This window comes from Lampris incognitus, chromosome 2 (genome assembly GCF_029633865.1).
Source record: "Lampris incognitus isolate fLamInc1 chromosome 2, fLamInc1.hap2, whole genome shotgun sequence".
NCBI classification, from domain to species: Eukaryota; Metazoa; Chordata; class Actinopteri; order Lampriformes; family Lampridae; genus Lampris; species Lampris incognitus.
The window spans coordinates 59,235,378-59,307,466 of NC_079212.1; the positions used below are offsets into that span (position 1 = coordinate 59,235,378).

General features: G+C 36.1%; 1 protein-coding gene across 1 annotated transcript; it reads left to right on the forward strand.

Moving 5' to 3' along the window:
* The first annotated feature begins 48,286 nt into the window (after positions 1–48,286).
* LOC130107013 (zinc finger protein PLAGL2-like) lies at positions 48,287–49,843 on the forward strand. The gene has a single exon (XM_056273400.1). The coding sequence runs from the start codon at positions 48,310–48,312 to the stop codon at positions 49,636–49,638; it is 1,329 nt and encodes a 442-aa protein (XP_056129375.1). The 5' UTR covers positions 48,287–48,309; the 3' UTR covers positions 49,639–49,843.
* The last annotated feature ends 22,246 nt before the right edge of the window (positions 49,844–72,089 follow it).

Here is a 72,089-nt window from a genome sequence, read left to right on the forward strand (position 1 = left end):
TGTTTGATTATGATATACTAAACTAGCTCGTGTTTGATACTAAACTAGCTGGTGATTGATTGTAATATAATACACTGGGTGGTGTTTGATTATAATATAATAAACTGGCTGGTGTTTGATTATAATATAATAAACTGGCTGGTGTTTGATTATAATAATATACTAAACTGAACTAGCTGGTGTTGGATTATAATATTCTAAACTGGCTGGTGTTTGATTATAATATACTAAACTGGCTGGTGTTTGATTATAATATTCTAAACTGGCTGGTGTGTGATTATAATATACTAAACTAACTCGTGTTTGATACTAAACTAGCTGGTGTTTGATCATAATATACTAAACCAGCTGGTGTTTGATCATAATATACTAAACTAACTGGTGTTTGATTATAATATACTAAACTAACTGGTGTTTGATTATAATATACTAAACTGGCTGGTGTTTGATTATAATATAATAAACTGGCTGGTGTTTGATTATAATATACTAAACTGGCTGGTGTTTGATTATAATAATATACTAAACTGAACTAGCTGGTGTTTGATTATAATATACTAAACTGGCTGGTGTTTGATTATAATATACTAAACCGGCTGGTGTTTGATTATAATATACCAAACCGGCTGGTGTTTTATTATAATATACTAAAATGGCTGGTGTTTGATTATAAGATACTACACTGGCTGGTATTTCATTATAATATACCAAACCGGCTGGTGTTTGATTATAATATACTAAACCGGCTGGTGTTTGATTATAATATACTAAGCTAACTGGTGTTTGATTACAATATACTAAACTAACTGTTGTTCGATTATAATATACTAAACTTGCTGGTGTTTGATTATAATATACTAAACTAGCTGGTCTTTGAATATAATATACTAAACTGGCTGGTGTTTGATAATATACTAAACTGGCCGGTGTTTGATTATAATATACTAAACCTGCTGGTGTTTGATTATAATATATTAAACTGGCTGTTGTTTGATTAAAATATACTACACTGGCTGGTGTTTGATTTTAATATACTAAACTGGCTGGTGTTTGATAATATACTAAACTGGCTGGTGTTTGATAATATACTGAACTGGCTGGTGTTTGATTATAATATACTAAACCGGCTGGTGTTTGATTATAAAATAATACAATAAACTGGTTGGTGTTTGATTGTAATATAATAAACTGGGTGGTGTTTGATTATAATATAATAAACTGGCTGGTGTTTGATTATAATGTAATAAACTGGCTGGTGTTTGATTATAATATACTACACTGGCTGGTGTTTGATAATATACTGAACTGGCTGGTGTTTGATTATAATATACTAAACCGGCTGGTGTTTGATTATAAAATAACATATTAAACTAGCTGGTGTTTGATTGTAATATAATAAACTGGGTGGTGTTTGATTATAATATAATAAACTGGCTGGTGTTTGATTATAATGTAATAAACTGGCTGGTGTTTGATTATAATATACTACACTGGCTGGTGTTTGATTATAATATACTAAACTAGCTATTGTTCTATTATAATATATTAAACTAGCTAGTGTTTGATTATAATATACCAAACCAGCTGGTGTTTGATTATAATATACTACACTAGCTGGTGTTTGATCATAATATACTAAACTAACTGGTGTTTGATTATAATATACTAAACTAACTGGTGTTTGATTATAATATACTAAACTGGCTGGTGTTTGATTATAATATAATAAACTGGCTGGTGTTTGATTATAATATACTAAACTGGCTGGTGTTTCATTATAATAATATACTAAACTGAACTAGCTGGTGTTTGATTATAATATACTAAACTGGCTGGTGTTTGATTATAATATACTAAACCGGCTGGTGTTTGATTATAATATACCAAACCGGCTGGTGTTTGATTATAATATACTAAACTGGCTGGTGTTTGATTATAAGATACTACACTGGCTGGTATTTGATTATAATATACCAAACCGGCTGGTGTTTGATTATAATATACTAAACCGGCTGGTGTTTGATACTAAACTGGCTGGTGTTTGATTATAATATACTAAACTAGCTGGTATTTGATTATAATATACTACACTGGCTGGTATTTGATTATAATATACTAAACTGGCTGGTGTTTGATTATAATATACTAAACTAGCTATTGTTCTATTTTAATATATTAAACTAGCTAGTGTTTGATTATAATATACCAAACCAGCTGGTGTTTGATTATAATATTCTACACTAGCTGGTGTTTTATCATAATATACTAAACTAACTGGTGTTTGATTATAATATACTAAACTAACTGGTGTTTGATTATAATATACTAAACTGGCTGGTGTTTGATTATAATATAATAAACTGGCTGGTGTTTGATTACAATATACTAAACTGACTGGTGTTTGATTATAATATTGTACTAAACTGAACTAGCTGGTGTTTGATTATAATATACTAAACTGGCTGGTGTTTGATTATAATATACTAAACCGGCTGGTGTTTGATTATAATATACCAAACCGGCTGGTGTTTGATTATAATATACTAAACTGGCTGGTGTTTGATTATAAGATACTACACTGGCTGGTATTTGATTATAATATACCAAACCGGCTGGTGTTTGATTATAATATTATACTAAACTGAACTAGCTGGTGTTTGATTATAATATACTAAACTAACTTGTGTTTGATTATAATATACTAAACTAACTTGTGTTTGATTATAATATAATAAACTGGCTGGTGTTTGATTATAATATACTAAAACGGCTGGTGTTTGATTATAATATATCAAACCAGCTGGTGTTTGATTATGATATACTAAACTGGCTAGTGTTTGATACTAAAACGGCTGGTGTTTGATTATAATATACTAAACTAGCTGGTGTTTGATTATAATATACTACACTGGCTGGTGTTTGATTATAATATACTAAACTCGCTGTTGTTTGATTATAATATACTAAACTAGCTGGTGTTTGATTATAATATACTAAACTAACTGGGGGTTGATTAAAATATACTAAACTAACTGGTGTTTGATTATAATATACTAAACTGGCTGGTGTTTGATTATAATATAATAAACTGGGTGGTGTTTGATTATAATATACTAAACTGGCTGGTCTTTGATTATAATATACTAAACTGGCTATTGTTCTATTATAATATATTAAACTAGCTGGTGTTTGAATATAACAAACTAAACTAGCTGGTGTTTGATCATAATATACTAAACTAGCTGGTGTTTGAAAAAAAAATACTAAACTAGCTGGTGTTTGATTATAATATACTAAACTAACTGGTGTTTGATTATAATATACTAAACTGGCTGGTGTTTGATTATAATATAATAAACTGGCTGGTGTTTGATTATAATATACTAAAACGGCTGGTGTTTGATTATAATATACTAAACTGGCTGGTGTTTGATTATAATATACCAAACCAGCTGGTGTTTAATTATAATATACTAAACTGGCTGATGTTTGATTATAATATACTAAACTGGCTGGTGTTTGATTATAATATACTAAACTGGCTGGTCTTTAATTATAATATACTAAACTAGCTATTGTTCTATTATAATATATTAAACTAGCTGGTGTTTGAATATAACAAACTAAACTAGCTGTTGTTTGATTATAATATACTAAACTGGCTGGTGTGTGATTATAATATACTAAACTAACTCGTGTTTGATACTAAACTAGCTGGTGTTTGATCATAATATACTAAACTAGCTGGTGTTTGAAAAAAAAATACTAAACTAGCTGGTGTTTGATTATAATATACTAAACTAACTGGTGTTTGATTATAATATACTAAACTGGCTGGTGTTTGATTATAATATAATAAACTGGCTGGTGTTTGATTATAATATACTAAAATGGCTGGTGTTTGATTATAATCTACTAAACTGGCTGGTGTTTGATTATAATATACCAAACCAGCTGGTGTTTAATTATAATATACTAAAATGGCTGATGTTTGATTATAATATACTAAACTGGCTGGTGTTTGATTATAATATACTAAACTGGCTGATGTTTGATTATAATATACTAAACTGGCTGGTGTTTGATTATAATATACTAAACTGGCTGGTCTTTGATTATAATATACTAAACTAGCTATTGTTCTATTATAATATATTAAACTAGCTGGTGTTTGATTTTATACTGAACTGGCTGGTGTTTGATTATAATATACTAAACCGGCTGGTGTTTGATTATAATATAATATATTAAACTGGTTGGTTTTTGATTATAATATACTACACTGGCTGGTGTTTGATTATAATATACTAAACTGGCTGGTGTTTGATTATAATATACTAAACTGGCTGGTGTTTGATTATAATATAATATACTAAACTAAACTGGGTGGTGTTTGATTATAATATACTAAACCGGCTGGTTTTTGATTATAATATACTAAACTGGCTGGTGTTTGATTATAATATACTAAACTAGCTCGTGTTTGATACTAAACTAGCTGGTGTTTGATTGTAATATAATAAACTGGCTGGTGTTTGATTATAATATACTAAACTAGCTATTGTTCTATTATAATATATTAAACTAGCTGGTGTTTGAATATAACAAACTAAACTAGCTGGTGTTTTATTATAATATACTAAACCGGCTGGTGTTTGATTATAATATACTAAGCTAACTGGTGTTTGATTACAATATACTAAACTAACTGGTGTTCGATTATAATATACTAAACTTGCTGGTGTTTGATTATAATATACTAAACTAGCTGGTCTTTGAATATAATATACTAAACTGGCTGGTGTTTGATAATATACTAAACTGGCCGGTGTTTGATTATAATATACTAAACCTGCTGGTGTTTGATTATAATATATTAAACTGGCTGTTGTTTGATTAAAATATACTACACTGGCTGGTGTTTGATTTTAATATACTAAACTGGCTGGTGTTTGATAATATACTAAACTGGCTGGTGTTTGATAATATACTGAACTGGCTGGTGTTTGATTATAATATACTAAACCGGCTGGTGTTTGATTATAAAATAATACAATAAACTGGTTGGTGTTTGATTATAATATACTACACTGGCTGGTGTTTGATAATATACTGAACTGGCTGGTGTTTGATTATAATATACTAAACCGGCTGGTGTTTGATTATAAAATAATATATTAAACTAGCCGGTGTTTGATTGTAATATAATAAACTGGGTGGTGTTTGATTATAATATAATAAACTGGCTGGTGTTTGATTATAATGTAATAAACTGGCTGGTGTTTGATTATAATATACTACACTGGCTGGTGTTTGATTATAATATACTAAACTAACTGGTGTTTGATTATAATATACTAAACTAACTGGTGTTTGATTATAATATACTAAACTGGCTGGTGTTTGATTATAATATAATAAACTGGCTGGTGTTTGATTATAATATACTAAACTGGCTGGTGTTTGATTATAATAATATACTAAACTGAACTAGCTGGTGTTTGATTATAATATACTAAACTGGCTGGTGTTTGATTATAATATACTAAACCGGCTGGTGTTTGATTATAATATACCAAACCGGCTGGTGTTTGATTATAATATACTAAACTGGCTGGTGTTTGATTATAATATACTACACTGGCTGGTGTTTGATTATAATATACTAAACTAACTGGTGTTTGATTATAATATACTAAACTAACTGGTGTTTGATTGTAATATACTAAACTGGCTGGTGTTTGATTATAATATAATAAACTGGCTGGTGTTTGATTATAATATACTAAACTGGCTGGTGTTTGATTATAATAATATACTAAACTGAACTAGCTGGTGTTTGATTATAATATACTAAACTGGCTGGTGTTTGATTATAATATACTAAACCGGCTGGTGTTTGATTATAATATACCAAACCGGCTGGTGTTTGATTATAATATACTAAACTGGCTGGTGTTTGATTATAAGACACTACACTGGCTGGTATTTGATTATAATATACTAAACTGGCTGGTGTTTGATTATAATATACTAAACCGGCTGGTGTGTGATTATAATATACTAAACTAACTCGTGTTTGATACTAAACTAGCTGGTGTTTGATCATAATATACTAAACTAGCTGGTGTTTGAAAAAAAAATACTAAACTAGCTGGTGTTTGATTATAATATACTAAACTAACTGGTGTTTGATTATAATATACTAAACTGGCTGGTGTTTGATTATAATATAATAAACTGGCTGGTGTTTGATTATAATATACTAAAATGGCTGGTGTTTGATTATAATCTACTAAACTGGCTGGTGTTTGATTATAATATACCAAACCAGCTGGTGTTTAATTATAATATACTAAAATGGCTGATGTTTGATTATAATATACTAAACTGGCTGGTGTTTGATTATAATATACTAAACTGGCTGATGTTTGATTATAATATACTAAACTGGCTGGTGTTTGATTATAATATACTAAACTGGCTGGTCTTTGATTATAATATACTAAACTAGCTATTGTTCTATTATAATATATTAAACTAGCTGGTGTTTGATTTTATACTGAACTGGCTGGTGTTTGATTATAATATACTAAACCGGCTGGTGTTTGATTATAATATAATATATTAAACTGGTTGGTGTTTGATTATAATATACTACACTGGCTGGTGTTTGATTATAATATACTAAACTGGCTGGTGTTTGATTATAATATACTAAACTGGCTGGTGTTTGATTATAATATAATATACTAAACTAAACTGGGTGGTGTTTGATTATAATATACTAAACCGGCTGGTTTTTGATTATAATATACTAAACTGGCTGGTGTTTGATTATAATATACTAAACTAGCTCGTGTTTGATACTAAACTAGCTGGTGTTTGATTGTAATATAATAAACTGGCTGGTGTTTGATTATAATATACTAAACTAGCTATTGTTCTATTATAATATATTAAACTAGCTGGTGTTTGAATATAACAAACTAAACTAGCTGGTGTTTTATTATAATATACTAAACCGGCTGGTGTTTGATTATAATATACTAAGCTAACTGGTGTTTGATTACAATATACTAAACTAACTGGTGTTCGATTATAATATACTAAACTTGCTGGTGTTTGATTATAATATACTAAACTAGCTGGTCTTTGAATATAATATACTAAACTGGCTGGTGTTTGATAATATACTAAACTGGCCGGTGTTTGATTATAATATACTAAACCTGCTGGTGTTTGATTATAATATATTAAACTGGCTGTTGTTTGATTAAAATATACTACACTGGCTGGTGTTTGATTTTAATATACTAAACTGGCTGGTGTTTGATAATATACTAAACTGGCTGGTGTTTGATAATATACTGAACTGGCTGGTGTTTGATTATAATATACTAAACCGGCTGGTGTTTGATTATAAAATAATACAATAAACTGGTTGGTGTTTGATTATAATATACTACACTGGCTGGTGGTTGATAATATACTGAACTGGCTGGTGTTTGATTATAATATACTAAACCGGCTGGTGTTTGATTATAAAAATAATATATTAAACTAGCTGGTGTTTTATTGTAATATAATAAACTGGGTGGTGTTTGATTATAATATAATAAACTGGCTGGTGTTTGATTATAATGTAATAAACTGGCTGGTGTTTGATTATAATATACTACACTGGCTGGTGTTTGATTATAATATACTAAACTAACTGGTGTTTGATTATAATATACTAAACTAACTGGTGTTTGATTATAATATACTAAACTGGCTGGTGTTTGATTATAATATAATAAACTGGCTGGTGTTTGATTATAATATACTAAACTGGCTGGTGTTTGATTATAATAATATACTAAACTGAACTAGCTGGTGTTTGATTATAATATACTAAACTGGCTGGTGTTTGATTATAATATACTAAACCGGCTGGTGTTTGATTATAATATACCAAACCGGCTGGTGTTTGATTATAATATACTAAACTGGCTGGTGTTTGATTATAATATACTACACTGGCTGGTGTTTGATTATAATATACTAAACTAACTGGTGTTTGATTATAATATACTAAACTGGCTGGTGTTTGATTATAATATAATAAACTGGCTGGTGTTTGATTATAATATACTAAACTGGCTGGTGTTTGATTATAATAATATACTAAACTGAACTAGCTGGTGTTTGATTATAATATACTAAACTGGCTGGTGTTTGATTATAAGATACTACACTGGCTGGTATTTGATTATAATATACCAAACCGGCTGGTGTTTGATTATAATATACTAAACCGGCTGGTGTTTGATACTAAACTGGCTGGTGTTTGATTATAATATACTAAACTAGCTGGTATTTGATTATAATATACTACACTGGCTGGTATTTGATTATAATATACTAAACTGGCTGGTGTTTGATTATAATATACTAAACTAGCTATTGTTCTATTTTAATATATTAAACTAGCTAGTGTTTGATTATAATATACCAAACCAGCTGGTGTTTGATTATAATATACTACACTAGCTGGTGTTTTATCATAATATACTAAACTAACTGGTGTTTGATTATAATATACTAAACTAACTGGTGTTTGATTATAATATACTAAACTGGCTGGTGTTTGATTATAATATAATAAACTGGCTGGTGTTTGATTACAATATACTAAACTGACTGGTGTTTGATTATAATATTATACTAAACTGAACTAGCTGGTGTTTGATTATAATATACTAAACTGGCTGGTGTTTGATTATAATATACTAAACCGGCTGGTGTTTGATTATAATATACCAAACCGGCTGGTGTTTGATTATAATATACTAAACTGGCTGGTGTTTGATTATAAGATACTACACTGGCTGGTATTTGATTATAATATACCAAACCGGCTGGTGTTTGATTATAATATTATACTAAACTGAACTAGCTGGTGTTTGATTATAATATACTAAACTAACTTGTGTTTGATTATAATATACTAAACTAACTTGTGTTTGATTATAATATAATAAACTGGCTGGTGTTTGATTATAATATACTAAAACGGCTGGTGTTTGATTATAATATATCAAACCAGCTGGTGTTTGATTATGATATACTAAACTGGCTAGTGTTTGATACTAAAACGGCTGGTGTTTGATTATAATATACTAAACTAGCTGGTGTTTGATTATAATATACTACACTGGCTGGTGTTTGATTATAATATACTAAACTCGCTGTTGTTTGATTATAATATACTAAACTAGCTGGTGTTTGATTATAATATACTAAACTAACTGGGGTTTGATTAAAATATACTAAACTAACTGGTGTTTGATTATAATATACTAAACTGGCTGGTGTTTCATTATAATATAATAAACTGGGTGGTGTTTGATTATAATATACTAAACTGGCTGGTCTTTGATTATAATATACTAAACTGGCTATTGTTCTATTATAATATATTAAACTAGCTGGTGTTTGAATATAACAAACTAAACTAGCTGGTGTTTGATCATAATATACTAAACTAGCTGGTGTTTGAAAAAAAAATACTAAACTAGCTGGTGTTTGATTATAATATACTAAACTAACTGGTGTTTGATTATAATATACTAAACTGGCTGGTGTTTGATTATAATATAATAAACTGGCTGGTGTTTGATTATAATATACTAAAACGGCTGGTGTTTGATTATAATATACTAAACTGGCTGGTGTTTGATTATAATATACCAAACCAGCTGGTGTTTAATTATAATATACTAAACTGGCTGATGTTTGATTATAATATACTAAACTGGCTGGTGTTTGATTATAAAATACTAAACTGGCTGGTCTTTAATTATAATATACTAAACTAGCTATTGTTCTATTATAATATATTAAACTAGCTGGTGTTTGAATATAACAAACTAAACTAGCTGTTGTTTGATTATAATATACTAAACTGGCTGGTGTGTGATTATAATATACTAAACTAACTCATGTTTGATACTAAACTAGCTGGTGTTTGATCATAATATACTAAACTAGCTGGTGTTTGAAAAAAAAATACTAAACTAGCTGGTGTTTGATTATAATATACTAAACTAACTGGTGTTTGATTATAATATACTAAACTGGCTGGTGTTTGATTATAATATAATAAACTGGCTGGTGTTTGATTATAATATACTAAAATGGCTGGTGTTTGATTATAATCTACTAAACTGGCTGGTGTTTGATTATAATATACCAAACCAGCTGGTGTTTAATTATAATATACTAAAATGGCTGATGTTTGATTATAATATACTAAACTGGCTGGTGTTTGATTATAATATACTAAACTGGCTGATGTTTGATTATAATATACTAAACTGGCTGGTGTTTGATTATAATATACTAAACTGGCTGGTCTTTGATTATAATATACTAAACTAGCTATTGTTCTATTATGATATATTAAACTAGCTGGTGTTTGATTTTATACTGAACTGGCTGGTGTTTGATTATAATATACTAAACCGGCTGGTGTTTGATTATAATATAATATATTAAACTGGTTGGTGTTTGATTATAATATACTACACTGGCTGGTGTTTGATTATAATATACTAAACTGGCTGGTGTTTGATTATAATATACTAAACTGGCTGGTGTTTGATTATAATATAATATACTAAACTAAACTGGCTGGTGTTTGATTATAATATACTAAACCGGCTGGTGTTTGATTATAATATACCAAACCGGCTGGTGTTTGATTATAATATACTAAACTGGCTGGTGTTTGATTATAAGATACTACACTGGCTGGTATTTGATTATAATATACCAAACCGGCTGGTGTTTGATTATAATATTATACTAAACTGAACTAGCTGGTGTTTGATTATAATATACTAAACTAACTTGTGTTTGATTATAATATACTAAACTAACTTGTGTTTGATTATAATATAATAAACTGGCTGGTGTTTGATTATAATATACTAAAACGGCTGGTGTTTGATTATAATATATCAAACCAGCTGGTGTTTGATTATGATATACTAAACTGGCTAGTGTTTGATACTAAAACGGCTGGTGTTTGATTATAATATACTAAACTAGCTGGTGTTTGATTATAATATACTACACTGGCTGGTGTTTGATTATAATATACTAAACTCGCTGTTGTTTGATTATAATATACTAAACTAGCTGGTGTTTGATTATAATATACTAAACTAACTGGGGTTTGATTAAAATATACTAAACTAACTGGTGTTTGATTATAATATACTAAACTGGCTGGTGTTTGATTATAATATAATAAACTGGGTGGTGTTTGATTATAATATAGTAAACTGGCTGGTCTTTGATTATAATATACTAAACTGGCTATTGTTCTATTATAATATATTAAACTAGCTGGTGTTTGAATATAACAAACTAAACTAGCTGGTGTTTGATCATAATATACTAAACTAGCTGGTGTTTGAAAAAAAAATACTAAACTAGCTGGTGTTTGATTATAATATACTAAACTAACTGGTGTTTGATTATAATATACTAAACTGGCTGGTGTTTGATTATAATATAATAAACTGGCTGGTGTTTGATTATAATATACTAAAACGGCTGGTGTTTGATTATAATATACTAAACTGGCTGGTGTTTGATTATAATATACCAAACCAGCTGGTGTTTAATTATAATATACTAAACTGGCTGATGTTTGATTATAATATACTAAACTGGCTGGTGTTTGATTATAATATACTAAACTGGCTGGTCTTTAATTATAATATACTAAACTAGCTATTGTTCTATTATAATATATTAAACTAGCTGGTGTTTGAATATAACAAACTAAACTAGCTGTTGTTTGATTATAATATACTAAACTGGCTGGTGTGTGATTATAATATACTAAACTAACTCGTGTTTGATACTAAACTAGCTGGTGTTTGATCATAATATACTAAACTAGCTGGTGTTTGAAAAAAAAATACTAAACTAGCTGGTGTTTGATTATAATATACTAAACTAACTGGTGTTTGATTATAATATACTAAACTGGCTGGTGTTTGATTATAATATAATAAACTGGCTGGTGTTTGATTATAATATACTAAAATGGCTGGTGTTTGATTATAATCTACTAAACTGGCTGGTGTTTGATTATAATATACCAAACCAGCTGGTGTTTAATTATAATATACTAAAATGGCTGATGTTTGATTATAATATACTAAACTGGCTGGTGTTTGATTATAATATACTAAACTGGCTGATGTTTGATTATAATATACTAAACTGGCTGGTGTTTGATTATAATATACTAAACTGGCTGGTCTTTGATTATAATATACTAAACTAGCTATTGTTCTATTATGATATATTAAACTAGCTGGTGTTTGATTATATACTGAACTGGCTGGTGTTTGATTATAATATACTAAACCGGCTGGTGTTTGATTATAATATAATATATTAAACTGGTTGGTGTTTGATTATAATATACTACACTGGCTGGTGTTTGATTATAATATACTAAACTGGCTGGTGTTTGATTATAATATACTAAACTGGCTGGTGTTTGATTATAATATAATATACTAAACTAAACTGGGTGGTGTTTGATTATAATATACTAAACCGGCTGGTTTTTGATTATAATATACTAAACTGGCTGGTGTTTGATTATAATATACTAAACTAGCTCGTGTTTGATACTAAACTAGCTGGTGTTTGATTGTAATATAATAAACTGGCTGGTGTTTGATTATAATATACTAAACTAGCTATTGTTCTATTATAATATATTAAACTAGCTGGTGTTTGAATATAACAAACTAAACTAGCTGGTGTTTTATTATAATATACTAAACTGGCTGGTGTGTGATTATAATATACTAAACTAACTCGTGTTTGATACTAAACTAGCTGGTGTTTGATCATAATATACTAAACTAGCTGGTGTTTGATCAAAATATACGAAACTGGCTGGTGTTTGATTATAATATGCCAAACCAGCTGGTGTTTACTAAACGGCTGGTGTTTGATTATAATATACTTAACTGGCTGGTGTTTGATTATAATATACTAAACCGGCTGGTGCTTGATTATAATAGAATATATTAAACTGGTTGGTGTTTGATTATAATATACTAAACGGGCTGGTGTTTGATTATAATATACTAAACTAGCTATTGTTCTATTATAATATATTAAACTAGCTGGTGTTTGAATATAACAAACTAAACTAGCTGGTGTTTGATTATAATATACTGAACTAGCTGGTGTTTGATTATAATATACTAAACTGGCTGGTGTGTGATTATAATATACTAAACTAACTCGTGTTTGATACTAAACTAGCTGGTGTTTGATCATAATATACTAAACTAGCTGGTGTTTGATCAAAATATACTAAACTGGCTGGTGTTTGATTATAATATACCAAACCAGCTGGTGTTTGATTATAATTTACTAAACGGCTGGTGTTTGATTATAATATACTACACTGGCTGGTGTTTGATTATAATATACTAACCTGGCTGGTGTTTGATTATAATATACTAAACCAGCTGGTGTTTGATTATAATATAATATATTAAATTGGTTGGTGTTTGATTATAATATACTACACTGGCTGGTGTTTGATTATAATATACTAACCTGGCTGGTGTTTGATTGTAATATGCTAAACTGGCTGGTGTTTGATTGTAATATAATAAACTAGTTGGTGTTTGATTATAATATACTAAACTAGCTGGTGTTTGATTATAATATACTAAACTGGCTGGTGTTTGATTATAATATACTAAACTGGCTGGTGTTTGATAATAATATACCAAACCAGCTGGTGTTTGATTATAATATAATAAACTGGCTGGTGTTTGATTATAAGATACTACACTGGCTGGTATTTGATTATAATATACCAAACCGGCTGGTGTTTGATTATAATATACTAAACCGGCTGGTGTTTGAATATAATATACTAAGCTAACTGGTGTTTGATTACAATATACTAAACTAACTGGTGTTTGAATATAATATACTAAACTGGCTGGTGTTTGATAATATACTAAACTGGCCGGTGTTTGATTATAATAATATACTAAACTGAACTAGCTGGTGTTTGATTATAATATACTAAACTGGCTGGTGTTTGATTATAATATACCAAACCGGCTGGTGTTTGACTATAATATACCAAACAGGCTGGTGTTTGATTATAATATACTAAACTGGCTGGTGTTTGATAATATACTGAACTGGCTGGTGTTTGATTATAATATACTAAACCGGCTGGTGTTTGATTATAAAATAATATACTAAACCGGCTGGTGTTTGATTATAAAATAATATACTAAACTGGCTGGTGTTTGATTATAAAATAATATATTAAACTGGTAAGTGTTTGATTATAATATACTAAACCGGCTGGTGTTTGATTAATATATATTAAACTGGCTGTTGTTTGATTATAATATACTAAACTAGCTGTTGTTTGATTATGATATACTAAACTAGCTCGTGTTTGATACTAAACTAGCTGGTGTTTGATTGTAATATAATAAACTGGGTGGTGTTTGCTTATAATATAATAAACTGGCTGGTGTTTGATTATAATATAATAAACTGGCTGCTGTTTGATTATAATAATATACTAAACTGAACTAGCTGGTGTTTGATTATAATATTCTAAACTGGCTGGTGTTTGATTATAATATACTAAACTGGCTGGTGTTTGATTATAATATACCAAACCAGCTGGTGTTTGATAATGATATACTAAAACGGCTGGTGTTTGATTATAATATACTAAACTGGCTGGTTTTTGATTATAATATACCAAACCAGCTGGTGTTTGATGATAATATACTAAACTGGCTGGTGTTTGATACTAAACTGGCTGGTGTTTGATTATAATATACTAAACTAGCTGGTGTTTGATTATAATATACTACACTGGCTGGTATTTGATTATAATATACTAAACTGGCTGGTGTTTGATTATAATATACTAAACTAGCTATTGTTCTATTATAATATATTAAACTAGCTGGTATTTGATTATAATTTACCAAACCAGCTGGTGTTTGATAATAATATACTAAACCGGCTGGTGTTTGATTATAAGATACTAATATGGCTGGTGTGTGATTATAATATACTAAACTAGCTGTTGTTTGATTATAATATACTAAACTAGCTCGTGTTTGATACTAAACTAGCTGGTGTTTGATTATAATATACTAAACTGGCTGTTTTTTTATTATAATATACCAAACCAGCTGGTGTTTGATTATAATATACTAAAACGGCTGGTGTTTGATTATAATATACTAAACTAACTGGTGTTTGATGCTAAACTGGCTGGTGTTTGATTATAATATACTGAACTAGCTGGTGTTTGATTATAATATACTAAACTGGCTGGTGTGTGATTATAATATAGTAAACTAACTCGTGTTTGATACTAAACTAGCTGGTGTTTGATCATAATATACTAAACTAGCTGGTGTTTGATCAAAATATACTAAACTAGCTGGTGTTTGATTATAATATACTAAACTAACTGGTGTTTGATTATAATATACTAAACTGGCTGGTGTTTGATTATAATGTAATAAACTGGCTGGTGTTTGATTATAATATACTAAAACGGCTTTTGTTTGGTTATAATATACTAAACTGGCTGGTGTTTGATTATAATATACTAAACTGGCTTGTGTTTACTAAACGGCTGGTGTTTGATTATAATATACTTAACTTGCTGGTGTTTGATTATAATATACCAAACCAGCTGGTGTTTAATTATAATATACTAAACTGGCTGATGTTTGATTATAATATACTAAACTGGCTGGAGTTTGATTATAATATACTAAACTGGCTGGTGTTTGATTTTAATATACTAAACTGGCTGGTGTTTGATAATATACTAAACTGGCTGGTGTTTGATTATAATATAACATTTAAACTGGTTGGTGTTTGATTATAATATGCTAAACTGGCTGGTGTTTGATTATAATATACTAAACTGGCTGGTGTGTGATTAAAATATACTAAACTAGCTGTTGTTTGATTATAATATATTAAACTAGCTCGTGTTTGATACTAAACTAGCTGGTGTTTGGTTGTAATATAATAAACTAGTTGGTGTTTGATTATAATATACTAAACTCGCTGGTGTTTGATACTAAACTGGCTGGTGTTTGATTATAATATACTAAACTGGCTGGTGTGTGACTATAATATACTAAACTGGCTGATTTTTGATTATACTACAATAAACTGGGTGGTGTTTGATTATAATATACTAAACTGGCTTGTGTGTGATTATAATATACTAAACTGGCTGGTGTTTGATTATAATATACTAAACTTGCTGGTGTTTAATTATAATATACTAAACCAGCTGGTGTTTGTTTATAATATACTAAATTAAACTAGCTGGTGTTTGATTATATTATAATATACTAAACTGCCTGGTGTTTGATTATAATATACTACAATAAACTAGCTGGTGTTTGATTTTATTATAATATAATAAACTGGCTGGTGTTTGATTATAATATTCTACACTGGCTGGTTTTTTATTATATTATGCTAAACTGGCTGGTGTTTCATTATAATATATTAAACCAGCTGGTGTTTGATTATAATATACTAAACCGGCTGGTGTTTCATTATAATTTACTAAACTAACTGGTGTTTGATTATAACAAACTAAACTAGCTGGTGTTTGATTATAATATAGTAAACTAGCTGTTGTTTGATTATAATATTCTAAACTGGCTGGTGTGTGATTATAATATACTAAACTAACTCGTGTTTGATACTAAACTAGCTGGTGTTTGATCATAATATACTACACTAGCTGGTGTTTGATCATAATATACTGAACTAACTGGTGTTTGATTATAATATACTAAACTAACTGGTGTTTGATTATAATATACTAAACTGGCTGGTGTTTGATTATAATATAATAAACTGGCTGGTGTTTGATTATAATATACTAAACTGGCTGGTGTTTGATTATAATAATATACTAAACTGAACTAGCTGGTGTTTGATTATAATATACTAAACTGGCTGGTGTTTGATTATAATATACTAAACCGGCTGGTGTTTGATTATAATATACCAAACTGGCTGGTGTTTTATTATAATATACTAAAATGGCTGGTGTTTGATTATAAGATACTACACTGGCTGGTATTTCATTATAATATACCAAACCGGCTGGTGTTTGATTATAATATACTAAACCGGCTGGTGTTTGATTATAATATACTAAGCTAACTGGTGTTTGATTACAATATACTAAACTAACTGGTGTTCGATTATAATATACTAAACTTGCTGGTGTTTGATTATAATATACTAAACTAGCTGGTCTTTGAATATAATATACTAAACTGGCTGGTGTTTGATTATAATATACTAAACTGGCTGGTGTTTGATTATAATATACCAAACCAGCTGGTGTTTGATTATGATATACTAAAACGGCTGGTGTTTGATTATAATATACTAAACTGGCTGGTTTTTGATTATAATATACCAAACCAGCTGGTGTTTGATGAAAATATACTAAACTGGCTGGTGTTTGATACTAAACTAGCTGGTGTTTGATTATAATATACTACACTGGCTGGTATTTGATTATAATATACTAAACTGGCTGGTGTTTGATTATAATATACTAAACTAGCTATTGTTCTATTATAATATATTAAACTAGCTAGTGTTTGATTATAATATACCAAACCAGCTGGTGTTTGATTATAATATACTACACTAGCTGGTGTTTGATCATAATATACTAAACTAACTGGTGTTTGATTATAATATACTAAACTAACTGGTGTTTGATTATAATATACTAAACTGGCTGGTGTTTGATTATAATATAATAAACTGGCTGGTGTTTGATTATAATATACTAAACTGGCTGGTGTTTGATTATAATAATATACTAAACTGAACTAGCTGGTGTTTGATTATAATATACTAAACTGGCTGGTGTTTGATTATAATATACTAAACCGGCTGGTGTTTGATTATAATATACCAAACCGGCTGGTGTATGATTATAATATACTAAACTGGCTGGTGTTTGATTATAAGATACTACACTGGCGGGTATTTGATTATAATATACCAAACCGGCTGGTGTTTGATTATGATATACTAAACTGGCTGGTGTTTGATAATATACTAAACTGGCTGGTGTTTGATAATATACTGAACTGGCTGGTGTTTGATAATAATATACTAAACCGGCTGGTGTTTGATTATAAAATAATATAATAAACTGGTTGGTGTTTGATTATAATATACTACACTGGCTGGTGTTTGATAATATACTGAACTGGCTGGTGTTTGATTATAATATACTAAACCGGCTGGTGTTTGATTATAAAATAATATATTAAACTAGCTGGTGTTTGATTGTAATATAATAAACTGGGTGGTGTTTGATTATAATATAATAAACTGGCTGGTGTTTGATTATAATATAATAAACTGGCTGGTGTTTGATTATAATAATATACTAAACTGAACCAGCTGGTGTTGGATTATAATATTCTAAACTGGCTGGTGTTTGATTATAATATACTAAACTGGCTGGTGTTTGATTATAATATACCAAACCAGCTGGTGTTTGATTATGATATACTAAAACGGCTGGTGTTTGATTATAATATACTAAACTGGCTGGTTTTTGATTATAATATACCAAACCAGCTGGTGTTTGATGAAAATATACTAAACTGGCTGGTGTTTGATACTAAACTAGCTGGTGTTTGATTATAATATACTACACTGGCTGGTATTTGATTATAATATACTAAACTGGCTGGTGTTTGATTATAATATACTAAACTAGCTATTGTTCTATTATAATATATTAAACTAGCTAGTGTTTGATTATAATATACCAAACCAGCTGGTGTTTGATTATAATATACTACACTAGCTGGTGTTTGATCATAATATGCTAAACTAACTGGTGTTTGATTATAATATACTAAACTAACTGGTGTTTGATTATAATATACTAAACTGGCTGGTGTTTGATTATAATATAATAAACTGGCTGGTGTTTGATTATAATATACTAAACTGGCTGGTGTTTGATTATAATAATATACTAAACTGAACTAGCTGGTGTTTGATTATAATATACTAAACTGGCTGGTGTTTGATTATAATATACTAAACCGGCTGGTGTTTGATTATAATATACCAAACCGGCTGGTGTATGATTATAATATACTAAACTGGCTGGTGTTTGATTATAAGATACTACACTGGCTGGTATTTGATTATAATATACCAAACCGGCTGGTGTTTGATTATAATATACTAAACCGGCTGGTGTTTGATACTAAACTGGCTGGTGTTTGATTATAATATACTAAACTAGCTGGTATTTGATTATAATATACTACACTGGCTGGTATTTGATTATAATATACTAAACTGGCTGGTGTTTGATTATAATATACTAAACTAGCTATTGTTCTATTATAATATATTAAACTAGCTAGTGTTTGATTATAATATACCAAACCAGCTGGTGTTTGATTATAATATACTACACTAGCTGGTGTTTTATCATAATATACTAAACTAACTGGTGTTTGATTATAATATACTAAACTAACTGGTGTTTGATTATAATATACTAAACTGGCTGGTGTTTGATTATAATATAATAAACTGGCTGGTGTTTGATTACAATATACTAAACTGACTGGTGTTTGATTATAATAATATACTAAACTGAACTAGCTGGTGTTTGATTATAATATACTAAACTGGCTGGTGTTTGATTATAATATACTAAACCGGCTGGTGTTTGATTATAATATACCAAACCGGCTGGTGTTTGATTATAATATACTAAACTGGCTGGTGTTTGATTATAAGATACTACACTGGCTGGTATTTGATTATAATATACCAAACCGGCTGGTGTTTGATTATAATATACTAAACCGGCTGGTGTTTGATTATAATATACTAAGCTAACTGGTGTTTGATTACAATATACTAAACTAACTGGTTTTTGATTATAATATACTAAACTTGCTGGTATTTGATTATAATATACTAAACTAGCTGGTCTTTGAATATAATATACTAAACTGGCTGGTGTTTTTATAATATACTAAACTGGCCGGTGTTTGATTATAATATACTAAACCGGCTGGTGTTTGATTATAATATATTAAACTGGCTGTTGTTTGATTATAATATACTACACTGGCTGGTGTTTGATTTTAATATACTAAACTGGCTGGTGTTTGATAATATACTAAACTGGCTGGTGTTTGATAATATACTGAACTGGCTGGTGTGTGATTATAATATACTAAACCGGCTGGTGTTTGATTATGAAATAATATACTAAACCGGCTGGTGTTTGATTATAAAATAATATACTAAACTGGCTGGTGTTTGATTATAATATACTAAACTAGCTGTTGTTTGATTATGATATACTAAACTAGCTCGTGTTTGATACTAAACTAGCTGGTGTTTGATTGTAATATAATACACTGGGTGGTGTTTGATTATAATGTAATAAACTGGCTGGTGTTTGATTATAATATAATAAACTGGCTGGTGTTTGATTATAATAATATACTAAACTGAACTAGCTGGTGTTGGATTATAATATTCTAAACTGGCTGGTGTTTGATTATAATATACTAAACTGGCTGGTGTTTGATTATAATATTCTAAACTGGCTGGTGTGTGATTATAATATACTAAACTAACTCGTGTTTGATACTAAACTAGCTGGTGTTTGATCATAATATACTAAACCAGCTGGTGTTTGATCATAATATACTAAACTAACTGGTGTTTGATTATAATATACTAAACTAACTGGTGTTTGATTATAATATACTAAACTGGCTGGTGTTTGATTATAATATAATAAACTGGCTGGTGTTTGATTATAATATACTAAACTGGCTGGTGTTTGATTATAATAATATACTAAACTGAGCTAGCTGGTGTTTGATTATAATATACTAAACTGGCTGGTGTTTGATTATAATATACTAAACCGGCTGGTGTTTGATTATAATATACCAAACCGGCTGGTGTTTTATTATAATATACTAAAATGGCTGGTGTTTGATTATAAGATACTACACTGGCTAGTATTTCATTATAATATACCAAACCGGCTGGTGTTTGATTATAATATACTAAACCGGCTGGTGTTTGATTATAATATACTAAGCTAACTGGTGTTTGATTACAATATACTAAACTAACTGGTGTTCGATTATAATATACTAAACTTGCTGGTGTTTGATTATAATATACTAAACTAGCTGGTCTTTGAATATAATATACTAAACTGGCTGGTGTTTGATAATATACTAAACTGGCCGGTGTTTGATTATAATATACTAAACCTGCTGGTGTTTGATTATAATATATTAAACTGGCTGTTGTTTGATTAAAATATACTACACTGGCTGGTGTTTGATTTTAATATACTAAACTGGCTGGTGTTTGATAATATACTAAACTGGCTGGTGTTTGATAATATACTGAACTGGCTGGTGTTTGATTATAATATACTAAACCGGCTGGTGTTTGATTATAAAATAATATAATAAACTGGTTGGTGTTTGATTATAATATACTACACTGGCTGGTGTTTGATAATATACTGAACTGGCTGGTGTTTGATTATAATATACTAAACCGGCTGGTGTTTGATTATAAAATAATATATTAAACTAGCTGGTGTTTGATTGTAATATAATAAACTGGGTGGTGTTTGATTATAATATAATAAACTGGCTGGTGTTTGATTATAATGTAATAAACTGGCTGGTGTTTGATTATAATATACTACACTGGCTGGTATTTGATTATAATATACTACACTGGCTGGTGTTTGATTATAATATACTAAACTAGCTATTGTTCTATTATAATATATTAAACTAGCTAGTGTTTGATTATAATATACCAAACCAGCTGGTGTTTGATTATAATATACTACACTAGCTGGTGTTTGATCATAATATACTAAACTAACTGGTGTTTGATTATAATATACTAAACTAACTGGTGTTTGATTATAATATACTAAACTGGCTGGTGTTTGATTATAATATAATAAACTGGCTGGTGTTTGATTATAATATACTAAACTGGCTGGTGTTTGATTATAATAATATACTAAACTGAACTAGCTGGTGTTTGATTATAATATACTAAACTGGCTGGTGTTTGATTATAATATGCTAAACCGGCTGGTGTTTGATTATAATATACCAAACCGGCTGGTGTTTGATTATAATATACTAAACTGGCTGGTGTTTGATTATAAGATACTACACTGGCTGGTATTTGATTATAATATACCAAACCGGCTGGTGTTTGATTATAATATACTAAACCGGCTGGTGTTTGATACTAAACTGGCTGGTGTTTGATTATAATATACTAAACTAGCTATTGTTCTATTATAATATATTAAACTAGCTAGTGTTTGATTATAATATACCAAACCAGCTGGTGTTTGATTATAATATACTACACTAGCTGGTGTTTGATCATAATATACTAAACTAACTGGTGTTTGATTATAATATACTAAACTAACTGGTGTTTGATTATAATATACTAAACTGGCTGGTGTTTGATTATAATATAATAAACTGGCTGGTGTTTGATTATAATATACTAAACTGGCTGGTGTTTGATTATAATAATATACTAAACTGAACTAGCTGGTGTTTGATTATAATATACTAAACTGGCTGGTGTTTGATTATAATATGCTAAACCGGCTGGTGTTTGATTATAATATACCAAACCGGCTGGTGTTTGATTATAATATACTAAACTGGCTGGTGTTTGATTATAAGATACTACACTGGCTGGTATTTGATTATAATATACCAAACCGGCTGGTGTTTGATTATAATATACTAAACCGGCTGGTGTTTGATACTAAACTGGCTGGTGTTTGATTATAATATACTAAACTAGCTATTGTTCTATTTTAATATACTAAACTGGCTGGTGTTTGATTATAATATACTAAACTAGCTGTTGTTTGATTATGATATACTAAACTAGCTCGTGTTTGATACTAAACTAGCTGGTGTTTGATTGTAATATAATACACTGGGTGGTGTTTGATTATAATGTAATAAACTGGCTGGTGTTTGATTATAATATAATAAACTGGCTGGTGTTTGATTATAATAATATACTAAACTGAACTAGCTGGTGTTGGATTATAATATTCTAAACTGGCTGGTGTTTGATTATAATATACTAAACTGGCTGGTGTTTGATTATAATATTCTAAACTGGCTGGTGTGTGATTATAATATACTAAACTAACTCGTGTTTGATACTAAACTAGCTGGTGTTTGATCATAATATACTAAACCAGCTGGTGTTTGATCATAATATACTAAACTAACTGGTGTTTGATTATAATATACTAAACTAACTGGTGTTTGATTATAATATACTAAACTGGCTGGTGTTTGATTATAATATAATAAACTGGCTGGTGTTTGATTATAATATACTAAACTGGCTGGTGTTTGATTATAATAATATACTAAACTGAACTAGCTGGTGTTTGATTATAATATACTAAACTGGCTGGTGTTTGATTATAATATACTAAACCGGCTGGTGTTTGATTATAATATACCAAACCGGCTGGTGTTTTAGTATAATATACTAAAATGGCTGGTGTTTGATTATAAGATACTACACTGGCTAGTATTTCATTATAATATACCAAACCGGCTGGTGTTTGATTATAATATACTAAACCGGCTGGTGTTTGATTATAATATACTAAGCTAACTGGTGTTTGATTACAATATACTAAACTAACTGGTGTTCGATTATAATATACTAAACTTGCTGGTGTTTGATTATAATATACTAAACTAGCTGGTCTTTGAATATAATATACTAAACTGGCTGGTGTTTGATAATATACTAAACTGGCCGGTGTTTGATTATAATATACTAAACCTGCTGGTGTTTGATTATAATATATTAAACTGGCTGTTGTTTGATTAAAATATACTACACTGGCTGGTGTTTGATTTTAATATACTAAACTGGCTGGTGTTTGATAATATACTAAACTGGCTGGTGTTTGATAATATACTGAACTGGCTGGTGTTTGATTATAATATACTAAACCGGCTGGTGTTTGATTATAAAATAATATAATAAACTGGTTGGTGTTTGATTATAATATACTACACTGGCTGGTGTTTGATAATATACTGAACTGGCTGGTGTTTGATTATAATATACTAAACCGGCTGGTGTTTGATTATAAAATAATATATTAAACTAGCTGGTGTTTGATTGTAATATAATAAACTGGGTGGTGTTTGATTATAATATAATAAACTGGCTGGTGTTTGATTATAATGTAATAAACTGGCTGGTGTTTGATTATAATATACTACACTGGCTGGTATTTGATTATAATATACTACACTGGCTGGTGTTTGATTATAATATACTAAACTAGCTATTGTTCTATTATAATATATTAAACTAGCTAGTGTTTGATTATAATATACCAAACCAGCTGGTGTTTGATTATAATATACTACACTAGCTGGTGTTTGATCATAATATACTAAACTAACTGGTGTTTGATTATAATATACTAAACTAACTGGTGTTTGAATATAATATACTAAACTGGCTGGTGTTTGATTATAATATAATAAACTGGCTGGTGTTTGATTATAATATACTAAACTGGCTGGTGTTTGATTATAATAATATACTAAACTGAACTAGCTGGTGTTTGATTATAATATACTAAACTGGCTGGTGTTTGATTATAATATGCTAAACCGGCTGGTGTTTGATTATAATATACCAAACCGGCTGGTGTTTGATTATAATATACTAAACTGGCTGGTGTTTGATTATAATATACTAAACTAGCTATTGTTCTATTTTAATATATTAAACTAGCTAGTGTTTGATTATAATATACCAAACCGGCTGGTGTTTGATTATAATATATTAAACCGGCTGGTGTTTGATTATAATATACTAAGCTAACTGGTGTTTGTTTACAATATACTAAACTAACTGGTTTTTGATTATAATATACTAAACTTGCTGGTATTTGATTATAATATACTAAACTAGCTGGTCTTTGAATATAATATACTAAACTGGCTGGTGTTTTTATAATATACTAAACTGGCCGGTGTTTGATTATAATATACTAAACCGGCTGGTGTTTGATTATAATATATTAAACTGGCTGTTGTTTGATTATAATATACTACACTGGCTGGTGTTTGATTTTAATATACTAAACTGGCTGGTGTTTGATAACATACTAAACTGGCTGGTGTTTGATAATATACTGAACTGGCTGGTGTTTGATTATAATATACTAAACCGGCTGGTGTTTGATTATAAAATAATATACTAAACCGGCTGGTGTTTGATTATAAAATAATATATTAAACTGGTTGGTGTTTGATTATAATATACTACACTGGCTGGTGTTTGATAATATACTGAACTGGCTGGTGTTTGATTATAATATACTAAACCGGCTGGTGTTTGATTATGAAATAATATACTAAACCGGCTGGTGTTTGATTATAAAATAATATACTAAACTGGCTGGTGTTTGATTATAATAATATACTAAACTGAACTAGCTGGTGTTTGATTATAATATACTAAACTGGCTGGTGTTTGATTATAATATACTAAACCGGCTGGTGTTTGATTATAATATACCAAACCGGCTGGTGTATGATTATAATATACTAAACTGGCTGGTGTTTGATTATAAGATACTACACTGGCTGGTATTTGATTATAATATACCAAACCGGCTGGTGTTTGATTATAATATACTAAACTGGCTGGTGTTTGATAATATACTAAACTGGCTGGTGTTTGATAATATACTGAACTGGCTGGTGTTTGATAATAATATACTAAACCGGCTGGTGTTTGATTATAAAATAATATAATAAACTGGTTGGTGTTTGATTATAATATACTACACTGGCTGGTGTTTGATAATATACTGAACTGGCTGGTGTTTGATTATAATATACTAAACCGGCTGGTGTTTGATTATAAAATAATATATTAAACTAGCTGGTGTTTGATTGTAATATAATAAACTGGGTGGTGTTTGATTATAATATAATAAACTGGCTGGTGTTTGATTATAATATAATAAACTGGCTGGTGTTTGATTATAATAATATACTAAACTGAACCAGCTGGTGTTGGATTATAATATTCTAAACTGGCTGGTGTTTGATTATAATATACTAAACTGGCTGGTGTTTGATTATAATATACCAAACCAGCTGGTGTTTGATTATGATATACTAAAACGGCTGGTGTTTGATTATAATATACTAAACTGGCTGGTTTTTGATTATAATATACCAAACCAGCTGGTGTTTGATGAAAATATACTAAACTGGCTGGTGTTTGATACTAAACTAGCTGGTGTTTGATTATAATATACTACACTGGCTGGTATTTGATTATAATATACTAAACTGGCTGGTGTTTGATTATAATATACTAAACTAGCTATTGTTCTATTATAATATATTAAACTGGCTAGTGTTTGATTATAATATACCAAACCAGCTGGTGTTTGATTATAATATACTACACTAGCTGGTGTTTGATCATAATATACTAAACTAACTGGTGTTTGATTATAATATACTAAACTAACTGGTGTTTGATTATAATATACTAAACTGGCTGGTGTTTGATTATAATATAATAAACTGGCTGGTGTTTGATTATAATATACTAAACTGGCTGGTGTTTGATTATAATAATATACTAAACTGAACTAGCTGGTGTTTGATTATAATATACTAAACTGGCTGGTGTTTGATTATAATATACTAAACCGGCTGGTGTTTGATTATAATATACCAAACCGGCTGGTGTATGATTATAATATACTAAACTGGCTGGTGTTTGATTATAAGATACTACACTGGCTGGTATTTGATTATAATATACCAAACCGGCTGGTGTTTGATTATAATATACTAAACCGGCTGGTGTTTGATACTAAACTGGCTGGTGTTTGATTATAATATACTAAACTAGCTGGTATTTGATTATAATATACTACACTGGCTGGTATTTGATTATAATATACTAAACTTGCTGGTATTTGATTATAATATACTAAACTAGCTGGTCTTTGAATATAATATACTAAACTGGCTGGTGTTTTTATAATATACTAAACTGGCCGGTGTTTGATTATAATATACTAAACCGGCTGGTGTTTGATTATAATATATTAAACTGGCTGTTGTTTGATTATAATATACTACACTGGCTGGTGTTTGATTATGAAATAATATACTAAACCGGCTGGTGTTTGATTATAAAATAATATACTAAACTGGCTGGTGTTTGATTATAATATACTAAACTAGCTGTTGTTTGATTATGATACACTAAACTAGCTCGTGTTTGATACTAAACTAGCTGGTGTTTGATTGTAATATAATACACTGGGTGGTGTTTGATTATAATGTAATAAACTGGCTGGTGTTTGATTATAATATAATAAACTGGCTGGTGTTTGATTGTAATAATATACTAAACTGAACTAGCTGGTGTTGGATTATAATATTCTAAACTGGCTGGTGTTTGATTATAATATACTAAACTGGCTGGTGTTTGATTATAATATTCTAAACTGGCTGGTGTGTGATTATAATATACTAAACTAACTCGTGTTTGATACTAAACTAGCTGGTGTTTGATCATAATATACTAAACCAGCTGGTGTTTGATCATAATATACTAAACTAACTGGTGTTTGATTATAATATACTAAACTAACTGGTGTTTGATTATAATATACTAAACTGGCTGGTGTTTGATTATAATATAATAAACTGGCTGGTGTTTGATTATAATATACTAAACTGGCTGGTGTTTGATTATAATAATATACTAAACTGAACTAGCTGGTGTTTGATTATAATATACTAAACTGGCTGGTGTTTGATTATAATATACTAAACCGGCTGGTGTTTGATTATAATATACCAAACCGGCTGGTGTTTTATTATAATATACTAAAATGGCTGGTGTTTGATTATAAGATACTACACTGGCTAGTATTTCATTATAATATACCAAACCGGCTGGTGTTTGATTATAATATACTAAACCGGCTGGTGTTTGATTATAATATACTAAGCTAACTGGTGTTTGATTACAATATACTAAACTAACTGGTGTTCGATTATAATATACTAAACTTGCTGGTGTTTGATTATAATATACTAAACTAGCTGGTCTTTGAATATAATATACTAAACTGGCTGGTGTTTGATAATATACTAAACTGGCCGGTGTTTGATTATAATATACTAAACCTGCTGGTGTTTGATTATAATATATTAAACTGGCTGTTGTTTGATTAAAATATACTACACTGGCTGGTGTTTGATTTTAATATACTAAACTGTCTGGTGTTTGATAATATACTAAACTGGCTGGTGTTTGATAATATACTGAACTGGCTGGTGTTTGATTATAATATACTAAACCGGCTGGTGTTTGATTATAAAATAATATAATAAACTGGTTGGTGTTTGATTATAATATAATAAACTGGCTGGTGTTTGATTATAATATAATAAACTGGCTGGTGTTTGATTATAATAATATACTAAACTGAACCAGCTGGTGTTGGATTATAATATTCTAAACTGGCTGGTGTTTGATTATAATATACTAAACTGGCTGGTGTTTGATTATAATATACCAAACCAGCTGGTGTTTGATTATGATATACTAAAACGGCTGGTGTTTGATTATAATATACTAAACTGGCTGGTTTTTGATTATAATATACCAAACCAGCTGGTGTTTGATGAAAATATACTAAACTGGCTGGTGTTTGATACTAAACTAGCTGGTGTTTGATTATAATATACTACACTGGCTGGTATTTGATTATAATATACTAAACTGGCTGGTGTTTGATTATAATATACTAAACTAGCTATTGTTCTATTATAATATATTAAACTAGCTAGTGTTTGATTATAATATACCAAACCAGCTGGTGTTTGATTATAATATACTACACTAGCTGGTGTTTGCTCATAATATACTAAACTAACTGGTGTTTGATTATAATATACTAAACTAACTGGTGTTTGATTATAATATACTAAACTGGCTGGTGTTTGATTATAATATAATAAACTGGCTGGTGTTTGATTATAATATACTAAACTGGCTGGTGTTTGATTATAATAATATACTAAACTGAACTAGCTGGTGTTTGATTATAATATACTAAACTGGCTGGTGTTTGATTATAATATACTAAACCGGCTGGTGTTTGATTATAATATACCAAACCGGCTGGTGTATGATTATAATATACTAAACTGGCTGGTGTTTGATTATAAGATACTACACTGGCTGGTATTTGATTATAATATACCAAACCGGCTGGTGTTTGATTATAATATACTAAACCGGCTGGTGTTTGATACTAAACTGGCTGGTGTTTGATTATAATATACTAAACTAGCTGGTATTTGATTATAATATACTACACTGGCTGGTATTTGATTATAATATACTAAACTTGCTGGTATTTGATTATAATATACTAAACTAGCTGGTCTTTGAATATAATATACTAAACTGGCTGGTGTTTTTATAATATACTAAACTGGCCGGTGTTTGATTATAATATACTAAACCGGCTGGTGTTTGATTATAATATATTAAACTGGCTGTTGTTTGATTATAATATACTACACTGGCTGGTGTTTGATTATGAAATAATATACTAAACCGGCTGGTGTTTGATTATAAAATAATATACTAAACTGGCTGGTGTTTGATTATAATATACTAAACTAGCTGTTGTTTGATTATGATATACTAAACTAGCTCGTGTTTGATACTAAACTAGCTGGTGTTTGATTGTAATATAATACACTGGGTGGTGTTTGATTATAATGTAATAAACTGGCTGGTGTTTGATTATAATATAATAAACTGGCTGGTGTTTGATTATAATAATATACTAAACTGAACTAGCTGGTGTTGGATTATAATATTCTAAACTGGCTGGTGTTTGATTATAATATACTAAACTGGCTGGTGTTTGATTATAATATTCTAAACTGGCTGGTGTGTGATTATAATATACTAAACTAACTCGTGTTTGATACTAAACTAGCTGGTGTTTGATCATAATATACTAAACCAGCTGGTGTTTGATCATAATATACTAAACTAACTGGTGTTTGATTATAATATACTAAACTAACTGGTGTTTGATTATAATATACTAAACTGGCTGGTGTTTGATTATAATATAATAAACTGGCTGGTGTTTGATTATAATATACTAAACTGGCTGGTGTTTGATTATAATAATATACTAAACTGAACTAGCTGGTGTTTGATTATAATATACTAAACTGGCTGGTGTTTGATTATAATATACTAAACCGGCTGGTGTTTGATTATAATATACCAAACCGGCTGGTGTTTTATTATAATATACTAAAATGGCTGGTGTTTGATTATAAGATACTACACTGGCTAGTATTTCATTATAATATACCAAACCGGCTGGTGTTTGATTATAATATACTAAACCGGCTGGTGTTTGATTATAATATACTAAGCTAACTGGTGTTTGATTACAATATACTAAACTAACTGGTGTTCGATTATAATATACTAAACTTGCTGGTGTTTGATTATAATATACTAAACTAGCTGGTCTTTGAATATAATATACTAAACTGGCTGGTGTTTGATAATATACTAAACTGGCCGGTGTTTGATTATAATATACTAAACCTGCTGGTGTTTGATTATAATATATTAAACTGGCTGTTGTTTGATTAAAATATACTACACTGGCTGGTGTTTGATTTTAATATACTAAACTGGCTGGTGTTTGATAATATACTAAACTGGCTGGTGTTTGATAATATACTGAACTGGCTGGTGTTTGATTATAATATACTAAACCGGCTGGTGTTTGATTATAAAATAATATAATAAACTGGTTGGTGTTTGATTATAATATACTACACTGGCTGGTGTTTGATAATATACTGAACTGGCTGGTGTTTGATTATAATATACTAAACCGGCTGGTGTTTGATTATAAAATAATATATTAAACTAGCTGGTGTTTGATTGTAATATAATAAACTGGGTGGTGTTTGATTATAATATAATAAACTGGCTGGTGTTTGATTATAATATAATAAACTGGCTGGTGTTTGATTATAATAATATACTAAACTGAACCAGCTGGTGTTGGATTATAATATTCTAAACTGGCTGGTGTTTGATTATAATATACTAAACTGGCTGGTGTTTGATTATAATATACCAAACCAGCTGGTGTTTGATTATGATATACTAAAACGGCTGGTGTTTGATTATAATATACTAAACTGGCTGGTTTTTGATTATAATATACCAAACCAGCTGGTGTTTGATGAAAATATACTAAACTGGCTGGTGTTTGATACTAAACTAGCTGGTGTTTGATTATAATATACTACACTGGCTGGTATTTGATTATAATATACTAAACTGGCTGGTGTTTGATTATAATATACTAAACTAGCTATTGTTCTATTATAATATATTAAACTAGCTAGTGTTTGATTATAATATACCAAACCAGCTGGTGTTTGATTATAATATACTACACTAGCTGGTGTTTGCTCATAATATACTAAACTAACTGGTGTTTGATTATAATATACTAAACTAACTGGTGTTTGATTATAATATACTAAACTGGCTGGTGTTTGATTATAATATAATAAACTGGCTGGTGTTTGATTATAATATACTAAACTGGCTGGTGTTTGATTATAATAATATACTAAACTGAACTAGCTGGTGTTTGATTATAATATACTAAACTGGCTGGTGTTTGATTATAATATACTAAACCGGCTGGTGTTTGATTATAATATACCAAACCGGCTGGTGTATGATTATAATATACTAAACTGGCTGGTGTTTGATTATAAGATACTACACTAGCTGGTATTTGATTATAATATACCAAACCGGCTGGTGTTTGATTATAATATACTAAACCGGCTGGTGTTTGATACTAAACTGGCTGGTGTTTGATTATAATATACTAAACTAGCTGGTATTTGATTATAATATACTACACTGGCTGGTATTTGATTATAATATACTAAACTTGCTGGTATTTGATTATAATATACTAAACTAGCTGGTCTTTGAATATAATATACTAAACTGGCTGGTGTTTTTATAATATACTAAACTGGCCGGTGTTTGATTATAATATACTAAACCGGCTGGTGTTTGATTATAATATATTAAACTGGCTGTTGTTTGATTATAATATACTACACTGGCTGGTGTTTGATTATGAAATAATATACTAAACCGGCTGGTGTTTGATTATAAAATAATATACTAAACTGGCTGGTGTTTGATTATAATATACTAAACTAGCTGTTGTTTGATTATGATATACTAAACTAGCTCGTGTTTGATACTAAACTAGCTGGTGTTTGATTGTAATATAATACACTGGGTGGTGTTTGATTATAATGTAATAAACTGGCTGGTGTTTGATTATAATATAATAAACTGGCTGGTGTTTGATTATAATAATATACTAAACTGAACTAGCTGGTGTTGGATTATAATATTCTAAACTGGCTGGTGTTTGATTATAATATACTAAACTGGCTGGTGTTTGATTATAATATTCTAAACTGGCTGGTGTGTGATTATAATATACTAAACTAACTCGTGTTTGATACTAAACTAGCTGGTGTTTGATCATAATATACTAAACCAGCTGGTGTTTGATCATAATATACTAAACTAACTGGTGTTTGATTATAATATACTAAACTAACTGGTGTTTGATTATAATATACTAAACTGGCTGGTGTTTGATTATAATATAATAAACTGGCTGGTGTTTGATTATAATATACTAAACTGGCTGGTGTTTGATTATAATAATATACTAAACTGAACTAGCTGGTGTTTGATTATAATATACTAAACTGGCTGGTGTTTGATTATAATATACTAAACCGGCTGGTGTTTGATTATAATATACCAAACCGGCTGGTGTTTTATTATAATATACTAAAATGGCTGGTGTTTGATTATAAGATACTACACTGGCTAGTATTTCATTATAATATACCAAACCGGCTGGTGTTTGATTATAATATACTAAACCGGCTGGTGTTTGATTATAATATACTAAGCTAACTGGTGTTTGATTACAATATACTAAACTAACTGGTGTTCGATTATAATATACTAAACTTGCTGGTGTTTGATTATAATATACTAAACTAGCTGGTCTTTGAATATAATATACTAAACTGGCTGGTGTTTGATAATATACTAAACTGGCCGGTGTTTGATTATAATATACTAAACCTGCTGGTGTTTGATTATAATATATTAAACTGGCTGTTGTTTGATTAAAATATACTACACTGGCTGGTGTTTGATTTTAATATACTAAACTGTCTGGTGTTTGATAATATACTAAACTGGCTGGTGTTTGATAATATACTGAACTGGCTGGTGTTTGATTATAATATACTAAACCGGCTGGTGTTTGATTATAAAATAATATAATAAACTGGTTGGTGTTTGATTATAATATACTACACTGGCTGGTGTTTGATAATATACTGAACTGGCTGGTGTTTGATTATAATATACTAAACCGGCTGGTGTTTGATTATAAAATAATATATTAAACTAGCTGGTGTTTGATTGTAATATAATAAACTGGGTGGTGTTTGATTATAATATAATAAACTGGCTGGTGTTTGATTATAATGTAATAAACTGGCTGGTGTTTGATTATAATATACTACACTGGCTGGTATTTGATTATAATATACTACACTGGCTGGTGTTTGATTATAATATACTAAACTAGCTATTGTTCTATTATAATATATTAAACTAGCTAGTGTTTGATTATAATATACCAAACCAGCTGGTGTTTGATTATAATATACTACACTAGCTGGTGTTTGATCATAATATACTAAACTAACTGGTGTTTGATTATAATATACTAAACTAACTGGTGTTTGATTATAATATACTAAACTGGCTGGTGTTTGATTATAATATAATAAACTGGCTGGTGTTTGATTATAATATACTAAACTGGCTGGTGTTTGATTATAATAATATACTAAACTGAACTAGCTGGTGTTTGATTATAATATACTAAACTGGCTGGTGTTTGATTATAATATGCTAAACCGGCTGGTGTTTGATTATAATATACCAAACCGGCTGGTGTTTGATTATAATATACTAAACTGGCTGGTGTTTGATTATAAGATACTACACTGGCTGGTATTTGATTATAATATACCAAACCGGCTGGTGTTTGATTATAATATACTAAACCGGCTGGTGTTTGATACTAAACTGGCTGGTGTTTGATTATAATATACTAAACTAGCTGGTATTTGATTATAATATACTACACTGGCTGGTATTTGATTATAATATACTAAACTGGCTGGTGTTTGATTATAATATACTAAACTAGCTATTGTTCTATTTTAATATATTAAACTAGCTAGTGTTTGATTATAATATACCAAACCAGCTGGTGTTTGATTATAATATACTACACTAGCTGGTGTTTTATCATAATATACTAAACTAACTGGTGTTTGATTATAATATACTAAACTAACTGGTGTTTGATTATAATATACTAAACTGGCTGGTGTTTGATTATAATATAATAAACTGGCTGGTGTTTGATTACAATATACTAAACTGACTGGTGTTTGATTATAATATTATACTAAACTGAACTAGCTGGTGTTTGATTATAATATACTAAACTGGCTGGTGTTTGATTATAATATACTAAACCGGCTGGTGTTTGATTATAATATACCAAACCGGCTGGTGTTTGATTATAATATACTAAACTGGCTGGTGTTTGATTATAAGATACTACACTGGCTGGTATTTGATTATAATATACCAAACCGGCTGGTGTTTGATTATAATATATTAAACCGGCTGGTGTTTGATTATAATATACTAAGCTAACTGGTGTTTGATTACAATATACTAAACTAACTGGTTTTTGATTATAATATACTAAACTTGCTGGTATTTGATTATAATATACTAAACTAGCTGGTCTTTGAATATAATATACTAAACTGGCTGGTGTTTTTATAATATACTAAACTGGCCGGTGTTTGATTATAATATACTAAACCGGCTGGTGTTTGATTATAATATATTAAACTGGCTGTTGTTTGATTATAATATACTACACTGGCTGGTGTTTGATTTTAATATACTAAACTGGCTGGTGTTTGATAACATACTAAACTGGCTGGTGTTTGATAATATACTGAACTGGCTGGTGTTTGATTATAATATACTAAACCGGCTGGTGTTTGATTATAAAATAATATACTAAACCGGCTGGTGTTTGATTATAAAATAATATATTAAACTGGTTGGTGTTTGATTATAATATACTACACTGGCTGGTGTTTGATAATATACTGAACTGGCTGGTGTTTGATTATAATATACTAAACCGGCTGGTGTTTGATTATGAAATAATATACTAAACCGGCTGGTGTTTGATTATAAAATAATATACTAAACTGGCTGGTGTTTGATTATAATAATATACTAAACTGAACTAGCTGGTGTTTGATTATAATATACTAAACTGGCTGGTGTTTGATTATAATATACTAAACCGGCTGGTGTTTGATTATAATATACCAAACCGGCTGGTGTATGATTATAATATACTAAACTGGCTTGTGTTTGATTATAAGATACTACACTGGCTGGTATTTGATTATAATATACCAAACCGGCTGGTGTTTGATTATAATATACTAAACTGGCTGGTGTTTGATAATATACTAAACTGGCTGGTGTTTGATAATATACTGAACTGGCTGGTGTTTGATAATAATATACTAAACCGGCTGGTGTTTGATTATAAAATAATATAATAAACTGGTTGGTGTTTGATTATAATATACTACACTGGCTGGTGTTTGATAATATACTGAACTGGCTGGTGTTTGATTATAATATACTAAACCGGCTGGTGTTTGATTATAAAATAATATATTAAACTAGCTGGTGTTTGATTGTAATATAATAAACTGGGTGGTGTTTGATTATAATATAATAAACTGGCTGGTGTTTGATTATAATATAATAAACTGGCTGGTGTTTGATTATAATAATATACTAAACTGAACCAGCTGGTGTTGGATTATAATATTCTAAACTGGCTGGTGTTTGATTATAATATACTAAACTGGCTGGTGTTTGATTATAATATACCAAACCAGCTGGTGTTTGATTATGATATACTAAAACGGCTGGTGTTTGATTATAATATACTAAACTGGCTGGTTTTTGATTATAATATACCAAACCAGCTGGTGTTTGATGAAAATATACTAAACTGGCTGGTGTTTGATACTAAACTAGCTGGTGTTTGATTATAATATACTACACTGGCTGGTATTTGATTATAATATACTAAACTGGCTGGTGTTTGATTATAATATACTAAACTAGCTATTGTTCTATTATGATATATTAAACTAGCTAGTGTTTGATTATAATATACCAAACCAGCTGGTGTTTGATTATAATATACTACACTAGCTGGTGTTTGATCATAATATACTAAACTAACTGGTGTTTGATTATAATATACTAAACTAACTGGTGTTTGATTATAATATACTAAACTGGCTGGTGTTTGATTATAATATAATAAACTGGCTGGTGTTTGATTATAATATACTAAACTGGCTGGTGTTTGATTATAATAATATACTAAACTGAACTAGCTGGTGTTTGATTATAATATACTAAACTGGCTGGTGTTTGATTATAATATACTAAACCGGCTGGTGTTTGATTATAATATACCAAACCGGCTGGTGTATGATTATAATATACTAAACTGGCTGGTGTTTGATTATAAGATACTACACTGGCTGGTATTTGATTATAATATACCAAACCGGCTGGTGTTTGATTATAATATACTAAACCGGCTGGTGTTTGATACTAAACTGGCTGGTGTTTGATTATAATATACTAAACTAGCTGGTATTTGATTATAATATACTACACTGGCTGGTATTTGATTATAATATACTAAACTGGCTGGTGTTTGATTATAATATACTAAACTAGCTATTGTTCTATTATAATATATTAAACTAGCTAGTGTTTGATTATAATATACCAAACCAGCTGGTGTTTGATTATAATATACTACACTAGCTGGTGTTTTATCATAATATACTAAACTAACTGGTGTTTGATTATAATATACTAAACTAACTGGTGTTTGATTATAATATACTAAACTGGCTGGTGTTTGATTATAATATAATAAACTGGCTGGTGTTTGATTACAATATACTAAACTGACTGGTGTTTGATTATAATAATATACTAAACTGAACTAGCTGGTGTTTGATTATAATATACTAAACTGGCTGGTGTTTGATTATAATATACTAAACCGGCTGGTGTTTGATTATAATATACCAAACCGGCTGGTGTTTGATTATAATATATTAAACTGGCTGGTGTTTGATTATAAGATACTACACTGGCTGGTATTTGATTATAATATACCAAACCGGCTGGTGTTTGATTATAATATACTAAACCGGCTGGTGTTTGATTATAATATACTAAGCTAACTGGTGTTTGATTACAATATACTAAACTAACTGGTTTTTGATTATAATATACTAAACTTGCTGGTATTTGATTATAATATACTAAACTAGCTGGTCTTTGAATATAATATACTAAACTGGCTGGTGTTTTTATAATATACTAAACTGGCCGGTGTTTGATTATAATATACTAAACCGGCTGGTGTTTGATTATAATATATTAAACTGGCTGTTGTTTGATTATAATATACTACACTGGCTGGTGTTTGATTTTAATATACTAAACTGGCTGGTGTTTGATAATATACTAAACTGGCTGGTGTTTGATAATATACTGAACTGGCTGGTGTGTGATTATAATATACTAAACCGGCTGGTGTTTGATTATGAAATAATATACTAAACCGGCTGGTGTTTGATTATAAAATAATATACTAAACTGGCTGGTGTTTGATTATAATATACTAAACTAGCTGTTGTTTGATTATGATATACTAAACTAGCTCGTGTTTGATACTAAACTAGCTGGTGTTTGATTGTAATATAATACACTGGGTGGTGTTTGATTATAATGTAATAAACTGGCTGGTGTTTGATTATAATATAATAAACTGGCTGGTGTTTGATTATAATAATATACTAAACTGAACTAGCTGGTGTTGGATTATAATATTCTAAACTGGCTGGTGTTTGATTATAATATACTAAACTGGCTGGTGTTTGATTATAATATTCTAAACTGGCTGGTGTGTGATTATAATATACTAAACTAACTCGTGTTTGATACTAAACTAGCTGGTGTTTGATCATAATATACTAAACCAGCTGGTGTTTGATCATAATATACTAAACTAACTGGTGTTTGATTATAATATACTAAACTAACTGGTGTTTGATTATAATATACTAAACTGGCTGGTGTTTGATTATAATATAATAAACTGGCTGGTGTTTGATTACAATATACTAAACTGGCTGGTGTTTGATTATAATAATATACTAAACTGAACTAGCTGGTGTTTGATTATAATATACTAAACTGGCTGGTGTTTGATTATAATATACTAAACCGGCTGGTGTTTGATTATAATATACCAAACCGGCTGGTGTTTTATTATAATATACTAAAATGGCTGGTGTTTGATTATAAGATACTACACTGGCTAGTATTTCATTATAATATACCAAACCGGCTGGTGTTTGATTATAATATACTAAACCGGCTGGTGTTTGATTATAATATACTAAGCTAACTGGTGTTTGATTACAATATACTAAACTAACTGGTGTTCGATTATAATATACTAAACTTGCTGGTGTTTGATTATAATATACTAAACTAGCTGGTCTTTGAATATAATATACTAAACTGGCTGGTGTTTGATAATATACTAAACTGGCCGGTGTTTGATTATAATATACTAAACCTGCTGGTGTTTGATTATAATATATTAAACTGGCTGTTGTTTGATTAAAATATACTACACTGGCTGGTGTTTGATTTTAATATACTAAACTGGCTGGTGTTTGATAATATACTAAACTGGCTGGTGTTTGATAATATACTGAACTGGCTGGTGTTTGATTATAATATACTAAACCGGCTGGTGTTTGATTATAAAATAATATAATAAACTGGTTGGTGTTTGATTATAATATACTACACTGGCTGGTGTTTGATAATATACTGAACTGGCTGGTGTTTGATTATAATATACTAAACCGGCTGGTGTTTGATTATAAAATAATATATTAAACTAGCTGGTGTTTGATTGTAATATAATAAACTGGGTGGTGTTTGATTATAATATAATAAACTGGCTGGTGTTTGATTATAATGTAATAAACTGGCTGGTGTTTGATTATAATATACTACACTGGCTGGTATTTGATTATAATATACTACACTGGCTGGTGTTTGATTATAATATACTAAACTAGCTATTGTTCTATTATAATATATTAAACTAGCTAGTGTTTGATTATAATATACCAAACCAGCTGGTGTTTGATTATAATATACTACACTAGCTGGTGTTTGATCATAATATACTAAACTAACTGGTGTTTGATTATAATATACTAAACTAACTGGTGTTTGATTATAATATACTAAACTGGCTGGTGTTTGATTATAATATAATAAACTGGCTGGTGTTTGATTATAATATACTAAACTGGCTGGTGTTTGATTATAATAATATACTAAACTGAACTAGCTGGTGTTTGATTATAATATACTAAACTGGCTGGTGTTTGATTATAATATACTAAACCGGCTGGTGTTTGATTATAATATACCAAACCGGCTGGTGTTTGATTATAATATACTAAACTGGCTGGTGTTTGATTATAAGATACTACACTGGCTGGTATTTGATTATAATATACCAAACCGGCTGGTGTTTGATTATAATATACTAAACCGGCTGGTGTTTGATACTAAACTGGCTGGTGTTTGATTATAATATACTAAACTAGCTGGTATTTGATTATAATATACTACACTGGCTGGTATTTGATTATAATATACTAAACTGGCTGGTGTTTGATTATAATATACTAAACTAGCTATTGTTCTATTTTAATATATTAAACTAGCTAGTGTTTGATTATAATATACCAAACCAGCTGGTGTTTGATTATAATATACTACACTAGCTGGTGTTTTATCATAATATACTAAACTAACTGGTGTTTGATTATAATATACTAAACTAACTGGTGTTTGATTATAATATACTAAACTGGCTGGTGTTTGATTATAATATAATAAACTGGCTGGTGTTTGATTACAATATACTAAACTGACTGGTGTTTGATTATAATATTATACTAAACTGAACTAGCTGGTGTTTGATTATAATATACTAAACTGGCTGGTGTTTGATTATAATATACTAAACCGGCTGGTGTTTGATTATAATATACCAAACCGGCTGGTGTTTGATTATAATATACTAAACTGGCTGGTGTTTGATTATAAGATACTACACTGGCTGGTATTTGATTATAATATACCAAACCGGCTGGTGTTTGATTATAATATATTAAACCGGCTGGTGTTTGATTATAATATACTAAGCTAACTGGTGTTTGATTACAATATACTAAACTAACTGGTTTTTGATTATAATATACTAAACTTGCTGGTATTTGATTATAATATACTAAACTAGCTGGTCTTTGAATATAATATACTAAACTGGCTGGTGTTTTTATAATATACTAAACTGGCCGGTGTTTGATTATAATATACTAAACCGGCTGGTGTTTGATTATAATATATTAAACTGGCTGTTGTTTGATTATAATATACTACACTGGCTGGTGTTTGATTTTAATATACTAAACTGGCTGGTGTTTGATAACATACTAAACTGGCTGGTGTTTGATAATATACTGAACTGGCTGGTGTTTGATTATAATATACTAAACCGGCTGGTGTTTGATTATAAAATAATATACTAAACCGGCTGGTGTTTGATTATAAAATAATATATTAAACTGGTTGGTGTTTGATTATAATATACTACACTGGCTGGTGTTTGATAATATACTGAACTGGCCTGATGTTTGATTATAATATACTAAACCGGCTGGTGTTTGATTATGAAATAATATACTAAACCGGCTGGTGTTTGATTATAAAATAATATACTAAACTGGCTGGTGTTTGATTATAATATACTAAACTAGCTGTTGTTTGATTATGATATACTAAACTAGCTCGTGTTTGATACTAAACTAGCTGGTGTTTGATTGTAATATAATAAACTGGGTGGTGTTTGATTATAATATAATAAACTGGCTGGTGTTTGATTATAATATAGTAAACTAGCTGTTGTTTGATTATAATATTCTAAACTGGCTGGTGTGTGATTATAATATACTAAACTAACTCGTGTTTGATACTAAACTAGCTGGTGTTTGATCATAATATACTACACTAGCTGGTGTTTGATCATAATATACTAAACTAACTGGTGTTTGATTATAATATACTAAACTAACTGGTGTTTGATTATAATATACTAAACTGGCTGGTGTTTGATTATAATATAATAAACTGGCTGGTGTTTGATTATAATATACTAAACTGGCTGGTGTTTGATTATAATAATATACTAAACTGAACTAGCTGGTGTTTGATTATAATATACTAAACTGGCTGGTGTTTGATTATAATATACTAAACCGGCTGGTGTTTGATTATAATATACCAAACCGGCTGGTGTTTTATTATAATATACTAAAATGGCTGGTGTTTGATTATAAGATACTACACTGGCTGGTATTTCATTATAATATACCAAACCGGCTGGTGTTTGATTATAATATACTAAACCGGCTGGTGTTTGATTATGATATACTAAGCTAACTGGTGTTTGATTACAATATACTAAACTAACTGGTGTTCGATTATAATATACTAAACTTGCTGGTGTTTGATTATAATATACTAAACTAGCTGGTCTTTGAATATAATATACTAAACTGGCTGGTGTTTGATAATATACTAAACTGGCTGGTGTTTGATTATATTATACTAAACCGGCTGGTGTTTGATTATAAAATAATATATTAAACTGGTTGGTGTTTGATTATAATATACTACACTGTCTGGTGTTTGATAATATACTGAACTGGCTGGTGTTTGATTATAATATACTAAACCGGCTGGTGTTTGATTATGAAATAATATACTAAACCGGCTGGTGTTTGATTATAAAATAATATACTAAACTGGCTGGTGTTTGATTATAATATACTAAACTAGCTGTTGTTTGATTATGATATACTAAACTAGCTCGTGTTTGATACTAAACTAGCTGGTGTTTGATTGTAATATAATACACTGGGTGGTGTTTGACTATAATATAATAAACTGGCTGGTGTTTGATTATAATATAATAAACTGGCTGGTGTTTGATTATAATAATATACTAAACTGAACTAGCTGGTGTTGGATTATAATATTCTAAACTGGCTGGTGTTTGATTATAATATACTAAACTGGCTGGTGTTTGATTATAATATTCTAAACTGGCTGGTGTGTGATTATAATATACTAAACTAACTCGTGTTTGATACTAAACTAGCTGGTGTTTGATCATAATATACTAAACTAACTGGTGTTTGATTATAATATACTAAACTAACTGGTGTTTGATTATAATATACTAAACTGGCTGGTGTTTGATTATAATATAATAAACTGGCTGGTGTTTGATTATAATATACTAAACTGGCTGGTGTTTGATTATAATAATATACTAAACTGAACTAGCTGGTGTTTGATTATAATATACTAAACTGGCTGGTGTTTGATTATAATATGCTAAACCGGCTGGTGTTTGATTATAATATACCAAACCGGCTGGTGTTTTATTATAATATACTAAAATGGCTGGTGTTTGATAATATACCGAACTGGCTGGTGTTTGATAATATACTGAACTGGCTGGTGTTTGATTATAATATACTAAACCGGCTGGTGTTTGATTATAAAATAATATACTAAACCGGCTGGTGTTTGATTATAAAATAATATACTAAACTGGCTGGTGTTTGATTATAAAATAATATATTAAACTGGTTGGTGTTTGATTATAATATACTAAACCGGCTGGTGTTTGATTAATATATATTAAACTGGCTGTTGTTTGATTATAATATACTAAACTAGCTGTTGTTTGATTATGATATACTAAACTAGCTCGTGTTTGATACTAAACTAGCTGGTGTTTGATTGTAATATAATAAACTGGGTGGTGTTTGATTATAATATAATAAACTGGCTGGTGTTTGATTATAATATAATAAACTGGCTGGTGTTTGATTATAATATACTAAACTGGCTGGTGTTTGATTATAATATACCAAACCAGCTGGTGTTTGATTATGATATACTAAAACGGCTGGTGTTTGATTATAATATACTAAACTGGCTGGTTTTTGATTATAATATACCAAACCAGCTGGTGTTTGATGATAATATACTAAACTGGCTGGTGTTTGATACTAAACTGGCTGGTGTTTGATTATAATATACTAAACTAGCTATTGTTCTATTATAATATATTAAACTAGCTGGTATTTGATTATAATATACTAAACTGGCTGGTGTTTGATTATAATATACTACACTAGCTGGTGTTCTATTATAATATATTAAACTAGCTGGTGTTTGATTATAATATACCAAACCAGCTGGTGTTTGATTATAATATACTACACTAGCTGGTGTTTTATTATAATATACTAAACCGGCTGGTGTTTGATTATAAGATACTAATCTGGCTGGTGTGTGATTATAATATACTAAACTAGCTGTTGTTTGATTATAATATACTAAACTAGCTCGTGTTTGATACTAAACTAGCTGGTGTTTGATTATAATATACTAAACTGGCTGGTTTTTGATTATAATATACCAAACCAGCTGGTGTTTGATTATAATATACTAAAACGGCTGGTGTTTGATTATAATATACTAAACTAACTGGTGTTTAATACTAAACTGGCTGGTGTTTGAATATAATATACTAAACTGGCTGGTGTTTGATTATAATATAATAAACTGGGTGGTGTTTGATTATAATATACTAAACTGGCTGGAGTTTGATTATAATATACTAAGCTAGCTATTGTTCTATTATAATATATTAAACTAGCTGGTGTTTGATTATAATATACTAAACTAGCTATTGTTCTATTGAAATATTTTAAACTAGCTTGTGTTTGATTACAATATACCAAACCAGCATGTGTTTGATTATAATATACTAAACTGGCTGGTGTTTGATTATAATATACTAAACTGGCTGGTGTTTGATTATAATATACTAATATGGCTGGTTTTTCATTATAATATACTGAACTGGCTGGTGTTTGATTATAATATACTAAACCGGCTGGTGTTTGATTATAATATACTAAAGCAGCTGGTGTTTGATTATAATGTACTAAATTGGCCTGTTTTTGATTATACTAAACTGGTTGGTGTTTGATTATAATATACTAAATTAAACTATCTGGCGTTTCATTATAATATACTAAATTAAACTAGCTGGCGTTTCATTATAATATACTAAACTAAACTGGGTGGTGTTTAATTATAATGTACTAAACCGGCTGGTGTTTGATTGTAATATGCTAAACTGGGTGGTGTTTGATTATAATACACTAAACTAGCTGGTGTTTGATTATGATATACTAAACCGGCTGGTGTTTCATTATAATATACTAAACTAAACTGGCTATTTTTTTATTATAATATACTAAACTGGCTGGTGTTTGATTATAATAAACTAAACCGGCTGGTGTTTGATTATAATATACTAAACCAGCTGGTGTTTGATTTTAATGTATTAACTGGCTGGTTTTTGATTATACTAAACTGGCTGGTGTTTGATTATAATATACTAAAGTAAACTAGCTGGTGTTTCATTATAATATACTAAACTAAACCGGCTGGTGTTCGATTATAATATATTAAACTAGCTGGTGTTTGATTGTAATATACTAAACTGGTTGGTGTTTGATTATAATATACTAAACCGGGTGGTGTTTGATCATAATATACTAAAGTGGCAGTTGTTTGATTATAATATACTAAACTGGCTGGTGTTTAATTATAATATACTAAACCCACTGGTGTTTGATTATAATATACTAAACCGGCTGGTGTTTTATTATAATGTACTAAATTGGCCTGTTTTTGATTATACTAAACTGGTTGGTGTTTGATTATAATATACTAAATTAAACTAGCTGGCGTTTCATTATAATATACTAAATTAAACTGGGTGGTGTTTGATTATAATATACTAAATTAAACTGGGTGGTGTTCGATTATAATATACTAAATTAAACTAGCTGGCGTTTCATTATAATATACTAAACTAAACTTGGTGGTGTTTGATTATAATATACTAAACTGGCTGGTGTTCGATTATAATATAATAAACTAGCTGGTGTTTTATTATAATATACAAAACTGGGTGGTGTTTGATTATAATGTACTAAACCGGCTGGTGTTTGATTGTAATATACTTAACTGGGTGGTGTTTGATTATAATACACTTAACTAGCTGGTGTTTGTTTATGATATACTAAACCGGCTGGTGTTTCATTATAATATACCAATAATATAATACATATTATTATAATATAATATACCAATAATAATATATCATTATAATATACCAAACTAAACTGTTGAGCTCATAGCAGCTCTAGGTTTTATTTTCACATAGCTAGCAATAGCGTGATCAATTCTTTTTTATAGCGTTAAAGTCATGCCCTAATGATCAATTCATCCACTTGCTTTTATAATAGCTGAGCTACAACTTTTTAAAGTAGAGGTCTTGGAAAATTCCTTAAAATAACACATTTGCAGCAACAGGGAAAGTGAACCCGATGCAATTTTTTGAAACAAAATCAAATCAGTTTTCAAGAACCGTTCTGTTTGTAACACAGGTGACAGTAAAAAGTACATTTGTAGAGATAGCGTAACTCCAAAAACATAATGAGAGTTAAAGGTCCCATGAAGTGAAAGATATTTTCATTATTGTTACGTCATTTCTGCTCTTAATTTATAGGTATTTAACATCATATTCCAGAAATAGTCTTTCTCTCCCTGAAAATACAATCGTTTTTATTTGATTATCCTGGGCTTGTGGGCGTACACTAAAAAATGTCCCATGAATGGGGCGTGAGATTGAGAAGACAGGTGATCTTCATGGAATCGAACCTAGCCAACAGCATATTGACGTGTACTTTCTTCTAAACATGCCTGGTCACCAAGGCAGTTAGTGAAACCACTTCATGGAACCTTCAAGATGTGGTTTTAGTTTTCCATATTGTATGAAACATTCAGGCTTGCACGTTGTGGCCATAGAAGCCTTGATCAGAAGACCATCTGATGAACTTCTAAATTATGGTTAACTAAGGCCATGCTGTAACTCTCTGTTGTGTGTTTGGAGCACCACCATTTTTATTGATAGGCTGTTTCTGACTACAGCAGAGCACCCAACTTAATGGTGAACAGAGGAATCGCACCTGTGTCATATCTCTTACAGTACTTAAAAAGATTTTCATAAGTACACTTCCCCAAAGATTTACAGTTGTGTCTATTATTTGTTCAAGTTGTTCTCACACAGAGACTTGTTAGCTGGACTTTGAGCCATCACAGGCCTGCCAGTGAGGTTTAGTTTCTGCTGGTCTCATCTTCATGTTCAACTTTCCTGCAGTTTGAAAGCAAGAACCAGCTGCGACTGTTGTTCATCCCTGTTTTCAAGCACTGCATGAGCAGCTACTTTGTTAACTTGTCCAATTTCATAAGTTCAAGTTTACTCCAATTGTGTACTTCTAACTAATGTACCCGACACATGGAGTCCATGTCACAGCCTTTAAACCGTGGCTGATGAGGAACGACTGAGTGTCTATAAAAGAACCCGATTTCCTCTCTGGGATGATTAAAGTATTCTGATTCTGATTTTAAGCTTGACTGAAAAAATCCTTAAATCATGACCTACAATATGCACTTCAGCCTCATAGTTGTTTACGCCTTCCCATCCAAGTCATGATTGTGATCTCAAATGTTAGAGTGTGTTGCTGTCATATGAGTTTTTATGAGTTATTTATGATATATATATAGATATATAGAGATATATATGAGTAATTTTTATGAGATATTGTCGTATTTGCAACAAAAGAAATGGCAGTTAAGTCATATGATCACGTGCAGAGTAACTCTGATATATAACTGATTAAAATGTTACCATAATAGTCATAACTATCATATGATTTCGCATTATTTAAGAAAAATCAATGATAAGGGACTAGATGAAAGGGTAACCTTAATGCCTAAATCCTGGCAAAGAAGCAAGATTTTATATTTGGTCAACATAGTTTGACCTGAAATATTCTGCACTCACCACTCCAATTTTAATTTAGCCCATGTTATCTTATGAAAATTAAATCAAAGTAATATTGCATCAAAGCAACAAATTAAGATATTGTTGTTGGTTTTTTTTTCTTTCCTGCAGGACTTTGATTCAGCGGCATCGGTTCTGATGTTTCTACCTGGCTGAATGTTAACATATTCTTCTGGGCCTAAACAGCAGCTCCTCTCGGGGAACACACAAACACACTCTGACTCTTCACCGCCACAGCCCTTTGGGGGTTGCTATGGCAGCTGCTGTCACAGAAACCAAGCACCAGACACAAACTTGCCCAAATAACGCAGAAGAAACCAATAGTCATTACCAAAAGAGACAAACATTCAACAAAGAGCACTTGGCATTAATCCCATCAATCTGAATCAACCAAACAGCTAGAGGTCTCCAGGCGAATGGTCAGCTCCTAAGTATATCCCCATGAGTCTTTGCTGGATCTGCTCAGGCTCCTGGCCAGAGTTCCTGTGCACCAGAAGAGCCAGTGCTGTTCCCACTGCTAGATGATGTTCCAACAGCAGGGCCCTCTAAAAAGCCAGGTCCAGGAAAGCCATCAGGCCAACAGGCAGCTCTTCCAGTGCCAGGAGTGTGGGAAGCAGTACAACACTCAGCTGGGTTACAGACGCCACTTGGTGTCAGCCCACAGCTCTGCAGCAGTACTGCCCTCTCCGGAGGGGGCGCCATCTCTCCTGGAGCACTTGGGCAGCCACAATGACAGGCCTCCTCCCCCAGAAGGTAATGCAAATGTTTCTGTGCCTGTGCGTGAAAGGAAGTACTCATGCGAGCGCTGTGACCGGCGTTTCTACACCCGCAAGGATGTGCGGCGTCATGCAGTGGTGCACACAGGTCGTCGCGACTTCCTGTGCCCACGCTGTGCGCAGCGTTTTGGCCGCAGAGACCATCTGACACGCCACCTGAAGAAGAGCCATGCCCAGGAAGCAGGGCTGACGCCAAACAGCATGACCAGCACGGCTGTGGCCAACCTGACTCCCGCCACCCCATGTCCAGTGAAGGAGGAGCCCAGCCCAGTGAGCTGTGACACAGGCTCAACACTCAAAGAGCCTTCAGAGACCTTCTCCATGGACATGTACAATTCCTACAACATGGCCAATTCTGTTCCAGGAATGGGCCACCATCATGGCTTTATGCAGGGCTCATTGTCATCAGGCATGGCTGTGGGCCGCCACATGCCTTCTCCTTCCCCCCACCCCCATCACCTGCAGCCACCACCACAACAACAGCAGCACCTCCATGGGCAGCAACAGCATCCTTACAACAACATGCCCAGATACCAACATGGATCTACCTCATATACCCGCACTGATGTGGAGAGTTTCCTTCTAGACCTGCAGAGTGGCCTTCCACCCCACCCCAGTGCAGCCCCTTCCTCTTCCTCATCTGCTGCATCCCCTCAGAGGGATGCTTTGCCTGAAGTTCAAGGTGTGACAGAGATGGGGGCTGGCGACACCAACCTACTCTCTAGGAGCCCTTCTCTTTCCTCAGCTGAGCTGTCCTGTGCCACTAACATGGACCTGGGTCCTCTGCTTGGCTTCCTCCCTTTCAGCCTACCCCCCTATAGCACTCACATGGGGATGGGAGGGTTAGTGATGGGATATCCATCTACCTCCACCTCAACTGTCTCCTCCCCATCCTCTTCCACTGGTCTGTCCTTCCAGGCTCCAGGTCCTTTCACCCTCCTTCAGCCTCCCCAGCCTCAGGTACCCCAGGGCCCTGGAGCCCATAACCACAGCCAGCTACCTCAGGGGTACAGTAGTTCCGCTATGAACACTTCCACTTCCCTACCTCGCTACTACCAGACCTTTCAGCAATAAGTTGCTTGATCCCTGGCACTTGAAAATGATTACAATAGAAACCTAGTGTGGCACAGGAGGAGCATAAATCATTGACAGCCGCAGGCTTCAGATACGGTCATCTGATGTGTCTAAAAGAGGGAAAATTGGAATGGTGTGTTCTATTTTGAAACAAAAAACATGCTAATTTAGCCTTTTGGTGTTAGTCTTTAGTTTTTAGCTAAACACAACAAATCACCTCATCAGTATTACCTCATTTAAAAAGGAATGTTTGTAAGAGGGAAGAGAGCTTAGACAACTTTTCAGTGCAGCCAAAATGGAGTGGTTCCTTGAGTAAAAGCTGTTACATACGATGGTTGCACATATCGAAAGAGAGTGGACGCTGGTGCAGCACAACCCCACGAATTGATAACGATTTAGAACAAGTGTTCTGGTAAATACTAACAGCCTAGGAAGATATTGCTTTCATGTTACAGTAGATGTCAGGTGTCAAAGTACCTGCGAACTCTTAGCTCATCAGATCCCTCACACCCCAAATGAACTAGCGGAGATGGAGAAGTGTCATGCTGAATTTGTGGACTTATTCCTTTATAGAGCTGCCAAGAAGATATTGGCTGTAATGTAATTCACTAGAGTACACAGATCCAGGGGGGTGGTCTTGGTAGACCAGCTTCAGGTAGGCTGTTTTCTCCAGTACAGTGTTTCAGCCGTATTGGCGACAACTGTATTCAAGTTGAAGTAGCTGAAATACCCAATATGCCACAAATACCACAAAACTTACAAAACTTTAGGTTTTTGTAAGGCTCATCAGAATAAGGATCCAAAACCAACAGAGGTCCCAGTGAAGTCTTTGGCCTTTACTGTTTTTAAATAATTCAGCAATTAGTGTTTTTTATTAATTAAAGTAGATGATTGCTTCATAAACATAACTGTAAAACTGATCAGATGTAATTGTTGGCAGTCAGAATACATTTCCAGTTTTATATCCAGTAGTACCCAAAATACTAAACTGGAAATCACATGAGGTGATTAATGTAAACTGTTATGCACCGTCAGGAATGTTATTGCTGCTAAGTACGAATACAGGACACTTGTCCACATTTTCTTTTTACAGGGATGGTTTGGTTTGTGGGGTATTCATATTGTGTCCTTTTTTTTGTTTGTTTGATTTTTTTTTCACCCTTTTTCTCCCCAGTTGTACTTGGGACAATTAGCCCACTCTTCCGAGCCGTCCCGGTCGCTGCTCCACCCCCTCTGCTGATCCGGGGAGGGCTGCAGACTACCACATGCCTCCTCCCATACATGTGGAGTAACCAGCCGCTTCTTTTCACTTGACAGTGAGGAGTTTCACCAGGGGGACGTAGCACGTGGGAGGATCACGCTATCCCCCACAGTCCTCCTCCCCCCTGAACAGGTGCCCCAACCGACCAGAGGAGGCGCTAGTGCAGCAACCAGGACACATACCCACATCTGGCTTCCCACCCACCGACACGGCCAATTGTGTCTGTAGGGACGCCCGACCAAGCCGGAGGTAACGCGGGGATTCGAACCGGCGATCCCCGTGTTGGTAGGCAGTGGAATAGACCGCTACACTACCCGGATGCCCCACTTTGTGTCCTTCTTACAAAGTCAGACAAACCCATGGATACCTGTGTTATGTGTGTGCAGTTTGAAGTTAAGTTCAACAGTGAGTTTAGCCTGGCTTGGCTCAGTGTCTGGTATCACTAGCATCTTCTGTCAGAAGACAGGAAATACACCTGCTCTGAAGCTGAGCACTAATACTTTTTACTCATTGGCTCGGTGTTAAGTTTTTCTTAGCCAGCATATTCACAGTGACATGCAAAAGTCTAAAAATTAAGCTTTTGAACTGTCTTTCCATAATATGCATATCTGTTGTCTTCCAGCATATTATGAAAAAATAGTCCACAACTATGATTTTTGGAATTTTGCATGTCCTGGTGAAAATTATGGTTAAGAAAAGTTGTTGATGCTTGGCTCACAAGTATTAATGTTTGGCTTCAGAGACGCTGTTTTGAGAGGAACTGTAATGATCCTGGTGGATGTCCAGCAGCGGAGCTAAGCTAGGCTAAACTTGCTGTTCAACATACGGTCAAACTGCACAACACAGACATAAAAAGGTATCCTCGAGTCTGCCCGATTCTGTGTTGGTAGAACACATGTAAAAACCTCAGAAACTGAACTGTCCTTTTAAAACAAGCTGAGCCTGTGCAAGTACCGCCAACATTTCACTGCTTTTGATAACATCCATCTTCACAACATTTGGATGCAGTGGGGGCTCAGAGTGGCTGGTGCAGAGTAGACTGGACAGAGTCCCTCTTCTGTCTGACCAGAGTTCAGACCACATGATAAAAGGGAAGTGTTCGAGGGACATCTTCTGAGGTCCAGGCTAGAGTTTCTGCTTTTGAAACCTCTTAAAGTTGTGTCTCTACAGCATAGCTCAACCATAGCACCCAGACAAGCCTCTGTGGAATGACGCAGCCCCTTTAGAGCGAAAGATCACGTTGGACAATGACTTGATCCTTACATATATTGCGGTAGCACCAGGAACCTCTTGTTGGAAGTGGCGAGCGATTTATGTGGTCTCACAGAGAGGATGCTCGCAGAAATGTTTTTTTCCCCTCCTGCCTGTTCCACGTTAGCTGTATTTTGAAGGATTTCACTCACCAGCATTGAAGTGTTGCACCAATGTCTTAAAATGCTACTGTCGTGCCTCTCTAAGAGTGTCTAATCTCCAACCTGGGTTTAAGCACTTATGACGTCTGAAAAAGGATGAAATTGTTTTTTGAAAATGCTATGTACCTCATCAAACACGGAGAACTGTTTGGTTGTATTTGTAATTGTACTGCCTCATTTTGGCTTTTTGTACCATTAGATTGAAAAGTGTAAAGGTAGATTTTATGAATCTAAACTATCTAGCAACAGACATTGACATAGTTCACTGAAACTTTCTACCTCTATCTTGTTATAAATTTTCTTCTGGAAAAATCATTTTTAACGTGTTAACAGTTGAGCAGTTTTGACTGCTGTTAAAGCTCTAGAGATGTGTTCTAGCTTTGGAGGATTGGGTGTACACCCTTTTACTAATAGTTGTGTGTCCTGGAGTTATATATATTGTTGATTGTCCATGCTTTTGATTTTTCTACTTGTTGACTACCTCAGAGAAAAGCGACAGGTAACTCTCCACCTAACTACAGAGATATTTGTATAGTTTTATTTTTGTCATCAAACAAGCACTCATATTTTGTAGGCAATAGTTGGTTTTTTTTTTAAATGTTAAGTTTAGTTTAGAGTAAAATGATTAGCACAAGTGAGTACTGGTTTGCCTGGCGCTCCACAATGAATTAGCCCTTTTCTCATTGGTTTGCTTTGAAGTTGCTATGTGTAATATTTCTGGCTTACTGGAGCATAATATTACAGTTATATAACAGCAGGGGGCAGATGAATACTGTTGCTTGAAAACAAAGCAAACAAATCGTGCCCCCTTCTCCACAGATCTGTGCAGTCAGGAACACAGCCTGGCCAGCTGAGTTTTTGCTGTTTGTCATTGCACCCTCAAAAAAATAAAATAAAGTAGAAAATGTAATCAGTACTATGCAGCAAATGCAGAACTATAGTTTCTTTGGGAATCCAAAGCTAGTGGATTTCAGAAAACAAGCTGAATACCCACTACGATAGAGGCCAGGACTCAAGTAGAATTACACATGGCACCTTTAACTAGTTCACTTATCAGTGTTTACATGGTATAATCATCTGGACTTGAACTCAGAAGGAATTGTACTATTGCATTAGCAATGCATGCATATATATGTATATATATATATATATGTGTGTGTATATATATATGTGTGTGTGTGTATATATATATATATATATATATATATATATATATATATATATATACACTACCGTTCAAAAGTTTGGGATCACCCAAACAATTTCGTGTTTTCCATGAAAAGTCACACTTATTCACCACCATATGTTGTGAAATGAATAGAAAATAGAGTCAAGACATTGACAAGGTTAGAAATAATGATTTGTATTTGAAATAAGATTTTTTTTACATCAAACTTTGCTTTCGTCAAAGAATCCTCCATTTGCAGCAATTACAGCATTGTAGACCTTTGGCATTCTAGCTGTTAATTTGTTGAGGTAATCTGGAGAAATTGCACCCCACGCTTCCAGAAGCAGCTCCCACAAGTTGGATTGGTTGGATGGGCACTTCTTTGAGCAGATTGAGTTTCTGGAGCATCACATTTGTGGGGTCAATTAAAGGCTCAAAATGGCCAGAAAAAGAGAACTTTCATCTGAAACTCGACAGTCTATTCTTGTTCTTAGAAATGAAGGCTATTCCATGCGAGAAATTGCTAAGAAATTGAAGATTTCCTACACCGGTGTGTACTACTCCCTTCAGAGGACAGCACAAACAGGCTCTAACCAGAGTAGAAAAAGAAGTTGGAGGCCGCGTTGCACAACTGAGCAAGAAGATAAGTACATTAGAGTCTCTAGTTTGAGAAACAGACGCCTCACAGGTCCCCAACTGGCATCTTCATTAAATAGTACCTGTTAGAGCCTGTTTGTGCTGTCCTCTGAAGGGAGTAGTACACACCGGTGTAGGAAATCTTCAATTTCTTAGCAATTTCTCGCATGGAATAGCCTTCATTTCTAAGAACAAGAATAGACTGTCGAGTTTCAGATGAAAGTTCTCTTTTTCTGGCCATTTTGAGCCTTTAATTGACCCCACAAATGTGATGCTCCAGAAACTCAATCTGCTCAAAGAAGTGCCCATCCAACCAATCCAACTTGTGGGAGCTGCTTCTGGAAGCGTGGGGTGCAATTTCTCCAGATTACCTCAACAAATTAACAGCTAGAATGCCAAAGGTCTGCAATGCTGTAATTGCTGCAAATGGAGGATTCTTTGACGAAAGCAAAGTTTGATGTAAAAAAAATCTTATTTCAAATACAAATCATTATTTCTAACCTTGTCAATGTCTTGACTCTATTTTCTATTCATTTCACAACATATGGTGGTGAATAAGTGTGACTTTTCATGGAAAACACGAAATTGTTTGGGTGATCCCAAACTTTTGAACGGTAGTGTATATATATATATATATATATATATATATATATATATATATATATATATATATATATATATATATATATATATATATATATATATATATACACATACACCACTAAGGCCTTGTTCACACTGCCAGCCCAGATCCTTTTTTGGCATATCCAGATTGTATCCAGACTGGTTTCAGAAAGTCTGGCCAGCAAAAAGAAAAAAAAACCACATGAAATGCGGTTTTTGCAAATCGGATGTAAACCACATTTCGAGGTGGTTTTAAACGCGATTCTGTTCGGCTTTCTACAGAGGCGAGTCAGTCCGGACGTTCTGGCAGCCCAAACTGGCATTGCGTGCGTCACGTGACAAGCGAGGACGACGTTAAATCCAGAGCGCCCGCCATGACTGCAGCGCCAACATGGCATATATACTAGCCTACTGCTTCCTCCTGCTGACTCCTGCTTGCTCCTGCTGACTCCTTCTGAGTCTGTGTGGTGCAGCGGACGAGTTGTGCACTGCGACCTGACAGTGTGATTGTTTGGAAGGCGAGATGATTGAGTTTAATTTCTTCTTCTGTGGATTAGGCAGAGTAGATGCCGTAATGGCGTATTACTGCCCTCTACTGTTTGTTATTGATGTTCCTTCCAACAGTTATCTATAATTTGTTTTAAAGTCCAGTACTGTGCAGGTATCCCATCAGTTTCAAGTCAAGTCAGTTTTATTTGTATAGCCAATATCACAAATTACAAATTTGCCTCAAGGGGCTTTACAACAACACAACATCCTGTCCTTAGACCTTAGATCTTGTCCTTAGATCCTGTCCTTAGTTTCTTCGTTTTAGTCCAGTTATCAAGCTTGGGGAAAGTGCACAGAGTAAAACCAGTTCCTCCAGCTGCTCCCAGGTCTTTGAACAGCTTCCTCCTTGGAAGGAGTAATTCTTGCACTGGTTGAGGATGTGTTTTACTGTCTCTGGTTCGCCACACTCACATTTGCCATCCAGGTGGTGCCCAGTCAGCGCCCACCATGCCCAAGCCTCAGCCTGGTTAGGAAGACTGAATCTTTTCTTTTGTAGGAAAAGTTGCTTTTCCCAGTGTCTTGGATCTCCATTTCTCATGCTTCCGTGTTGGTAAACCGCATCACCAGCATATGTGGTTATTCACGCCTATGCTGTCACCACATCAACCCATGCAGATAGACTGGTGATGTGTGGACACACAAAGCTGATCTGGTCACTTGCAAACAACAGTGTGTACAGTCTGTCTTCAAGATCTGGTTTGAGAAACATCTGGTCTGCCTGCGGTTTGAGCAAGGTCTTGGTGTGGGTAATAGGTATGAGTGCTAGAGTTTAATAAGTAGACAGTACAAAGTACCAACTCTGGAGTCGTTGGAGGAAAAATATTCATGATGGAACTTGTTTTTTATGTAGATGTGCTGGTTGAACACTAAGTGTCCAATCGGAGTTACAGTGCGTTCCCAATTGTTTCGTTTGTTATTGGTTTCAGTCTAAAATGCTTGGAGGCTGAACGTAGTGTTGCCCGAAGCCTACCAGCAGGAGTATTCCCCAGAATAACATGTAGTATGGAGGGTGTGTACAGCACGGCGACAGGTCTGTCTGTCCATATGAACACAGATCATTGCTGTAAATTGCATGAATAAATTGGCTTATTATCACAAGTCCTTTGAGGATATGAAATTGTGTAACACCATCAAAACATAATGGGGATTCTTCATCGCGTGCTTGAATTCGGCATGCTGATGCTCTGTTGTGTTGATGTGGGTCATAACTGTGGAATTGGCATCTGGTTTCCGAATGTTGACACAACACTAAATAGACAGTGTCAGTCCAGCTGTACTTGAGGGCAGTGAGAAATGCTGAGTACTGATAGACCAGGACCTGTCTAGCATCTGCATCTCTGATGATGAGGTGTCGCCTGGGAGTCGAACATGACGTGTTGGAATGTGAAGTTTCTACAAAGCCACCGGTGATGCTCCATGTGATCTGGAAGGTAGTCGGGGCTCAGCGTGAAGACAGAAGAAATAACTGGTTTATCTATGTACCCTCGTACTCGCGGCCAGAAAATGACCCAATACAACTGTGGTGTTGTGTGCATTGAAATTGGCTCTGGAAAGTACTAGAATGCAGGTGTTGCTTTCTTTTAATTTCATTTACTTAGGTAAATTTTACTTTAGGTGTTTGTATTATCGCCAAATAGATTAGAGGAAGATGAAAGAGTTGACATATTTTCTAATTTTCAGAACCTAAAAACAATACACAATAAATCACTGTTGACATAAATGTTGAGTTGTGTTTTTCTCCTACAGTGTAATTTCCTGTTAGGTTTTTCCATAATTTTTATTATGAAAAACTTTGATAAGGTATTTTTTAAATAACTTCAGCGTTTTACCAAATAAAATGGTAATATAAAATGTTAATAAACTTTCAATAAAATAATTTAAATTGAACATAAAATAAAAACATGAACATAAAATTGGTCTTTCTGAGGATTTTTTTTTTTATTGCCTGAAAACTGATGCTCAGTCTGTTGCCACCGGCCATGTGGGTGTTCGTTGCATCCCAGCACCGCACCAGCTAGTTTCTCTCATTAGTCCTCCCAGTCTGGTTACACAATAATAATAATTACATTTATAGACACAATGGCTTCCTTCATGTGCTACACGGTTGAGTACCATTGTTTTAAAAGAGGGTGTGCCTCTTGTGGTAGATGTGTTTGGGAGCTCTGACAGGAGGGGGCTACAACATTAAAGTGGCTCAAATGGGACTTGGCAGTTGAAACCTCACTTCAATAAGCGCCAACTTCCAGCTTGGCTTACTGCTGTGTTAAGACAACTCAGAACTCTGTGCATAGCTACAAGTGAAGCCTGGATAAAAGCCCACAAAACCCTCAAGCAAAAATAAAATGTGTTGTCAACTAACCCCAATCTGGCATAGCCCTGATCTGGCTATCAATAAAGAACCCCATGTCCCCCTTCTAGGCATTTAAGGAGCATTGTCCAACTTGGACAACCCCTTCACAGCCACCAACTCATCTCCTTCAGGTAAGTGGCCAGACAACACCCCTTCCCCTAAACATTTTCTTTCAACCTGTCCAACAATGTCCAGTGTCCAGAATTACACCTCATAGAACTACCTCAATGTTCAGCTTTAACAGACATACTTCTCAACTTGAAGGTGGGACAGGGACAGACTACAATGGAAAATCATTGGTGCCAACCTGCCCTCCATTCAGGACTTATACACCTCCAGAGTCAGGAAACGGTCAGGCAACATCACTGCAGACCCATCACACCTTGGTCACAACCTGTTCCAACTCCTCCCCTCTGGTAGGCGCTACAGAGCACTGTACCCCAAAACAACCAGATATAAAAACTGTTTCTTTCATTCAGCTGAACGCTTAACACTGTCAATAAATCCAACCATGTTGTATATACTGTACTGTACATGTATCTACTGTAATATAATTGTATATACTGTACATGTAGTATATACTGTACTGTACATTGTAGGTATACTGGTACACTCTGTCATGTCCATCTACCTCAGGCATGTGTGTCAGCAAGCTGCTAACATGTATTTCAGCATCTCTGATATATTCTCTGCACCACTGCACCTTATCAGCTCTTATTTCACCTGTATAAGTCAGTCCTTGTGTATATAGTATGTGAAGATTGTTGTGTTGTAGTGTTGTTATTCTATGTTAAGTACACTGAGAGAGCCACGAAACCAGAGTCACATTCCATGTATATGCAAACCTACATGGCCAACAGACATGATTCTGATTCTGATATTTGGAGAAGGATGCTGAAGGAAGGAAGGCAGAAGGGAGAGGAAAGGAGGAAGACCAAAGAGGAGGTTTATGGGTGTGGTGAGGGAGGACATTCAGGTGGCTGGTGTGAGAAGCAGAGCAGAACCCTCTGCATCTTCAAGGCATTCAGTGAATACCCCCCCCCCCAAAAAAGTACTGAAAGAATTTTTATACTCCTAATAAATATTTCTAATTGTTTTTATTCACTGAAATAATAGTAATAATTTCTAGATCATCGTTATAAACGTGGACAAATATGTCTTGGCAAAGAGCGGGTTACGAGAAATTGACCAATCACAATTTTTCTTCTGACGGTATCTGGGTGAATTAGCGGCTCCCCCGTGGCATGACTTTGATTTTGACAGTTGTTTTAGCCAATCATATTTTGCTGAGTTGTGGGCGGGACAATATCCCGACATCTTCCGGGTATTCGCGAATTTGATAAGAGACCAGCGAAGGTAGTCGGTGAGTGAGCAAGGGGGTAAAGAGACGGCAGAAGGACAACGAAGGATTTAGAGAGCAGCGACATGGCGGCAGTTAGTGAAGAGGAACACCGTGTGGCTGAATTAATAGAAAATCAATTTTCTAGATTACCTTTTCAGGAAAAACTAGAAATAATCCAGAAAGGTCGACCATCCCCCGCCTTGCCAGGATTGGTGCAAGCTACCAAGCGCTGCCAGAGGCATTTTCAAGCTAGCAGCTAAAGTCGCGATCCGTGGCTAACGGGCAGCCTGCGCACCAACATGCTGTACTGCTGGGACTGCTTGCTTTTCAACCCGGACAGGGGCCCTGGTCCAGCACGGGATTTACTCATTTGAGTTGCTTAACTAAAGCAGCTCTGAAACATCAGTCCGCTTCCTGTTTCTCCGAACGCATTTGGAAACACACGTATTTGACCTGCAGCTGCGTGAGCAACAGCGGAGAGACCACTGCACACAACCAGAAGGTGAGCATGCGCAGAAATATGTCACCAGACTTACTGTTCCAGATTGTCGCACCAGATTTGACAATCGGACCAAAACAGTTTCAGTCAGACGGCGAAAAAAAAAATGTTTTCCCCCTCTAAACGTCCATTAATTGTGTAGTCGCACCGGTGCTACCTTTGGAAAAAAAGCACTTGTGTAGTGGTTATGGGGATACATAATTTCCCTTATTGAGCTAGTAGGAACGTGTGTTTACAGCTGCTGTTTTCTCGGTTCGGGTTTACAGTGACACACTTCCGCTGCGCGGGTTTTTGTTGTTGTAATGGTGGAAGGAATAAATGGTGCACGTTATGTAGCCGAAAGAGAAAGTTGTCACGACTCCTGCTTGAGCTCCTCTACACTGGTGACCCCGACGTTTGTCTCAGAGACAATCTTTCAAACGAACATGGTTGACGAAATCAACGCGGTTTCTCTCAAATGGCCAGAGTTCTGGGAGTCATCGGCAACGACATGGTTCGCCCAGGCGGAAGCGCAGTTTGCTATCCGCAAAATAACGGACGATGCTACTAAATACTACTACGTGGTATCGGCGCTCGGGTGTTCGACTGCAACTAGAGTGGTGAGTCTCCTTACAAATCCAACGGCGGCAGACAAATACAAAGGGCTCAAAGACCACCTCTTGAAGAGTTTTGAACTTTCCGACGCCGAGAGGGCCCACCGTCTCTTTTCTCTGCAAGGCTTGGGTGACAGCAAGCCATCCGAGCTCAAGGACAAAATGCTGAATCTGCTGGGACCGACGCACACACCTGATTTCCTCTTTGTCCAACTGTTTCTGCGACAACTGCCTGCTCAGGTGCGGACCGCTTTGGCTAACACCAGCATTACCGATTGCCGCAAGCTAGCTGAAGAAGCTGACAAGTTCTTCCTGGCCAGCCAACAGCAGCACTGCGCGTCCGCGCTCACCCCTGCCCACCCCCACACGCCACCATCTGGTGACTCAATGGTGGTGGTCGCCGCGGCAACCCCCGGTCGGCGACAGGAGCCCGGCCTGTGCTTTTATCATGCAAAGTGTTAGGGTTTGTGGAAGACCCCAAGCGCACGGCACCAGACAGAGATGGGGTTAGCCGAAAAACTGGCGTACTTTATTCAAACATAGGAAGGCAATGAGCGACAAGGAAAAAACGGAAAGTCCAAGGGGGAAAAAAACTCGCGGGCAATCCAAACGGGAACAAGGCAGGATACTTCCACGGGGAAACTTTGCAAGGGAAAAACATGAACCAAGGGCTGGGATGAGTTCGTAGAGAAAAGGACCATGAGAGGAGGGTCGCCGCTACTGCGGGGAGGTTACAACACGAACTGACAACGGGCACGTGGGAGGCCACCAAACTTAAGCCCAGCCCTGATGACTAAGCCCGGCCCTGACGAGCCGATTGGCTGCCGGCGTGGGGTGGGCGGGCCACGGCGCGGGGATGGTGAGCCATAACACAAAGTTCGGGGCCAAGGCGAAAAAGTGCAACTCCCCGTGCAATTTCAGCTCGTTGGGAAACGCCAAGGCCGGCGCTCACTAGTGGCCATGGGCGTCGGCCTGGAGGACGACAGGCTACTTTTCTTTCAAGACTCCATCTCGGAGCGGCGTTTCCTATGCGACGCTGGGGCGCAGAGGAGTGTCGTACCTGCATCGAGGGTGGACGCCCTGTCGGGCGCTCACGGCCCTCCCATGGAAGCTGCTAACGGCAGCTCTATCCGTACGCACGGCACGAGGCACATTAACATATGTTTTAACGGACAGCGGTTCAGCTGGGATTTTGTCACCGCCGACGTGGCATTTCCCCTCCTCGGGGCAGATTTCCTTTGTGCTCATGGGCTGCTGGTGGACGTCAGGAATCGACTCCTGATTGACGCCGTCACCTTCGCTTCACACGCGTGTACACTCAGCGATACAGGCTCCATCAGGCTGTCCAGCATGCTCTCCAACGAGGACGTGTTTCTCCATCTTCTCTCTGAGTTCCCTGACCTCACTCAGCCCACATTCTCGTCATCTACGACCAAACATAGGGTTGAGCACCACATCGTCACCACTGGCCCACCGGTGCACGCCCGAGCTCGGCCCCTCGACCCGACCAAGCTCTCTGTCGCCAAGGCGGAGTTTGAGAACATGGAGCGCCTCGGCATCATCCGCCGCTCCAGCAGCCCGTGGGCTTCACCCCTCCACATAGTGCCTAAGCCTGGCGGTGGGTGGCGTCCATGTGGTGACTACCGTCGGCTCAATGACGCAACAACACCGGACCGCTACCCGGTCCCTCACATCCAAGATTTCTCCGCCCACCTGGCTGGGAAAGTGATCTTTTCCAAGGTGGATCTTGTCCGTGGATACCACCAGGTGCCCGTCCATCCTGCTGATGTCCCCAAAACGGCTGTGACAACTCCGTTCGGACTGTTCGAGGTCCTGCGCATGCCGTTTGGGCTCAAGAACGCCGCGCAGTCCAACTCCTCATGGACTCAGTGTTGCGGGACCTGCCTTTCCTCTTTGTGTACCTGGATGACATCCTGGTCGCTAGCGCCTCCGTGTCCGAGCACTTGTCCCACCTCAGAGCCCTTTTCGAGAGGCTCAGCCTGCCCGGGTTGATAGTTAACCCAGCCAAATGCCAGTTTGGTCTGAGCACCATCGACTTCCTGGGCCACCGGGTCACCAAGGACGGGGCGGCCCCCCTTCCATCTAAGGTGGAGGCCATCGCAGACTTTCCACGCCCACACACGGCCCAGTCCTTCCGGGAGTTCATTGCCATGGTGTCCTTCTACCACCGGTTTATCCTCCGGGCTGCCGATCTCCTCCGCCCCCTATATGAGGCTCTGAAGGGCACAGCCCCCAAACACGCCGTGGACTGGTCTGCAGAGAGGGACACGGCTTTTAAGAATGTGAAGGCCGCCCTGGCTGACGCGGCGATGCTGGCACACCCTGTGTCTGGAGCGCCCATCGCCATCACGACGGATGCAGTGGGTGAGCGGCGCGTGGCAGCCGCTTGCCTTCTTCAGCCGGCAGTTGAACCTGAGAGAGCACAAATACAGCACCTTTGATCGTGAGCTCCTTGGCCTTTTCCTCGCTGTTAGGCACTTTCGTTTTCTACTGGAGAGCCGTCAGTTCACAGCTTTCGTCGATGACAAACCGCTGGTGTTCGCGATGGCCAAGGTGGCAGAGCCGTGGTCAGCCCGCCAGCAGCGACAGTTGGCCTACATCTCAGAGTTTACCACCGACGTGAGGCATGTCGCTGGGAAGTCCAACCCGGTCGCTGACTGTCTCTCCCGGGCCATCCCTGGTGCCGCCCATTGGGGACTCAACTACAGCCAGATGGCGGCTGACAAGGCCGCCGACCCAGGAGTCCAGGCATGCAGGACCGCCGTCACATGGCTGCAGTTGGAGGATGTGGCTTTCGACGACGCCAGCGCCACGCTCCTGTGCGATGTCTCTACGGGTCAGCCCCGCCCCGTCGTTCCGACTGCTTGGAGGCAGCGGGTCTTCGACGCAGTCCATGGGCTGTCTCACCCTGGCAGAAAGCCTTCACAAGAGGTTGGTGGCGGCAAAGTTTGTCTGGCATGGACTCAAAAAGGAGGTGAGGGACTGGGCTGACACCTGTGTGGAGTGCCAACGCTCCAAAGTTCTCCGGCACGTCAAAGCACCCCTGATACCTTTCACGGTACCTGAGAGGAGGTTCGACCACGTGAATGTGGACCTGGTAGGCCCCCTACCCCCCTCCCGTGGTTTCACATACCTGCTCACCATGGTCGACAGGACCACGCGATGGCCAGAGGCCATCCCGCTTTCGTCCACGACGGCGCCTGAGGTTGCCCGAGCGTTCATCGGAACCTGGGTCGCCCGCTTTGGCACCCCATCTGACCTCTCCTCGGACAGAGGGCCGCAATTCACGTCAGCGCTCTGGGAGGAAATCGCCGCGGGTTTAGGGGTGAGGCTCCATCGCACCACAGCTTATCACCCCCAAGCTAATGGATTGGTCGAGAGGTTCCATCGCTCGATGAAGGCCGCATCGCGGGCTACCCTCAAGGACGACCGCTGGGTCGACAAACTGCCTTGGGTCATGCTTGGGCTCAGGACGGCCCCCAAGGAGGACCTCCAGTCCTCATCCGCCAAACTGGTCTACGGACAGCCACTTCGGGTCCCGGGGGATTTCCTTCCCACCGCCACAGCTCCCTGGTCCGCCAGCTGCCAACGGACTGCGCTGCAGGAGGAAGCCAGGGCTTCATCCGTCACGACGCGCACCGCGGTCCCCTGCAGCCACCCTACGACGGCCCATTTCTGGTACGGGACACTGGAGATAAGCACTTTGTGGTGGAGGTTGGCAGCAGGCTGGAGCGGGTTTCTGTGGACCGCCTCAAGCCTGCTCACCTGGACTTAGACCGCCCTGTTGGTCTGGCCCTGCCCTGCCCCCCTCCCCCGGCGAGCCGCTCCCTGCTTCCCCAGCCCCTCCCTTTCCCCGGTCCAGCTGTGAGGACTCTGCTGCTTTGCCTGCGGTTAACCAGCCCCCAGCTCCTGTTCAGCTGAGCCGTTGGGGCAGAGAGATCCGCCCCTCTCGCCACACTGACTTTTCGCATTAAGGCGAATTCTGGGGGGACGTGTGTAGTGGTTATTGGGGTACATATTCCCCTTATTGAGCTAGTAGGAAAGTTTGTTTACAGCTGCTGTTTTCTCGGTTCGTGTTTACAGTGGTACACTTCTGCTGCGCGGGTTTTTTTTGTTGTTACGGTGAAGGAAAATAAATAAATAAAATAAATGCTGCACGTTGTGTAGCCGAAAGAGAAAGTTGTCACGACTCCTGATTGAGCTCCTCTACACTTACACCTTGAAAAAAAATGGACGCAAAATGTCTGGCGTCAGCCTTGATCCTCATTCTCACTGAAAATTCAACTCTATTTTCAGTGAGGATCAAATAGTTTCAGAGCGAATGAATTCAGTTTCATAATATTACATTCGGGGGCAGCACGGTGGCGCAGTGGCTAGCGCGATCGCCTCACAGCAAGAAGGTCCTGGGTTTCAACCCCTCATGCTCTGAAAGCTCCCAAGTTTACACAAAAACAAACTCGTGTAAACACAATTGGACACAATTAGTGTGTACCTGTAAGATATTAAAGTAACGGTCTGGTTTATGGTATAAAAGCACTCTGTGTAAGGTTCATTAGCCAGGCGTGAATTCCATCAAAAAACGAAGACAAAGCAGCAGAATACTGAAGTAAGAGACAGAGTGATTAAAATGCAGAAGGCGGAAAAGGGACACAAAACGATATCCAAGTGTTTGGATGTCCCATGGAACACTTTTAGATCCATTGTCAGAAAGTGGAAGCTGTATCGCACCATCCAGACGCTTTGTAGGGCAGGCTTTCCCTCAAAGATAAGTGTCCGAGCAAGACGTGGGCTGGCGAGGAAAGCCACACATGATCCTGCAATCACTTTGAAGGAGCTCCAGAGGTCAGTGGCTGACACTGGAGTAAATGTGCATGAGTCAACCATATCACGGCTCTCCATAAAGCTGGCCTGTATGGGAGGGAGGCAAGAAAGAAGCTGTTGCTCAAAACTATCCATATAAAAGCATGCTTGGAGTTTGCTACCAAGCATGAGAGAGACCCAGTTAGCCTGTGAGTAAAGATTTTGTGGTCAGATGAGATGAAAGTTGAGCTTTTTGGCCAAAACTCAAAGAGTTATGTGTGGCACAAACCTAACACTGCTCATGCCCTAAAAAAACACCACCCCCCGGGTCCACGGTGGTGTAGCGGTCTAAGCATCGGCTTTGTGTCGATGCAGTTGCCCACTGGAGACCGGGGTTCGCGCCCCGGTCTCGTCAGATCCGACTATGGCCGGACTCGATGAAGCAGCAATAATTGGCAACGCTGTCTTCGGGAGGGGGGCGGAGTCGGCTTGTGTTCGTCACATGAATGCGTCTCTGGGTGTGTCGGGAAAAAACAGTGGTTTGGCCTGGATTCACCTTGTCACGAAAGTGGGGAGGCGTCTCCTTCGAGACTGCCGGCCGGAGAGATGCAGTTGGCGAACGCATGCAGTACGAGGGTGGGTGTTTGAGCTAAAATAGGGATCGATTGCCCACTAAATTGGGAGAAAATGGGAAAAATCAGAAATAAATTTATAACCCCCCCCCCCCTTACAGCGAAGCATAGCGGCAGCATAATTCTATGGGGTTGCTTCTCATCTGCAGGCACTGGGAACCTTGTTCACGTTCAGGGAAGAATGGATGGAGCTAAATACAGGGAAATGTCATCTCATCTCATCTTCAGCCACTTTTCCGGGGTCAGGTCGCAGTGACAGCAAACGACAGCAAAAAGTACGGCACTCCAGACGTCCCTCTCCCCAGCAACGCCCTCCAGCTCCTCCTGGGGGATCTCAAGGCGTTCACAGGCCAGATTGGACATGTAGTCCCTCCAGCGAGTTCTGGGTCTACCCCGGGGTCTCCTCCCAGTTGGCCATGCCCGGTAAACCTATAAAGGAAGGCACCCAGGAGGCATCCTAATCAGATGCCCGAACCATCTCAACTGGTTCCTTTCGATGCAAAGGAGCAGCAGCTCTACCCCCAAGCTTCCTCCGGATGTCCGAGCTCCTAAACCTATCTCTAAGGCTGAGCCCAGACACCCTACGAAGGAAACTCATTTCAGCCGCTTGTATCCGCGATCTCACCCTTTCGGTCACTACCCAAAGCTCATGACCATAGGTGAGGATTGGAACGAAGATTGACTGGTAAATTGAGAGCTTTGCCTCCTGGCTCAGCTCCTTCTTCGCCACAACGGTCCGGTACAACGTCTGCATTACTGCTTATGCTGCACCAATCCGCTTGTCAATCTCCCACTCTATCCTACCCTCACTCGTGAACAAGACCCCGAGAAACTTGAGCTCCTTCACTTGAGGCAACAACTCATCCCCAACCTGGAGGGAGCAGTCTACCATTTTCCGATAGAGAACCATGGCCTCAGACGTGGAGGTGCTGACTCTCGTCGCGGCCATTTCACACTCAGCTGCAAACCGCCCCAGTGCGTGCCGGAGGTCGCGTTCTAACGAAGCCAACAAAACCACATCATCTGCGGAGAGCAGAGATATAATTCTGAGGTTCCCAAAACAGACACACGCCTCACCTTGGCTGCGCCTTGAGATCCGGTCCATGAATATCACAAACAGAATCGGAAACAAGGGACAACCTTGGCGGAGTCCGACACCCACCGATAACGTGCTTGACTTTGTGCCAAGAATGCGGACACAGCTCTCACTTTGGTTGTACAAGGACCGGATGGCTTGTAGCAACTGCCCCGGTACCCCATACTCCCGCAGTAGCCCCCACAGAGTGCCCCGGGATACACGGTCGTAAGCCTTCTCCAAGTCCACAAACACATGTAGAATGGCTGGTCAAACTTCCATGCCCCCCTCAGCACTTCCGCAAGGGTAAAGAGTTGGTCCGTTCTTCCATGGCCAGGACGGAATCTACATTGTTCCTCCTGGATCTGAGGTTTGATAATCGGTCGGAGCCTCCTTTCGAGCACCCCAGAGTAGACTTTCCCAGGGCTGCTGAGCAATGTGATGCCGCTATAATTGGAGCACACTCTCCGGTCCCCCTTTTTTGAATATTGGAACCACCACCCCAGTCTGCCACTCCACAGGTACTGTTCCCGACCTCCACGCGACACTGAAGAGACGTGTCAACCAAGACAGCCCAACAATGTCCAGAGCCTTCAGCATCTCAGGGCGAATCTCATCCACACCTGGCGCCTTACCACCGAGGAGCTTTTTAACTACCTCAGAGACCTCTGCCAGGGATATGGGTGGGGCTTCCCCTGAGTCTTCAGGCTCTACCTCCTCCACTGAGGACGTGTTAGTCAGGTTCAGGAGCTCCTCTAAGTGTTCTTCCCACCGCTCGACAACATCCCTAGTCCGAGTCAACAGTTCCCCTCCGCAGCTGAACACAGCCTGAGTCAAGCCCTGCTTCCCCTTCCCGAGTCACCGGATGGTTTGCCAGAACTTCTTTGAGGCCAACCGAAAGTCCTCCTCCATAGCCTTGCCAAACTCCTGCCACACCCGAGTTTTTGCTTTCGCGACTGCTGAAGCAGCAGCCCTTCTGGCGTCCCGGTACCTATCTGCTGCTTCAGGAGACCCCTGGGCCAACCAAGTTTAAAAGGCCTCCTTTTTCAGCCTGACGGCTTCCCTCACCACCGGTGTCCACCAGCAGGTTCTTGGGTTCTAGGGACTGACGTAGCGAGGGGCCAGCTTCCGTTAGAGTGTCAGGAGGGGGAGGTCCCGGGCCAGTAGCCACACCCTCTGGCCAGGATGATAGACCTGGGCTATCAATCTCCGCCGGTCGAACAGGAAGGGGGCGCAGGAGACCTTACTGTGGGCACGTGTGGCGCAGGCGGACACACCTCCATAGTGGGCCACCAGAAGCGCCTGCGGATGAAGGCCACCGTCCGGTGGACGCCGGAATGACAGGTGAACCGGCTGGAGTGCCCCCACTCCAGCACCTGGGACCGGACAATGGACAGCACAAACAATGCCGGGGTCCGTTGCCTGGGTCGGGCTGGGTGCGCTGAGCTCTTCTCACCACCGATTCGATAGCCCAGGTGACGACACCCACCACCCGGGCCGGGGGAAGGATGGTGTCAGGGGTGTCTGGTGCGTCAGGGGACCCCTCTGGAAACAGACGAGAGAGGGCGTCTGCCCTCGCGTTCTTGGAACCTGGGCGGTAGGTGAGGGTGAAGTCAAACCGGCTGAAAAAGAGAGCCCAGCGCGCCTGCCGGGGGTTAAGCCTCTTCGCCGTTCGCATGTAGGTCAGATTCTTGTTGTCTAACCACACAAAGAACGGCTGCTTTGCTACCTCCAACCAGTCTCCACCCCTCCAGGGTGGCATGGACCGCCAGCAACTCCCTGTTATCGATGTCATAATTCCTTTCCACTATGAAACGCCAGGAGAGGAAGGCGCACGGGTGGACTCTCTGGTCCTCCTCCGACCACTGGGAGAGGACGGTTCCGATGCCCGTGTCTGACGCGTCCACCTCCACACTGAACTGCTTGGACGGGTCTGGGTGAGTGAGCACCGGAGCCATCGTAAACAGTCCCTTCAAGGCCGTGAAGGCGGCCTCCGCCTCCAGGGACCAGGAGAAGGGGCAGAGGGTGGAGGTTAGTGCAGTGAGGGGGGCGGCCACTCGGCTGAACCCCTGATGAAGTGCCGACAAAAATTGTCGAAGGGACTTCTTCAGGGCATAGCTATGCCCTGGAGAAGGCCCGAGCCGCTACGCGTGGGCATTTTTAGGTCCTTTTTGGATATGTCCAAGTTCCAATAAAGACATTTTAATTACACGGAGTGCCTTGATCAGAGAGATTTGTTCTCTTTTTCTCATCTGAAACTACTAACCTTGGACCAAAGAGCACCCAACAAAAAAAATGTATTACTTAACTACAGAGAGGACTGAGCACGCCACTAACTCCAAACACATGCAAAAATTGTCGAACCCTAGGAAGCGCCGGAGTTGTGTCCTGTCGGCAGACCACGCCCACTCCCCCGCTCGGATCTTCCTGGGGCCGGTGCAGGTGTGCCCCTTCTCCATGATGTGGCTGAGAAATTCCACAGAGACGGAGTGTAGCACGCCCTTCTCGGCCTTTACGAACAGCCTGTTCTCCAGCAGCTGTTCGGACGTGCTGGTGGTGTTCCTCCTCTGTCCTGGAGAACACGAGGATGTCGTCCAGGTACACCACCACAAACGTGTTAAGCATGTCCCGCAACATGTCGTTGACCAGCGCTTGGAAGACGGCCGGGGCGTTGGTAAGACCAAAGGGCATGACGAGGTATTCGAAATGCCCTAGGTGCGTGTTGAAGGCTGTCTTCCATTCGTCACCCTCCCGAATGCACCAAATGGAACGCACTGCGTAGGTCTAACTTCGTGAACACCGTGGCGTGAGTGAGTGGCTCTAAAGTGGAACTCATAAGGGGAAGTGTAGTGATATAACGCCATGTATATACACTGGAACTACACTAGGTGTTATGTACTACCCGGACTGTTATTGTGGTTACACCACTACCATGTATGGTTATTACGTCTGCCTACTGAGCCACGATTAAACCTGAGTTCTATAACCCGGTGTGGTCATTGATCCTCGACCAATACTACCCCAAGTATTACTTCATGGTGGCAGCGGTAAAGTACTCTCTATGAAGAATGAATATAGACTGATAAAATTGTCCGTGGATAATTTCTGTCATCATTCAAGCAAGAGTGCGCCGGAGCTGAGCTAGCCGCAAAGCTAACTAGCTAGCTAGCAACAGGAGACGTCATGGCATCGCATCTACCGACGATGAATTGGTCAGACCCGGACCTGGGTGAGGCAATTTCACTGTATAAACAGAAAATGACTGTATTTAGAAGATGAAGAAATAAATGGCGCAGCTAAACAAGCTAGGAAAATATGTCGTGGAATCGGAGATGAAGGATTAAAAAGACTGAACGCCAGTGGTCTCACCGATGATGAAAAGAAAAAGCCTGCCAAACTATGGGACTTCTTTGAAAAACAGCTGAAGTGTAACGTAAATTTCAGAATCCATAGACTGCAACTGATGCAACACAGACAGAAACCAGATGAGAATATTGATGATTTTGTGACCAGAGCCAGAACACTAGCACAGAAATGTCAGTTTTCAGACGAAGAGTTTAACGAGCGTATGATTGAGCTTATTATTGCGAGCACTCCCCATGATGCCCTGAGGAATGATCTATACAGCAAACCAAAAGGATATTCCTTAGCAGAGGTTCTGGCCGAGGGACGAAAATATGAAGCCCTGACAGCAGGCAATGAACAGTTAGACAAACTTAGCCTGTCACACAATGAGAGAATCCACGCTGTGGACAGGGACCGCATATGTCGTAACTGTGGGAGAAGCCACAAACCACATCGATGTCCTGCATATGATGATGAATGCAATGCGTGTGGTGCAAAAGGTCACTGGGAGCGGTGCTGCAGGAAGGCCAAACGAGAGCGCCAGAAACACTCCAGCCAGAGCAGGAGCGGGGGAAGTAAGTCCCACACACCACAAGACAAACAGCACAAGCGCAAAACCTATATAGACAAAATGCAACAGAGCAGGACTCGCATACATGCCATAGAGAGTAGCAGTGAAACAGACAGTGAGAACGAAAGTACTTACCAGAAACCGTTCCACTCCATAACTATCAGTGAAAAGTGCATGCATAGCATAGACAGCAAGCCGGCCAGAGAGGAGGCGTACACAGTCCTGAAGGTGACACCACCTGACCTACCTGGTCGTGGATACACACTACGTCTGAAGATAGACACAGGTGCGTCAGGCAACACACTCCCATTGCGTACCTTCAAGCAGATGTACGGTGAAAATGCATGCACCCAGAAACGACTGAAAAAAACCAACAGGAGGCTATCTGCATACAGTGGTCACGCCATCCCCTGCCTAGGCACCATTGACATTCCATGCCAGTACAAAGAATCCAAATGGATCAATGCAAAGTTCTATGTTGTAGACGTACCAGGGCCAGCCATAGTTGGGCTGCCAACATGTGAACTGTTAAACCTAGTGACTGTCAATGTAGATGCAGTGACCGAGAAAGGACATGCAAACCAGAAAAAAGTCAACACAAGACAGACAAAACCCAAAATGACCATATCTAACAGTGCAGACCTAAAGAGAGCATACCCAGACCAGTTTGACAAAATTGGCAACTTCAGTGGAAAGGCCAAGCTCTTCCTGAAAAAGGATGCTGAACCATTCATAGACCCACCACGTAAGTGCAGCATTCACATCAAAGACAAACTGAAAGATGAACTGAATAACCTAGTCGAACAAGATGTGTTAAGAAAAGTAGAACAGCACACAGACTGGTGCTCGAGTCTGGCATACAGCACAAAGAAAGACGGTTCCCTTCGCATATGCCTAGACCCCCAAAAGCTTAATGCTAGCCTTAGGAGATGCCCACACAAGATTCCTACTGTGGAGGAACTGAACCCGAAGTTTGCAAATGCAAACATATTCAGCAACTTGACGCAAAAGCTGGATATTGGTCAATACACCTAGAGGAAGAGTCACAACTGCTAACCACATTCCGAACTCCATTTGGTAGATACTGCTGGAAACGTTTGCCATTTGGTCTCTGTGTCTCTCAAGATCTCTTCCAGGCAAAGATGGACCAAATCCTGGAGGGGCTCGACGGTGTCGTCAGCATAGCCGATGATATCGCAGTCTACGGAGCAAGCGAAGAGGAGCATGACAGGAACCTGACCAACCTGATGGAGAGAGCAGCCAAAACAGGTATTGTGTTCAACAGTGACAAGTGCACAATCAAACAGACAAGCATCTCATTCTTTGGCAACCTGTACACAGACAACGGTATCAAACCTGACCCAGCCAAAATCAGGGACATCCAGAAAATGCCGACACCCCAGAACAAAGATGAACTGAGCAGATTCTTGGGGATGCTGACCTACCTGTCACCCTACATCCCAAAGTTCGCAGACAAAGCACACACACTAAGGGTGCTGCTGAAAAGTGACGTGCCTTGGACATGGGACACTGACCACCAAAAGAGCTTTGAGGACCTGAAATCAGTTATCAA

Coding starts and splice junctions, on each gene's coding strand:
- LOC130107013 (XM_056273400.1), top strand. CDS start 48,310: ATGATGTTCCAACAGCAGGGCCCTCTAAAAAGCCAGGTCCAGGAAAGC.